The sequence below is a fragment of the Bos indicus x Bos taurus genome, chromosome 4 (genome assembly GCF_003369695.1).
Source record: "Bos indicus x Bos taurus breed Angus x Brahman F1 hybrid chromosome 4, Bos_hybrid_MaternalHap_v2.0, whole genome shotgun sequence".
NCBI classification, from domain to species: domain Eukaryota; kingdom Metazoa; phylum Chordata; class Mammalia; order Artiodactyla; family Bovidae; genus Bos; species Bos indicus x Bos taurus.
This window is the reverse complement of record NC_040079.1, coordinates 78,012,813-78,084,901: the sequence shown is the minus strand read 5'-3', so window position 1 is coordinate 78,084,901 and position 72,089 is coordinate 78,012,813.

Here is a 72,089-nt window from a genome sequence, read left to right as displayed (position 1 = left end):
CTAGAAAATACTCACTTTTAACCATGAAAAGGAGTGTGAAGACAGAAAATCTATTAAGCTAATTAAACTTACTGACATATTGAACATTGAGTTCAAGGACTTGCAGAGTACTAGAGTAGGTCAGGACTTTCATGGTAGCTCAGTGGTAAAGAATCCACCTGCAGTGCAGGAGACGTGGGTTCCACCCCTGGATCGGGATGGTCCTCTGGAGAAGAAACTGACAGCCCACTCCAATATTTTAGCCAGGGAAATCCCATGGACAGAGGTACCTGATGGATTACAGTCCATGGGGCCACAAGAGTCAGACATGACTTATCAACTAAACCACCACCACCAGAATTGGTCACAAGACGTTCTTAAGTCCCTAATTGTATACAATAGGTTGTGTATAAGTGAGTGTTTTGTTCTTTTCAGAATATCCTTTATCTTTTATCAGGAATTTCCCAATCCCTGAAAGGATAAGAACTACTTACTGAAATAAAAATGGACATTGGGTATACAAGGTAAATCATGAAGTTTTATCATTTCAGCTACTGAATTGTTAAGTATGTTTATGGAACTAAATGTTTATGGATGATCATATACAAAATGCAGAAACACTCTGTTAATTTGCCCTTTATGATTTTACTCTTTTTTAATTTTCTCTTCCCCTAGAGTTCCTTGGACTGCAGGGAGATTCAACCAGTCCATCCTAAAGGAAATCAGTCCTGGGTGTTCATTGGAAGGACTGATGTTGAAGCTGAAACTCCAAAATTTTGGCCACCTGATGTGAAGAGCTGACTCATTTGAAAAGACCCTGATGTTGGGAAATATTGAAGGCAGGAGGAGAAGGGGACGACAGAGGATGAGATGGTTAGATGGCATCACTGACTCAATAGACATGAGTTTGGATAAAATCCGGGAGTTGGTGATGGACAGGGAGGGTTGGCGTGCTGCGGTTCGTGGGGTCGTGAAGAGTCAGACACAACTGAGAGACTGAACTGAACTGAGTAAAGAATATTTAAACAATAGAGTCTATGAAAATACAGTGTTCAATGGGATTAATTCTATAAACCATGAATGAATTTTGGTCAAGATGTTTTACAGTGTCCATAACAAAAAATTATTTTGATGACTGTTCCAATAACCCTTCTCAAAGTGATATAAAAGCTTAAATATTGCTTAAAAAGTGTTTAAAGTACTGAAGGAATAATAAAAATTTCAAGAAATTACTGTGTTAATATTTTGTGCTATGCACCTTTTTGTTTCTTATGTTCTCCTTTATAGCTTTTGCTTTGGGAGTTTAGAAAAACCAATAAAAATTGAACACTAAATTATTAAGTTTATTCATTTTAGAAACTGCCACATTTTGGAATCCATGGAACTTGCCTCATACAGCCAATTGATTTTTAAATTTTCAATCATAAGTCACTGTATTCTCAGGTCAAAACTTCTCAATTTTTCCTTAATAGTTTCACAGAAAGTCATAAGAAATTGCAAAACTTTTCAAAGTTAGCTCCTGTATTTGTGTCTCACTGTTATTGGAAAAGCACTGAATTAAAACCTCAAACTTTGCTCTTTATTTGTAAGACAAAAGAGTAAATGGATTAAAAATATTGGTGATTTTTCTTTATCACTGACTGGTTAAACATAATAAAAATTGTTTCCTTGTAATTTCATTTAAAATATTTGTAAAAGTAAGATGTTCCCTCTTCATTTCTCCATGCATTACAAAGAGTATGGGGAGAAGAAGTTGGCAGGATTGATGTTTTTAAGGAACTTTTTGAACAATATACTTTATAATAACTGAGAGTCATAAAAAAAGACACCATATTTATACATCAAAAACAAGATTTACATCAATGTAGAAGACTATGTGACCATTTTGTTCTATGCTTTGTACTTTTTAATACTTAAATTTAGGAAAAATTTAAGATAATTTACACAACATGTGTTCTATTTAAAACTAGGATGAGATGGTTGGATGGCATCACCGACTCAATGGACATGAGTTTGGGTGAGCTCTGGGAGTTGGTGATGGACAGGGAGGCCTGGTATGCTGCGGTTCATGGGGTCGCAAATAGTCAGACATGACTCAGAGACTGAACTGAACTGAACTGAACTGAATATTAAATGTATCCTTTGTATGGTAATATTTTGTTTCAAAGGATAGAAATCTGCTTAAATTCATATAGGTTTGTTGAAGTTTACAGGGATAATCTAGCATATATATCTATAAAAGTTATATGCAGGGATTATATGAACTAAAACTTTATTAGATATATTTGTTCTCTTTTCTAACTTTATATCTATCTTTCTCTTAATAGTTCACTTTTTGCTCTTAACACTTACCCTTTCTATATTACATCAAGGATTTTGTCACATGTCCTTGTACTCTCTTGCATTAGTGTGGGCAGAGTAGATTTTGTCACCCCATTAATGTTGGGGTTGACGATATGCTTTGCTTTAGCCAATGAAATGTTAGCAAACAGACATCGTTTTATGGTTTGAATTCAGTTCATCTCAGTTTAGTTGCTCAGTCATGGCTGACTTTCTGACCACATGGACTGCAGCATGCCAGGCTTCCCTGTCCATCACCAGCTTCCAGAGCTTACTCAAACTCATGTCCATTGAGTCGGTGATGCCATTCAACCATCTCATCCTCTGTCATCCTCTCCTCCTGTCTTCAATCTTTTCTAATGTGTCAGTTCTTCACATCAGGTGGCCAAAGTATTAGACTTTCAGTCAGCATCAGTCCTTCCAATTAATATTCAGGACTGATTTCCTTTAGAATTTACTGGTTTGATCTCCTTGCAGTCCAAGGGACTCTCAAGAGTCTTCTCCAACACCACAGTTTAAAAGCATCAATTCTTCAGTGCTTAGCCTCCTTTATGGTCCAACTCTCACACCCATACATGACTACTGGAAAAATCATAGCCTTGACTAGACAGATCTTTGTTGGCAAAGTAATGTCTCTGCTTTTGAATATGCTATCTAGGTTTGTCATAGCTTTTCTTCCAAGGAGCAAGTGTATTTTAATTTCATGGCTGCAGTCACCATCTGCAGTGATTTTGGAGCCCAGAAAAATAAAGTCTGTCACTGTTTCCATTGTCTCCCCATCTATTTGCCATGAAGTGATGGGACCAGATGCCATGATCTTAGTTTGGATAATATCATGGTATTATTTGGCTTGGCCTATTGTGCTTCTGTAATTTCCATGAGAAAAGCACATTTTAGGAAGCCACAGCCTCATTAACCTGGACTTCAGAACAAAAGTACATAGAGAAATACAGCATCAAACTAGAAACTTGGAGCCCAGTCTAGCCTGGCCCTGCCTAGCTTATGTTAGCTGAACAACTGGCTACATGCAAACTGACATGCAAGAAAAATACAGTTACTATAAGCCACTGAGAGTTTGTAATCACAAGCCCTACATGATCTGTATACTTATATCACATGTCCTAGTACTATCTGACTTTCTAAAGTCTCAATTTCTTGACTCAAAAATTGAAAAAGAATCTAGTTGTTAGTCAAAAGTAAAATTAACTGACAATGAAAGAGTTGTCAACTGGACTTGTGGTACAATCTTAGTTGCTCATTCTTGGCTATAAGCAGAACAAGTTTTCTTTAAATTCTCATTAAAATGGATGTGAACAGGAGATAGATAAAGGATTTTTCAAATACAGTGCTTAAAGCAATAATGTGTACTTTCTGCTCTTGACCTTCAGTTTGACATGATACTTGTCTAGCAGTACTTGCCTCAATCTGTCCAAAATTCTGATAAAAATACATATTACAACATGGTGGGAAAAAAAAACATAAACACGAAACATTGGATCTCGTAGCCAATCTATGCTTAAACTCCAAGAGATGGTTCCACTAATATAAAACTGACAGCAAGCTGAATTACAGATCAAGATCAATACCTTGATATCAGCAAATGGCAGAAGAGGAAGTACTATATTCTGTTCCCCTACAGACACTAACTTAACAATATATGACCCAAAACCAATTTATAAGTATTTGAAAAAAACAGCTAGGAAGTCTCAACACACAGACAAACTAAAAGTCAAGAACAACTTTCAACCATATTGAAGTGGGTAAGAAAAGCCATTTCATTTCAACTGCATCAGCCTTTACCCCAAGCTGGCACAACTCATGCAAGAGAGGAAAAGCCCAAGTCATCATTTCATCCTTGAGAAAGGAAGTTCTGGCTTCTTACCAATCTGTCCAAGGGATGGTCTTCTTTCTTGCCTGACTCAAAATTATGCAAATAGAACTTGCCTGGGGACCACAGAGAACAAAAGAAAGCTTAGCAGCCTGTGATAGAACCAGATATTTTATAATACTGCAGACAGGAACTGGCACAGCTTACAGTCACTGGGAGAAAATGTCCAACTCATGACTTCTCACTTGAGAGAGAAAGGAGAAGAGTGGAATGTACATAAATATTCAAGCTTTCAGGAGACTAATTTGTACCTCAGCTGATTTTGAATGCTCCAGGGGACTAGCAGAGCTTGTATCCTTGGAGTATGCAGAAAACAAAAAGAGCTCAGTGGTTTTGTGGAACCACTAGAACCTGTAGTAACATAAAAAAATAAAAAAACAAAACACCAGAGGGAGCAAGACTGCAGGAATCCGAAAAAGAAACCCACAAACATAACTAAATGAGAAGCTACACATCCAAACCCAGCAAGACATATCATCATAAAAGGTTTGCAGGCACCTAAAAGCTCTAGCCAGGCTGACGGGCAAAGGTCTTTTCCTGTACAAAGACCAGTCTGTAAATAATGAGACAGGTGGCTATTTTTTTCAAATGCATAAATCATGACAAGGAAAAAATAACAAGCCATATGAAGAAAAAGGGAGACATGGCCCAATTAAACGAACAAATCTCCACAAACTGACACTAAAGAAGTGGAAGTCTATGAATTACCCAACAAAGAGTTCAAAATATTAAACTCAATACACATCAAAACCACTATGAGGTACCATTTCACACCACTCAGAATGGCTGCGATCCAAAAGTCTACAAGCAATTAATGCTGGAGAGGATGTGGAGAAAAGGGAACCCTCTTACACTGTTGGTGGGAATGCAAACTAGTACAGCCACTAATGGAGAACAGTGTGGAGATTCCTTAAAAAACTGGAAATAGAACTGCCTTATGATCCAGCAATCCCACTGCTGGGCATACACACTGAGGAAAACCAGAATTGAAAGAGACACGTGTACCCCAGTGTTCATCACAGCACTGTTTATAATAGCCAGGACATGGAAGCAACCTAGATGAATGGATAAGAAAGCTGTGGTACATATACACAATGGAGTATTACTCAGCCATTAAAAAGAATACATTTGAATCAGTTCTAATGAGGTGGATGAAACTGGAGCCTATTATACAGAGTGAAGTAAGCCAGAAAGAAAAACACCAATACAGTATACTAATGCATATATATGGAATTTAGAAAGATGGTAACAATAACCGTGTATACAAGATAGCAAAAGAGACACTGATGTATAGAACAGTCTTTTGGACTCTGTGGGAGAGGGAGAGGGTGGGATGATTTGGGAGAATGGCATTGAAATACGTATAATATCATATATGGAAAAAGAATCTTAAAAAATAAAATCTTCAAATGTTTGTCCATAAAAAAAAAACAACAGAACATAGATTTAAAAAATGAAATCAGAAAAACAATGTATTAAAAATAGTAGGATATTGGCAAATATATATTCAAAATGATGAGAGAAAACAACCAAGAATACTATATCTGACAAAACTGTTCTTCAACAATGAAAGAAAATTTAAAACCTTCCCAGATAGATGAAAACTGACAAAGTTCCTCACCACTAAACTGCCTTAAAAGAAGTGCAAAGCCAGTCCTTCAAGTTGAAAAAAAAGAGCTGCAACACAAAAGTGTACAAAAATGTAAAGCTTTCTGGCAAAGGTAAATATATAGGCAAATACAGATTCCTGTAATGCTATAATGGTGATGAGTAGATAACCTTTAATACAGTTATAAAATTAAGATAAAAGCATGAAAATAACTATAACTATAAAACTGTGTTAATGACACAAAATATTTTTTAAATGCAATTAGTGACATTGATAACATAAAGCAAGGGTGATATAAAGGAGTAGAGTTTATTTATGCAATGAAATTGTTAATATAAAATAGATTGTTATAAGATGTTTTATATTATCCCCATGGTAACCACAAAGAATAACCTATAAAAGATGTACAAAAAAATGAGAAGTCAATCAAAGCATGTTACCTTAAAAAAACATTAACAAAATACAAAGGAAGGGAAACAGAAAAGATAACTATACCATGTACAGAAAACAATGAACAAAATGGTAATACTAAGTCTTCCCTATCAGAAATTAATTTAAATGTAAATAGATTAAATCCTATAATCAAAAGACATACAGTGGCTGAAGGAAATGCATAGCCTCAAAATGAAAGGATAAGATAGATACTCAATGAAAATGCTAACCAAAAGACAGCAGAGGTGATACTTATATTAGGTAAAATAGAGTTTGAGTCACAAACTGTCACAAGAGACAAAGAAGGACATAATTCATCAGGAAGATATGACGATTATAAATATACCACCTTGATGTACTCCTTTTCTAATTTTGAACCAGTCAGTTTTTCCATGTCTGGTTCTAATTGTTGCTTCTTGACCTGCATACAGGTTTCTCAGGAGACAGGTAAGGTGGTCTGGTACTCCCATCTCTTTAAGTTTCCACAGTTTGTTGTGATCCACAGTCGAAGGGTTTTGAGTGAAGCAGAAGTAGATGTTTTTCAGCAATTCCCTTACTTTTTCTATGATCCAACAAATGTTGGCAATTTGATCTCTTGTTCCTCTGCCTTTTCTAAATCTAGCTTGTACATCTGGAGGTTCTTGGTCCACATATTGTTGAAGCCAATTTGAATGCAAAATGCTGGGCTGGATAAATCACAAGCTGGAATCAAGACTGCCAGGAGAAACATCAACAGCTTCAGATATATTGTCACCCTGCTTATTTAACTTGTATGCAGAGTACATCATGAGAAATGCTGGGCTGGAAGAAGCACAAGCTGGAATCAAGATTGCCGGGAGAAATACCAATAACCTCGGATATGCACATGACACCACCCTTATGGCAGAAAGTGAAGAGGAACTAAAAAGCCTCTTGATAAAAGTGAAAGAAGAGAGTGAAAAAGTTGGCTTAAAGCTCAACATTCAGAAAACTAAGATCATGGCATCTGGTCCCATAACTTCATGGCAAATAGATGGGGAAACAGTGGAAACAGTGTCAGACTTTTTTTTGGCAAGACCATAGCCTTGACTATACAGACCTTTGTCAGCAAAGTGATGTCTTTGCTTTTTAACATACTGTCTAGGTTTTTCATAGCTTTCCAGCCAAGAGGCAATCATCTTCTAATTTCATGGCTGCAGTCACAATCTTCAATAATTTTAGAGCGCAAAAAGAGGAAATCTGTCATAGAGGCAGTGGGATAAACTATTTTACATTTTAAATTTCAATTTTAAAATGCTCTCCTATCAAACTTCAGAATTTTGAATTCTTGCAAAATATTGATTATAGAATGTAATACAAAACAAATTGAATTTTTAAATTTAAATTCAGTGATGATATACATATATATTTATACATATAAGTATTTGGTTATGAAATTCCGCAAGACTTGGATATACAAATATTGAACATTCTCCACTGAATTTAACCTCATCTCAAGCAATTAAAAAAAAAAAACCCTCCTAAACTCATATTGCCACTTCATAATTATTTTCAGTTTGAAAGTCTATGGCTTTTAATTAATTTCTCAGTTTAGACTATTCACCTTGATTGAAAAATATCTCAATTCAATATTTTCATGATCAGCATTCATCTGCATTCTAGACTGCTCTCTAAATTCCTAGGGAGAGATTAGGAGTGTTCTTGGGTCAGATTTGGGGAGCATCAGACCTTTTTTTGCTTGACCTTGTCCTTCCTGGCTGGGTAACTGAGTATTTATTGCATTTTAAACTTACACTCTCATTGATCCAGCAATGTTCTTACTGGGAATTAATCTTGTTTAAAAAAATAATCAGATAAGTATGCCAAGATGTAAGTACAAAGATGGTCAGTTTTGGCATGATTTTATAATAAGAAGAACCAAAATAAAAAGGTCCCTAAATATCAACAAATAAAAAATAATAGAATATAACACAACCATTAATCAGAAATGTAGGCTTAAAGATGTTAATAGCTTGTTATGCTGGAGGGGAAAAACAAATAGGACAGTATCACCCTTTTTATGTAAACATGAGGATATAAATGAATTGGACATTTCTGAGTGAATATGCAAGAAATTGAATATGAGCTCTTTTACATAATTCTTTATTTAAAAAATAAGAAAGAAAAAAAGATTATGAGCAATATCTTTTGTCCAATACTATTGGCCACCTCATGCAAAGAGTTGACTCATTGGAAAAGACTCTGATGCTGGGAGGGATTGGGGGCAGGAGAAGGGGATGACAGAGGATGAGAGGGCTGTATGGCATCACTGACTTGATGGACGTGAGTCTGAGTGAACTCTGGGAGTTGGTGATGGACAGGGAGGCCTGGCGTGCTGCGATTCATGGGGTCGCAAAGAGTCGGACACAACTGAGCGACTGAACTGAACTGAACTGATGCCACAATTTTAGTCAGTTTATCTCTTTCTATATTTATTTCTATATGAATTACACATGATTTGCCCCTTCATTTTATTGATACTCATTTCTCTATATAGCTTTTGTAATTAAAAAAAAAAGCAAGCTTTATCTTCTGTGTCTTGTTTTAATAGACTTACAAGTCACATCAAGCTTTTCAAACAATACATCATTTTGATCTTAGCTCCTACTGGTCTTATTCCAGTGCCAAATATCTGTTATACCTTTAGGTTCCCTACCACCATTTTTGGCACTTATGGATTGTACTATATTTTTATTTAACTTTTTGTGGATATGGTTCTTTGTACATCATAGAATTTGCTATATATTTGTTGAAATACATAAATGTAACATATGTCTCATGAGTTCTCCTATCCAGAAAGGAAAAAAAAAAAAAAGCTATGTCTTAAATATCTGATTTTTCTGCTTGATTATGCCATTTAATACTTAAATGTGGTCTAGAAGCTCAGTAAATATCAACTACAGTTTGTTTTGTTTTTACTGTTACTTAGCAAATAAATAAACTTTCTCCAGTAGGTGATACTGAATTTTGAAAGTTTTTTTCTACCACTCTAACTTTAAACTCAGCAAAAAACACATTTAAAAAATTTAGGTATCAATATATTGAGAATGTGTTTCACAAACATTGGTTTTTAATCAGCTGTTTGCATTTACCTGCAATAATTCCTTGAAAAATGACTGAAATAATTTTAATATTAATAGAGAAAATTTGCCATGTATCTATAATTATACTTTCCACTTGATGAAGGTCAGAAGACATTTTGAAGCTATAGCAAAATAAAACTGATGTTGGCAGAATTTACTAAATGAATTCCAACATGCTAGGATACCTAAAGTTTCATACCCTGTGGTAAGTTCTAGTTTCACTAAAGACAATATAAGAAAACGAAGTAAGAAACAAAGTATTAATTTTCATTCTTATACAAAATGTGCTTAAAATTTAATATCCTGATAATGCTAAGGCTGTCCACGACTTCAATTTCAATAGATAGCATAAAGAGTGAGAATTCAGTTGTACCATACAGATTTCATTCAATCAAGAGAATAATGAAACAAAAATGTTCTTCAGAAAAATACCAAACTACTTATTGACAAGTGGGATAGAAACTACTGGAGCAAATAGAATTTGAGGCCTGTATGACTTATGGAGGTCCCTTTATAATAATCAAGGCCAGAATTTCAAGAGAATGGAAACAGATGGGATTATATCATTATCAGCTTATTTCAAAATAATGTTTATTGAGCAAAGAAAAGGCTGACATATATTAAAATCAAGTCAAATTTGACAGGTCAAATTTCTAATTCCATTAGTTTTAAATTAAGACATTTATTGTAAGGTTAAAATTTAGAATTTTCTCAAGCATAAGCAAAACATGTTAGTTTTTCCAAAATTGATGCAATAGTCATTTAGAAACACTTCAAGTTTTTTAAAAGGGGATGAATTCAGTTATTAATTTGTTATCCTTATAGTATCTTAAAACAAAGCTAAAAGTTGGCGCATGCTCATTTTACTGGATGATAAATTATCTGTCTTTGAAAAGTCTCTTGATAATGAAATTAACTTTGAAAACTTTTGAATAATAACTTGTCAGTGAAAAATTCTAGGTGAAATACTATGGCATACATTTCATGGGCAATATGAGGAAATTTAATAGTTCCATTAAAAAAAAAATGAGGTATCAAATGGAAGGAAAGGCAACTACATGTTTGTTTTCTATATGTTAGTGTATTTTTGTCTTGTAAGTAAATTCATTTGTATCATTTTTTTTAGATTCCATATATAAATGATATCAAGGGGAAAAGGGTAAATTAGGAGTCTGGGATTAAAATATACACATTCCTATTTATAAAACAGATAATCAACAAGGACCATATAATACAGAGAATTATATTCAATATCTTATACTAACCTACAATGGAAAAAAACCCCTCTCTCTCTCTCTCTCTCTCTCTCTATATATATATATATATATATACACACATGTATATAACTTAGATAGCATTTTAAAAAGCAGAGACATTACTTTGTCAACAAAGGTCCATCTAGTCAAGGCTATGGTTTTTCCAGTGGTCATGTATGGATGTAAGAGTTGGACTGCAAAGAAAGTGACGCCAAAGAATTAATGCTTTTGAACTGTGGTGTTGGAGAAGACTCTTGAGAGTCCCTTGGACTTCAAGGATATCCAACCAGTCCATTCTAAAGGAGATCGGTCCTGGGTGTTCATTGGAAGGACTGATGCCAAAGCTGAAACTCCAATACTTTGGCCACCTCATGTGAAGAGTTAACTCATTGGAAAAGACCCGGATGCTGGGAGGGATTTGGGGCAGGAGGAGAAGGGGACGACAGAGGATGAGATGGCTGGATGGCATCACCCACTCGATGGACGTGAGTTTGAGTAAACTCCGGGAGTTGGTGATGGACAGGGAGGCCTGGTGTGCTGCAATTCATGGGGTCACAAAGAGTCAGACATGACTGAGCAACTGAACTGACATACATATATATATGGCTTTCCAGATGGCACTAGTGGTAAAGAACCTGTCTGCCAGTGTAGAAGACACAAGAGACAAGAGTTCAATCCTTGATTGAGAAGATCCCCTGCAGGAGGGCATGGCAGCCCACTCTAATATTGTTGCCTGGATGGAGGAGCTTAGCAGGCTACATACGGTCCATGGGATCACAGAGTTGGACATGACTGAAGCGACTTAGCACAGCACACACACATAATATATATATATATATATATATATATATATATATATATATATACACACACACACATAACTGTATCACTTTACACCTGAAACTAACACAACATTGTACATTAATTGTATTTCAATACATTTTCTTTAAGTAAAAGTACAATAACAACAAAAATGGAAAGAAAGCTACAGACAAGAAAGCTATACCTTTCTTCTGCATTCCTGTAACATTTGTTAACAATATCTTCTCTCCTTTTGTTCTGGGAAGAATTTTGCCAATGATCCCATTTGCCCAATCTCTCTCCTCACCTCTTTTCCCCTCCTTCTTGCCCTCTGTTAACACAATTCCTTCTCTTCCCTTCTGTTTGCTCTAATCCTCTGCTCCTCGGCCTTCTACTCTGCGTCTGGGCTCACTCTGCCCTCTCCCACTCTCTTGCTACTCTCATTCTCTTTTTCCCTAGCAGTGTTTCAAAATAACTCTTTCCAGCTATCTTTCTTCTTTCAGATGCACGTAGTCATCCAAGTGATCTGCCTATAAGAAAAATTTGGATAATGCTATTAAAATTTTTAAATAGAAAATATAGTTAAAATATAAAACTTAAAGCAACTAAAGTTCACAGATTTAAAACTCCCTTTTAATGTGTTCCTACATTTTTTTTTTTTTTTTTCTCAATCTGATCTCTAGCCTGCTGTGTCTCAGGTACCTTAGCCACCCTGGAATGACTGCTCTTAGTTTTCTGAGTATGCCGCTAGGTGTTCAGTATTTGCTTGTGTAGGTTCCTCTATATCAACCCACACAACTGGTACATAAAGGTATACGCTTTTCCTCAGTTTATCGCAGCTTTCAGGAAATACACACCACAATCAGATACAAACTCAGATTTATTCGATTAGCACAACACTTGAAATGGGAAACTAAACTCCAGATTTGGCAAAACAAAAACAAAAAAATTACATTAAATCAATCAATGTGCTTGCTATATTCCAGTCATATAAATGTGATGGATTTGCTTGTTTCACTAATAGATGTACTTTAGCAGAAAATAAGAAAATTAAGTAAGAATTTTCATAAACGTTCTTAGGGAAATCACAAAGTAAAGCTAACATCTACTATGAAAGTGAAAGTGAAAGCAAAACTCCCTCAGCTCTATCTAACTCTTTGTGAACCCATGGACAGTACAGCCCATGGAATTCTCTAAGCCAGAATACTGGAGTGGGTAGCCTTTCCCTTCTCCAGGGAATCTTCCCAACCCAGGGTTCGAACCCAGGACTCCCACATTGCAGGCAGATTCATTACCAGCTCATCCACAAAGGAAGCCCACATTTACTATATTGATCAGTATATGATATCTTAAAAGTAAGTTTCAGTTCAGTCCAGTCATTCAGTCGTGTCCCACTATGTGACCCCATGGACTGCAGTTGCCAGGTCTCCCTGTCCATCACCAACTCCCAGAGTTTACTAAACTCATGTCCATTGAGTCAGTGATGCCATCCAACCATCTCATCCTCTGTCATCCCCTTCTCCTCATGCCTCTAATCTTTCCCAGCATCAGGGTCTTTTCCAATTAGTCAGTTCTTCCCATCAGGTGTTCAAAGTATTGAAGTTTCAGCTACAACATCAGTCCTTCCAATGAATATTCAGGACTGATTTCCTTTAGGATGGACTGGTTGGATCTCCTTGCAGTCCAAGGGACTCTCAAGAGTCTTCTCCAACACCACAGTTCAAAAGCATCATTCTTCGGTGCTCTGCTTTCTTTATCGTCCAACTCTCATATCTGTACATGATTACTGGAAAAACAATAGCTCTGACTAGACAGACTGTTGTTGACAAAGTAATGTCTCTGCTTTTGAATATGCTGTCTAGGTTGGTCATAACTTTTCTTCCAAGGAGCAAGTGTCATTAAATTTCATGGCTACAGTCACCATCTGCAATGATTTTGGAGCCCAAGGAAAGAAAGTCTGTCACTATTTCCATTGTTTCCCCATCTATTTGCCATCAAGTGATAGGACCAGATGTCATGATCTTATTTTTCTGGATGTTGAGTTTGAAGCCAGCTTTTTCACTCTCCTCTTTCACCTTCATCAAGAGGCTCTTTAGTTCTTCTTCACTTTCTGCCATCAGTGTGGTGTCATCTGCACATCTGAGGTTATTGATATTTCTCCTGGCAATCTTGATTCCAGCTTGTGCTTCTTCCAGTCCAGCATTTCTCATGATGTACTCTGCATATAAGTTAAATAAGTAGGGTAACAATATACAGCTTTTACGTACTCCTTTTCCTATTTGGAACCAGTCTGTTGTCCCATGTCCAATTCTAACTGTTGTTTCTTGACCTGAATACAGATTTCACAGAAAGCAGGTCAGGTGGTCTGGTATTCCCATCTCTTGAAGAATTTTCCACAGTTTGTGGTGATCAACACAGTCAAAGGCTTTGGCATAGTCAATAAAGCAGAACTAGATATTTTTCTGAAACCCTCTTGCTTTTTCAATGATCCAACAAATGTTGGCAATTTGATCTCTGGTTCCTCTGCCTTTTCTAAATCCAGCTTGAGTATCTGGAAGTTCTCAATTCACGTACTGTTGAAACCTGTCTTGGAGAATTTTGAGCATTACTTTACTAGTGTGTGAAATGAGTGCAATTGTGTGGTAGTTTGAGCATTCTTTGGCATTGGCTTTATTTGGTATTGGAACAAAAACTGAGCTTTTCCAGTCCTTTGGTCACTGCTGTGTTTTACAAATGTGCTGGCATATTGAGTGCAACACATTCACAGCATCATCTTTTAGGATTTGAAATAGCTCAACTGGAATTCCATCACCTCCACTAGCTTTGTTTGTAGTGATGCTTCCTAAGGCCCACTTGACTTCTCATTCCAGGATGTCCGGCTTTAGGTGAGTGATCACACCATAGTGATTATCTGGGTTGTGAAGATCTTTTTTTGTATACTTCTGTGTGTCTTGCTACCTCTTCTTAATATCTTCTGCTTCTGTTAGGTCCATACCTTTTTTGTCCCTTATTGTGCCCATATTTGCATGGAAAGTTCCCTTGGTATTTCTAATTTTCTTGAAGAGATATTTAGTCTTTCCCATTCTATTGTTTCCCTCTATTTCTTTGCATTGATCACTGAGAAAGGCTTTCTTATCTCTCCTTGCTAGTCTTTGGAACTCTGCATTCAAATGGGTATATCTTTCCTTTTCTCCTTTGCCTTTCACTTCTCTTCTTTTCTCAGCTATTTGTAAGGCCTCCTCAGACAAACATTTTGCCTTTTGCATTTCTTTTTCTTAGGGTTGGCCTCCTGTACAGTGTCATGAACCTCTGTCCATAATTCTTCAGGCACTCTATCAGATCTAATCCCTTGAATCTATTTCTCACTTCCACTGTATAATCAGAAGGGATTTGATTTAGGTCATACCTGAATGGTCTAGTGGTTTTCCCTACTTTCTTCAATTTAAGTCTGAATTTGGCAATAAGGAGTTCATGACCTGAGCCACAAGTCAGCTCCCAGTCTTGTTTTGCTGACTGTATAGAGCTTCTCCATCTTTGGCTGCAAAGAATATAATCAGTCTGATTTTGGTATTGACCATCTGGTGATGTCCACGTGTATAGTCTTCTCTTGTGTTGTTGGAAGAGGGTATTTGCCATGACCAGTGTGTTCTCTTGGCAAAACTCTGTTAGCCTTTGCCCTGCTTCATTTTGTACCCCATGGCCAAATTTGCCTGGTACTCCAGGTATTTCTTGACTTTCTACTTTTGCATTCCAAAAGAAAAGAACATCTTTTTGGGGTCTCAGTTCTAGAAGGTCTTGAAGGGCATAGAGCCATTCAATTTCAGCTTCTTCAGCATTACTGGTCAGGGCATAGACTTGCATTACTGTGATATTGAATGGTTTGCCTTGGAAACAAACAGAGATCATTCTGTCATTTTTGAGACTGCATCCAAGTACTGCATTTCATACTCTTTCATTGACTACTATAGCTACTCCATTTCTTCTAAGGGATTCTTGCCTAATTACTCTGACTGAAACTGAAAGGGATGTAGAGCAGTGTGTCAGCTGAAAAGGAGAAGGTAGAGTGTTCTACCCAAACATGTGAAAGCCTGGAGGTGAAAAAGAGCAGGACCTCATCACAGGACTGAGAGTTAACCTAGATATTACTAGAGACTATTGTGAAATGACAGAGGTACTGAAAAATGAATCAGGGCCTGGGGTTGTGTTACAGGGTTCAGATTTTATCCTGCTACTGCTACTGCTAAGTCGCTTCAGTCGTGTCGGACTCTGTGCAACCCCAGAGACGGCAGCCCACCAGGCTCCCCCGTCCCTGGGATTCTCCAGGCAAGAACACTGGAGTGGGTTTCCATTTCCTTCTTCAATGCATGAAAGTGAAAAGTGAAAGTGAAGTCGCTCAGTCGTGTCCGACTCTTAGCGACCCCATGGACTGCAGCCTACCAGGCTCCTCTGTCCATGGGATTTTCCAGGCAAGAGTACTGGAGTGGGGTGCTATTGCCTTCTCCAGATTTTATCCTAGAGACATTTAAAAGATAATGAACTATATAAATATGCATCAGATGGTCAATTTCATGTTTGAGGAATACTACAGTGTCTGCTCTGTGGGAACCTATATATTCACAAGAAAATCTACAGATTTTAAATGACAATCAATGACTTATAATTTGAGTTTCAGATGTAGACACACATTCTTTGCAATGTCTCTAGAATCTGTAAGGCAGACTATCATCTCAAGACTGTTTTTCAAATATACTTTTGAAAAGTATGACTTAGAACTAACCAGATGTATTTTGGATTAACATAGATAAGAAATTAAAATAATCTGGTATATCTTAACCAATAATGAATAAAATTTAATAAATTATAGTTGTGTAGTCATTATAGTATTAATAATAATTATGGATCATTAATAAGAATTCTCAATGTTGAATACATGCAATATATCTTTATGAGTGAGATATAATTTATTAGAAGAAATATTCATTGAAAATGCTACCTTTATGTGCAAGGAGAATATTTAGAATCTACTGAGAGAATACTTAAGAAATATTTAGAATAAACTGCATTACTATTTTACTTACAAGATGTCATTGAGCTCCATTTTCTAGATAGCCATTAGTAGTGATAGCTTCTCTCTCACACATAGGCATCTTACTTATAAGAATTAATGAGTAGAATTGATCATGGCAGATTGTTGGCATTTTCTGACAATAAAGTAAGTTGTGTTTTTCCAGAAATGGTTTCAGTCATGCCAACAGTTTGAGAAAGTTTTGTTAAGGACAAATGAGGTAAGTCACTGGGAGCCTGTTGGTGCCCCTTGACTCCTTTTCACTGGAGAAGATAATTACTCAGAAAATAACTTTAGTTCAAGGGCAGATTTAAGTTTTGTGGAGCTATTTTCAGGAAAAGAAGATAATATTATGAACATAATATTTGATAGGAAAGTAAATTTTACACTGAGATCACATATATAAATTAACTGAAATGTAACTAATAATCCCAAATTTACAAAATCGAGGAGAAAAAAGAATATTGATTAATCAGATCCTTGAAATATCTCTAGTACATTTTTTGACTGCATATTCTTAGATCAACTACTTTCTCCTTACTTGATGGAAATGACATTATGTAGTCAATGTCACATGAATAGTTGATCTACCAGTGTAGCCAATAGAACATATTCATAATTGGGATTTGTAAAACATCAGGTTCTGCTAGTGCTAAAGAACCTGCCTACCAATGCAGAAGATGTAAGAGACATGGGTTCGAGTCAGAGAGGAAAGTGACTGATTATAGTTGAAATATATTAGTTTTTTAAATTTTATAGAAACATCTGATAATGTGAAAACACAGTAAACAACCTTCTCAGATTGCATCCTTCTACAATCTGTAAAGAGCTTCCTTGGTGGCTCAGACTGTAAAGAATCCACCTGTAATATGGGAGACCTGGGTTCAATCCCTAGGTTGGGAGGATCCTTTGGTGGAGGGTATGGCTATCCACTCCAGTATTCTTGCCTGGAGCATCCATGGACAGAGGAGCCTTACGAGCTGCAGTCCATGGGGTTGCACAGTCAGACATGACTGACCGACTAAGCACAGCACACAGCACACAATATGGACAAAAATTTTATGTATTCATTTTCACCCAGATTCCAGAATAATTGTTCATTTTCCTTGCTTCTTCAAGGTGGCAAGCCCTCTGTTCCCCCTTCTGCCCAACACATAGTATTACTAGATCTGAAGTGCTGTACTCTCCTTAAAGGCTTTCCTATACTATACCAGTTCCTCTTAAATTAAATCATTTCTATATTTGTAAATGCTTTTAATTAATCATTCAGACTGTACCATCTGTTTGCTGCATTGAATCTGATTGATATACCTTCTTGGATTTCAGTTTTTATCTTAAATATAACTTTCTTATCAAGTTCTTTCTCAATCAATCTGTTGGTATTCTTTTTTGTTTTTTTTCTATCATGGTATTTATTTGGTCTCCCAGTGCTTATCCAAATTAGTAATTATATATTTATTTGCATTAAACATTAGTCCTCTGGTACAAATGCAGTTCCTGCAACATCAGTTCAGTTCAGTTCAGTCGCTCAGTCATGTCCCACACTTTGTGACCCCATGAATCGCAGCACGCCAGCCCTCCCTGTCCATCACCAACTCCCAGAGTTCACTCAGACTCACATCCATCGAGTCAGTGATGCCATCCAGCCATCTCATCCTCTGTCGTCCCCTTCTCCTCCTGCCCCCAATCCCTCTCAGCATCAGAGTCTTTTCCAGTGAGTCAGCTCTTCACATGAGGTGGCCAAAGGACTGGAGTTTCAGCTTTAGCATCATTCCTTCCAAAGAAATCCCAGGGCTGATCTCCTTCAGAATGGACTGGTTGGATCTCCTTGAAGTCCAAGGAACTCTCAAGAGTCTTCTCCAACACCACAGTTCAAAAGCATCAATTCTTTGGCGCTCAGCTTTCTTCACAGTCCAACTCTCACATCCATACATGACCACTGGAAAAACCATAGCCTTGACTAGACGGACCTTTGATGGCAAAGTAATATCTCTGCTTTTGAATATGCTATCTAGATTGGTCATAACTTTCCTTTCAAGGAGTAATTGTCTTTTAATTTCATGGCTGCAGTCACCATCTGCAGTGATTTCTGGAGCCCAGAAAAATAAAGTCTGACACTGTTTCCACTGTTTCCCCATCTATTCCCATGAAGTGATGGGACCATATGCCATGATCTTAATTTTCTGAATGTTGAGTTTTAAGCCAACTTTTTAACTCTCCTCTTTCACTTTCATCAAGAGGCTTTTTAGTTCCTCTTAACTTTCTGCCATAAGGGTGGTGTAATCTGCATATCTGAGGTTATTGATATTTCTCCCAGTAAAGAAGCTTGCGCTTCTTCCAGCCCAGTGTTTCTCATGATATACTCTGCATAGAAGTTAAATAAAGCAGGGTGACAATATACAGCCTGCAACATAATAGGTACTAAATAAGTATTCACAGTAAAATACCAAGGTAAGGTAAATTCATCCACTCCATATTCCCAAACAAGGTGAGGTTGTTTTTGCCTTTGGAAGGACAGGTGGAAACGGAAGAGAGGACGAGATGCAAGTGTACACATAGGGGGTTGACTGGCAACCCTAAAACACAAAATGTTTGTCCTCCAACCTGTTCTCCTTGGACCATCCCAAATTATGGGTATCAAACAATAACAAAATACTTAGCTATGGAGCTAGAGTATAGCTAAAATCATAGCTACTGAGCCAGGTAGTCCCTCACAGTCACAAGAATAGGGGTTAATCCATTGGTATTTAAGCTAGTGTGCACATCTGATACTAGCTAATGCCAAACCACAGCTGGGATCAAAACTCTTGGTAGGTTTGTTAAACTGTAATCACTTTTGGTCATATTATTAAATTAGCAGTAACACTATCCTGCATTTATAAGGCTGTGTTTTCTGGATCTTGCTTACTACATTATAGCAGGGTTTTATTTTATTGCCTGAATGGGTGAATGAGCTTAAATTTATCAGTATTTGTTCTATTTTAAAGATAACAAATATTTATGGTTAAAATAATGAATGTGACATAATGAAAAGAATTTTTCAAAGACTGAGTTTAAACTAACACTCTTTTGAGGGAAATAAAACTATTTACCTTTGTAAATAGAAGTTGTTAACTGTTATCGAAATGCTTTAAATTTTCTGTTTTCTTCTTAGGAAAATCATGCACAACATACTGGGAATTATATGTTCAGGGAAATCAAATAACTGTTTCTATTTTTGCACATGTATTTTTATAAAATTTAAAAAACAAGTTTGCATATATTAAATCACTTGAGTATAAGGACCTTATGAGTTACCTACTTATACGGTAAGTAGATTCAATCAACATTTATTCTAGCCCTGTTAACTTTGTCTTCTTATATTTTGAAGCTAGTATCTAATCTTTCTAGGTCATTTTGCATCTAGAAGAGGCCATGTGGCAATCTAACCAAGGAAAGTATTTGGAAGTGTTGGGGATTTCAGGAAAGTGTTTGCATTTTGATAAGGATCCTCCACTTTCTCCTTCATTACTTTTTCTTCCTGATTGGGGTGTAGTCATTAAGAGTGAAATCATAGCAGAGATATTTCAACAAAAAGACAGCCTTCAGAATGGGAGAAAATAATAGCAAATGAAGCAACCGACAAACAACTAATCTCAAAAATATACAAGCAACTCCTACAGCTCAACTCCAGAAAAATAAACGACCCAATCAAAAAATGGGCCAAAGAACTAAAGAGACATTTCTCCAAAGAAGACATACAGATGGCTAACAAACACATGAAAAGATGCTCAACATCACTCATTATCAGAGAAATGCAAATCAAAACCACTATGAGGTACCATTTCACACCAGTCAGAATGGCTGCGATCCAAAAGTCTACAAATAATAAATGCTGGAGAGGGTGTGGAGAAAAGGGAATCCTCTTACACTGTTGGTGGGAATGCAAACTAGTACAGCCACTATGGAGAACAGTGTGGAGATTCCTTAAAAAACTAGAAATAGAGCTGCCTTATGATCCAGCAATCCCACTACTGGGCATACACACTGAGGAAACCAGAAGGGAAAGAGACACGTGTACCCCAATGTTCATCGCAGCACTGTTTATAATAGCCAGGACATGGAAGCAACCTAGATGTCCATCAGCAGATGAATGGATAAGAAAGCTGTGGTACATATACACAATGGAGTATTACTCAGCCATTAAAAAGAATACATTTGAATCAGTTCTAATGAGGTGGATGAAACTGGAGCCTATTATACAGAGTGAAGTAAGCCAGAAGGAAAAACATAAATACAGTATACTAACGCATATATATGGAATTTAGAAAGATGGTAACAATAACCCGGTGTACGAGACAGCAAAAGAGACACTGATGTATAGAACAGTCTTATGGACTCTGTGGGAGAGGGACAGGGTGGGAAGATTTGGGAGAATGGCATTGAAACATGTAAAATATCATGTAAGAAACGAGTTGCCAGTCCAGGTTCAATGCACGATACTGGATGCTTGGGGCTAGTGCACTGGGACGACCCAGAGGGATGGTATGGGGAGGGAGGAGGGAGGAGGGTTCAGGATGGGGAACACATGTATACCTGTGGTGGATTCATTTTGATATTTGGCAAAACTAATACAATTATGTAAAGTTTAAAAAAAAAAAAAAACATCAAAATACTAGCCCTGAAATCCTTGAGATGTTGAACCAAGGCCAACAACTGCCTCCTTCTTGGCATCGTGTTGCATTTTAACAAAATACATTTCAAGTTTATTTAAGCTTCACTTCAATAGCATATCATTTTCTATAAAGAGAATAGAAAGATGATTTACTTTGTCTCCTATGATATTAACAGTCAAACATAAGCAACAAATGATAGAGTGACACTGGAATATTATTATTTAGCCAATGGGTAAACTGATGTTCAACATAGTTCATACACATTTATCCATAAAATTTAGGGTGCAGTCTGGATCTAAATCTGGGGAAGAAGTACTCTCATTCACTAGAAGTTTACTACCTAGAAGAGAAACAATACTTGCCTTAAAACTAATATATTGAAATATGTGGTAATTTATTAGGCTGGGTGGCTTCATAGTTCAGATCAGTTCAGTTCAGTCTCTCAGTCTGTCCAACTCTTTGCAACCTCATGGACTGCAAGACTACAGGCTTCCCTGTTCATCAACAACTCTCAGAGCCTACTCAGACTCATGTCCACTGTGTCAGTGATGGCATCCAACCATCTCATTCTCTGCAGTCCCCTTCTCCTCCTGTCTTCAGTCTTTCACATCAGGGTCTTTTCCAATGAGTCAGTTCTTCGCATCAGCTGGCCTGTATATTGGAGTTTCAGCTTCAGCATCAGTCCTTCCAATGAATATTCAGGACTGATCTCCTTTAGGATGGACTGGTTGGATCTCCTAGCAGTCCAAGGGACTCTCAAGAGTCTTCTTCAACACCACAGTTCAAAAGCATCAATTCTTCCGTGTTTAGCTTTCTTTATAGTCCAACTCTCACACCCATACATAACTACTGGAAAAACCATAGCTTTGACTAGATGGACCTTTGTTGGTAAAGTAATGTCTCTGCTTTTTATAGCTAATCCTTTTTGAGTAGTTATGTGTCAGTCACTTTTCTAGCCAATTTATATATGTTAACTCTTTTTATTCTCAACATAATCATATTACAAACGTGGTACACTATGTACATTTCACAGAGGAGAAAACTGAGGGTATAAGAACTTTTGAGTTTTTAAGGAACTTGTCAGAAGTGACAGAGCCAATAAGTGACAAGTGACAGAACTGGCATTTGGACTCAGGCAGTCTGGCTGTAGCAAATATGCTGTTAGCCATTCCCTTATACTATTTCTCACTGATCTGTTCATGTCGGTCTTAATGAAGTAGATATTTTATCCTAATTTTAGGATAATATAATTAAAACTTACAGAGTTTTTTTTTTTTTTTTTAAAAACGCAGTTTTTAGATGCAATAAATAGAGAAAAACTAACACTTGCATAGCACTTAGGATGTGCCCAGCACTGTTTCATATAATTTTCATGTCTTAGTCCACTTAATCCTCATAACAAAATAATAATTTGATGAGGCTGGAAGTATTTATTATCTCTATTTTACAGAAGAGAAAACTGAATTCCATAAAGCTAAGACACTTGCCCAAAGTTGCAAAGCTAGTAAGTGATGCAACTGGGATTCTAACCCAAGAAATTTGACCCCAACATTTGGCTCTTAAACACTTCGATAAAAAAGCACATAACCTTCTGTTCACTGCACAAATAGTAAAGGCTGGTAAAATTTATAGATGAAATAATGAATATTTACAAAACAGGGGAAGTTTCATGGAAGAGGAAATTTGATTTGAATTAATTTTGAAGAGAGAATAAAGTAAGTAGATTTAAAACACAAAATTGAGATTCAGAATTTATTATGAAAGATGAAAAAGCTGGGAAAAATTTCAGAGTATCAGAGTCAAGTAGAAGTGTGCTGTGTCATGCTAAGTTGCTTCAGTCGTGTCCACCTCTTTGCAACCCTATGGACTGTAGCCTGCCAGCCTCCTCTGTCCATGGGATTCTCCAGGCAACAATACTGGAGTGGGTTGCCATTTTCTCCTCCAGGGGATCTTCCCAACCAGGGGTTAAACCCGTGTTTCCTACAAGTTTCCTACATTGCAGGCAGATTCTTTACCTCTGAACCACCAGTAGAATTACCACAATCCTTTTAGCAAAGTGATGCAGAATAAAAAGATAGAGGATGAAAGAAGGAAAGAAATGAAGAAACAGAGGAGGGACTACAGAAAGGAATTTTGGACCCAACCAAGAGTTTGTTCACCCTCTGCATCTGCAACTTCTAAAAATGGAGAGGCACCATAAGGAGAAGAAGAAGGAGTAGAGGCCAGATGAGAGAGGAAACAGGGGATCAATCACAACACTTGAACCCAATAAGTTTTATAGTTTGAGAAAGGTCAGATATCCAAATAAATCTGGAAAGATAAAAAATCAGTGCATACAAGAGATGATGAATAAAGAACACCAGATTGATGATTCAGAGGTATTAATTTTCTTTGGAAATGACAGGCTAGATGTTCCATCCATGGCCTATTAAGTTAAAGTAGATTTTTTTCTTGGCATCTACAAAACAAAATGTCAGAATTTATAGAAATGATGGTGTATTTCACTTTACAAGGTTGTCTTTGAAAAAAAACTATGTAAATTGAATTACATTTTTACTGCACCTATGGAATTTTCAAAGCAGAAATATAGTTCTGTGATCCAGCAAAAAACAATTATTTCTAGAGAGAATGATGTATTTCTGCTTCTTTGTTTTCAGTAAATTTAAAATTCATGTAGATGCCTTTTGTAGGGTTTCCCTCATAGCTCAGTTGGTAAAGAATACACCTGCAATGCAGGACACCCCAGTTCGATTTCTGGGTTGGGAAGATCCCCTGGGGAAGGAATAGGCTACCCACTCCAGTATTCTTGGGCTTCCCTTGTGGCTCAGCTGGTTAAGAATCTGCCTGCAATGTGGGAGACCTGGGTTCAATCCCTGGGTTGGGATGATCCACTGGAGAAGGGAAAGGCTACCCACTCCAGTATTTTGGCCTGGAGAATTCCATAGACTAGTCCATGGGGTCACAAAGAGTCAGACAAGACTGAGCGACTTTCACTTTCGGATGCCTTTTACTGATACTTCAATAAACCTGTTTTTGTTTTTTTTTTTAAGTACAATATTAGTCCCCATATGGGCCACTATGGTGATAAAATACAGTTTGAAATTTCTTGTCAAGATGGCTTTGTATGTTGAGGTGTTAAGGAGCCCCCTTTGCTCCAAGTATATCCCAATGACAGATAAAATACAAATAAGTGAATCAAGCACATACAATAAGATTCAAAGAAGGTAAACATCTCCATAAATAAACACAAAACTAAAATATCAGCTTAAATTGCAGATCTTCTGAGTGATCAGTCAAAAGCCAATGGAGATGGTTAGGAAGTCAATTTCTTATTTAACAGGGAGTAAAAATATTCTATAGGATGCAGAAGACATTACTTAGACTCAGTGCCTGACACTGGGATCAGGGGCTAGAGGGCTCTCCCACTAATTCTCCTGAAGGAAAGCTGAGAAGTGTTGCTAATTGGATCTATTTGAGCTATGATTTAAATAAATCTATGTGCCTAAGTAGGGAAAGAATATAGGTAAACCTTCTTAATAACAACCTAATCCAAGAATCCAATGACTCAGTATCTGGATATTTATGCTTCCAGTATAGGTATGTATGCTCATACAGAGTCACTCTCCAGTTGGTACGTGGGCAAAATACAAAAATAACTAGCAGAGGATACTGAGTAATAAAATCAGGCAGAATATGGAGGAGTCAAATGTTAAGAGGTGACTAACATGAAAATGATCCCAATTTTCTTAAGGATTTTCCCTGCTGATGGGAATTTCAAGAGAGCTTCTCAGGAGACTGAGGGCCCTGCTCACTATCAGGCAGCCTAGAACCAGATAGGAACAGTTAGGCTGCAATGGGGGAGATAAAAGTTATAGAAGCTGAAGTTGTGCACCTGTATTCCCAATGACATAAAAAAAAAAAACCAAAAACAATTCAAAGTAACAATCAAAAAGTAGGATCAGCAAATCAGCATGTGTTAGAACTGGACATGGAACAACAGACTGGTTCCAAATCAGGAAAGGAGTATGTCAAGGCTGTATATTGCCACTCTCTTTATTTAAATTATATGCAGGGTGCATCAAGAAAAATGCTGGGCTGGATGAAGCACAAGTTGGAATCAAGATTGCCGGGAGAAATAGCAATAACCACAGATAAACAGATGACACCACCCTTATGGCAGAAAACGAAGAACTAAAGAGCCTCTTGATGAAAGTGAAAGAGGAGAGTGAAAAAGTTAGCTTCAAACTCAACATTCAGAAAACTAAGATTATGGCATCCGGTCCCATCACTTCATGGAAAATAGATGAGGAAACAATGGAAACAGTGAAAGACTATTTCTGGGCTCCAAAATCACTGCAGATGGTGATTGCAGCCATGAAATTAAAAGACGCTTGCTCCTTGGAAGAAAAGTTATGACCAACCTAGACAGCATATTGAAAAGCAGAGACGTTACTTTGCCAACAAAGGTCTATCTAGTCAAAGCTATGGTTTTTCCAGTAGTCATGTATAGTGAGTCATGTATGAGAGTTGTACTACAAAGAAACCTGAGCATGGAAGAATTGATGCTTTTTAACTGTGGTGTTAGAGAAGACTCTGGTGTTAGAGAAGACTCTTGAGAGTCCCTTGGACTGCAAGAAGATCCATCCAGTCCATCCTAAAGGAAATCAGTCCTGAATATTCACTGGAAGGACGGATGCTATAGCTGAAACTTCAATAATTTGGCCACCTGATGTGAAGAACTGACACATTGGAAAAGACCGTGATGCTGAGAAACATTGAAGGCAGGAGGAGAAGGGGCGACAGAGGATGAGATGGTTTTATAGCATCAACAACTCAATGGTCATGAGTTTGAGCAAGTTCTGGGAGTTGGTAATGGACAGGGAAGCCTGGCATGCTGCAGTCCATGAGGCCACAAAGAGTCAGACATGACTGAACTGAACCTAGTATTAAAATTATGACAATATACAGGAAGGTTTATGTGTCAATCAGGAAAGTTCAAGAAAAGAAAAAATAGTCTTATATAAAGAAAATAAGATGAAGTGATTTAAAAAGAAAAAAATAAAATATTGAAATGAATTTTAAATAAGATGATAGTAAATTAATATATTGAATTACAATGCACAAAAATTTCAAAGGCAAAGGAATAATTACATAATAGATAAAATATATGGAAGATCAAGAACTAGAACCCAACTCATGAAAACTAAGTATTATCAAAGTTAGGTCAGAACATTTAACAATTGCTGTCCATACTTTTACCCAGTTTCATCCAGCATGAATATAAACAATCCACAGAAACTGGAAGTCATTGTCTGCTGATCTAGGAATGCTCTTCTCATCTTCATATACCATGGCAGCCTATCATATTGTTCTACTCTAAGAGTAGTACAAATGCAGATAATAATACATTCTCGGTTCCTTCAGGTGATGAGTCAGTAAGTCAGTCAGTTCAGTCGCTCAGTCCTGTCCGACTCTTTGTGAACCCATGGACTGCAGCACGCCAGGCTTCCCTGTCCATCACCAACTCCCAGAACTTGCTTAAACTCATGACCATTGAGGGTGTGATGCCATCCAACCATCTAATCCTCTGTTGTCCCCTTCTCCTCCCACCTTCAATCTTTCCCAGCATCAGGGTTTTTTCCAATGAGTCAGTTCTTCGCATCAACTGGCCCAAGTATTGGAGTTTCAGCTTCAGCATCAGTCCTTCCAATGGATATTCAGGACCCATCTCCTTTAGGATGGACTGGTTGGATCTCCTAGCAGTCCAAGAGACTCTAAAGAGTCTTCTCCAACACCACAGCTCAAAACCATCAATTCTTCAGTGCTCAGCTTTCTTTCTGGTTCAACTGTCATATATATACATGAATACTGGAAAAACCACAGCTCTTACTAGATGGACCTTTGTGGGCAAAGTAATGTCTCTGCTTTTTAATATGCTGTCTAGGTCTGTAATAGCTTTTCTTCCAAGGAGCAAGTGTCTTTTAATTTCATGCCTGTAGTCCCCATCTACAGTAATTTTGGAGTCCAAGAAAATAAAGTCTGTCACTGTTTCCATTCCCTCCCCATCTATTTGCCTTGAAGTGATGGAACAGGATGCCATGATCTTTGTTTTTTGAATGTTGAGTTTTAAGCCAGCTTTTTCATTCTCCTCTTTCACTTTCATCAAGAGACTGTTTAGTTCCTCTTCACTTTCTGCCATAACCTCATCTGCATATCTGAGATTATTGTATTTTTTCCTGCAATCTTGTTTCCAGCTTGTGATTTATCCAGCCTGGCATTTTGCATGATGTACTCTGCATATAACTTAAATAAGCAGGGTGACAATACACAGTCTTGAAGTACCCCTTTCGCAATTTGGAACCAGTCCATTGTTCCATTTCTGGTTCTCACTGTTGTTTCTTGACCTGCATACAAATTTCTCAGGAGGCAGGTCAGGTGGTCTGGTATTCCCATCTCTTGAAGAATTTTCCAGTTTGTTGTGATCCACACAGTGAAAGGCTTTAGTGTAGTCAATGAAGCAGAAGTAGATATTCTGGAATTCTCTTGCCTTTTTTTTTTTTTTGATCCAACGGATGTTGGCAATTTGATCTCTGGTTCCTCTGCCTTTTCTAAATCCACCTTGAACTCAGTTCACATACTGTTGAAGCCCAGCTTGGAGAATTTTGAGATTACTTTGCTAGTGTGTGAGATGAGTGCGATTGTGTGGTAGTTTGAGGATTCTTTGGCATTGCCTTTCTTTGGGATTGGAATCACTTCAAAACCATTAAAAACAGACCACAAAGGGTAGTGATGGAATAAACTACAGCTAATTTAAATTTAAAAGTTTATTCCAGGATGTTAAATTTTAGCAAGCTATAAAAGAATCTTGGAATAGAAGATCAACATTAGGAACAGAATATAGGGAGGCAAGTCACAGACTCCAATAGCCATGCCAGAATATTTCCCAGCCTCAAGCCAATATTGCTGACCAGCGAAAGCTTCAGCACTGTCAAGTCATGACTGGTCTCTACATTTTATGAGTGTTAAATGTTGTCATCAGTGTTATTACCACTACCAAGCACTGAGCTCTGTGTGTGTGTCAGGCACCAAAAATGCCTCATCTGGTATAATACTACAAAGTATACGTGGCAGGTGGAGTCTTTCCCCCCAATTATTTAATCAGCAGACTCCTACTGTTTTCCACATATCAAATCCCAGAAGATTATAAAATAAGAAAAATAACAATAGGGCCATGATTTTTATGGTGACTAAAGCAAGACAGATACAATCAAAATTGAGGCAGACTTTTTTGTAGAATTTGACAAGTTGATTTTCAATTTTACATGGAAATAATAAAGAACCTGAAATATCCAAAGTTATTTTTAAAGGAATAAAGTAAAAGAACTTACTGATTTCAAGCCATATCCTGAAAATATACTAACCAAGACAGTGTGGAACTTGAGAAAAGTGATACAGATATCAATAGAATATTGCCTTTAGGCAATTTAAAGTGTTGTTCTAACAAATGGTAACAATATGGAGAAAATAAATGGTGATACTTATCATACTCTATACACAAAATTTTATTCAAAATGGATCATAGACCTAAATATGAAATCTAAAGCTATAATTCTCCTAGAAGAAAACATAAAGAAAAATCTTTGCAAACTTTAAGTGATCAAAGGTTTCTTAGAACACAAAACAATGAACCATAAATTTCTTAAAAATGATAAATCAACATTCATTAAAATTTAAAATTCACTCTTCTGGAGACACAGTTAAGAAAATGAAATGGCAAACCACAAACTGAGAGAAAATATTCACAACACATAAATCAGACAAAGATTAAAAAATGCTTATAATTCAATAATAATAAGATAAACAATGAAAATTTTAAAAAATGGGCAGAAGGATTTAGTAGTTATTTCAAAAGAGAAAATATACAGATGGCCTATAGCATCATTAGTCTTTGAAGGTAAGAATTCAAACCACATTGAGACACATCACCACACCCATCAGAATGGGAAAATTAAAATGAAGTTAAAACAGAACAGGAAAGGATATGGCCAACTAGGACTTGCATACATAGCTAATGAGGATATAAAATGGTATGGCTACTTTGTAAGAGGGTTGGCAATTTCTTAAAAGCTTAAACATGCACTTATTGATGATTCAGACTTTCCACTCCTAGGTATTTACCCAAGAAAAATAAAAATATATGACCACAAAAAGAGTGGGTCACAAATATCCTTAACAGATTTAAGTAGACAAAACTATAAATAATCCAAATGTCTAACAACACATGAATGGGAAATTATGATAGAGCCATTCAATGAAATACTAGGTAGCAGTAAAATAATTAGCTATTAATTAATTCATGCTGTAATTTTAATAAATTTTTAAAAAAACCATTATGTTAGGTGAAAGAAGCCAGGTCAAAAAACAAACGAAAAACAAGAAAAAAAATGCATATTTTATAATTCCATTCACATAAAATTCTAAAGAGTAGACCAACTCATAGTGACAAAAATCAAGTCAGATGTGGGGGTGCAGGAGAGAAGGGTTCAAGGTGGTACAGAGAAATGTTTGTTAGCCTAACTATTTTGATGGTTTTCTATCTTTTTGTATATGTGTCCAAACTGATCAAATTGTACACTTTAAGTATGTGACATTTAGTGAAATAAACTTTGATGAAATTGAATGAAACCAAAAAATAAAAGGGGATAATATTAAATTCATTTTAGAGGAGAGGCTTATAATTTAAAAAGACATTTTTTAAGAATAGGTTGCCTAAAGCATATTTATTTGAGATATAGTATCTAATAACACTTCTAAAATGTATTACCTGATAAATAATTAAGTATCTGTTCAGATATTTTAAAGGACTGTGGAGATACCTTTTGCCATTTTAAGAAATTGTAACCAGTTTCTTTAGTTAAAACCCCATTTAAATTTTAGCTTTTCTAGTAAAAAAAATTACTAAATTTGCAGCATTTTAGGAATGATGCAAATTATTCTTTTTAAGTTCATCCACTCATAAAGTACTTTTTCAAAATTATGGTGGAATATACCAAAAACCAATGAATTGTATACTTTGGCTGAGAGAATAGCATAAACTTTGTTAATCCATGTTTATAAGAGTGGGAAAATATTCTGGAAAAAAAGACAGTAAACTTTTAAGGATCTTGAATATCAATCACTGTTTGTTAACATGGAAATCATGATTTACCATTGAAGGTTTTTGAACAGGAGAATAGCTTGATGTGGGCTATGCTATGAGAAGATTGATCTGGCAGGGGTGTGTGGAATGGATTTTTATTAGAAGAGATAAAAATTCTGTTTATTAGAAGAGACAAAAATGTTACTAAAATAAACTGAATATCATATCACAGAGTTTTAAAGAAGTTAGAAGTAGCAGTATAGTATAGATAATTTCTATAAAAAGTAAGTGGAGCATTATAAGAGTTTAAAACTTTGCCACTCCCTGAGGAAGGGAAGAAATGGGAAATCAAAGACAACTCTAACTTCTTTTCAGTGTCTGGAAGGATAAAGCCTCTAAAAGGAGTCAAGGGAGAATTCAAGAAACTTATTGGTTGGAAGAGTTCAGTATTGAGTGTTCTAAAATTTAGCATCAGGCAGGATAGCCAGTTATCCATCTGGCCTTATGGAAAGCATATTCAAGGCTTTCTGGAGAGACTGTACATCATATTTTTATAGCTGCTGAGCATTTGAACTCCCTGTCTATACTTAGGGAAGTGGAGATTGTTTTACTTTACATAAAAGGCCAGGTAATTTTCCCCCCAGGTTGTTAACACTAGACCTCAAAGACGTGTCTTAACTTTGAGCAATCAGATGCTCCCACTCAGAGTGTGACACAGAGAAACTAGGAGCATGGGTCTCATGTCATCCACTGCTGAGACATATTGTGACTCCAAGCTTCCTGGGTGGCTCAGTGGTAAAGAACCAACCTGCCAATGCAGGATATGCAGGTTCATTCCCTCGGTTGGGAAGATACCCTGGAGAAGGAATTGGCAGCCCACTCCAGTATTCTTGTCTGGGAAACCCCATGGACAGAGGAGCCTGGCAGGCTACAGTCCACCAGGTCACACAAGAATCGGATAGGATATAGCAACTAAACAACAATAACATTGTAACTCAATGTTTAACATTTTGAGGAGCTGTCAAACTATTTTCCATAGTAGTTGTACCATTTTACATTCTTACTAACAGTGTATGAACATTCCAATTTCAACACATTCTTACTAGCACTTGTTATTATGTATCATTTTTATTACAGCTATCCTGGTTGTTTAGTCACTAAATCCTATCTGACTCTTGCGACCCTACAGACTGTAGCCCACCAGGCTTCTTTGTCCATGGGGTTCTCTATCCACAGCAATTCTAGTGCATATAAAGTTTCTTTGGAGTTTTGCCTTACATTTCTAATGACCAATGATATTGAAAATCTGTTCATTTGGTTATGATTATTCACATATATATTTTGGAGAAATGTCTTTTCCAATTATTTGCCCATCTTTTTAATTGGGTTAGTTATGTTTTTATTAATAAGTTAAAAACCCTCTTTCCTGCTTGGTTTTTGAATCATGTTCTTAGTCATAGTCTTCCTTTTATCTGACCCAATATTCTTACATTAAATTGCTTTTTGGCTTAAATCAAGTTCAGTGGCTATCTCTTCCTTGCAACCAAGAACAAGAGACAAAGTCTAGATATACCTATTTAGATTCTGTCCAAACAAAATGAATATTTGATTTTATAAAAGTGCATGAGATAAATGAAGGAGATATATAAAATTTAAAGTATTAAAAAGTTAGTGATCAATGAGTGATTAAGCAGTGACTAAAATTTTTTATGATTCATTTTGATGATGGAGGAAAAAAGAGAAGTAGGATAGTGACTTAAATCATTAGCAAGTTTGTTTGCTCAGGGAAAAAAAATCAAGAGAAGATATTGCACATGAATATATGGGAGTACATAATTAGTGAGCCTTAAGGAGGTGGCAGGAAATGTGGATGAATTAGGTTTAGAAAGGAGTACTCTTCCTTAGAGACAAGGGAAAAAAAAAATAACTCAGAGGAGGAAAGTAAACAGATTATGAGGTGGAAATAGTGCCCTGAGAGAGTCTTTAGCAGGTGGCTTTGACATTCTCTAGAGATAGGAGTAATATTATGCTAATACAACGAGTAAAGGGGTTGAATGGGAATGTTGAGGAGAGTAGGGAGTAACTGAGGTGGGAGAGGGAGAGGGTGGGAAGATTTGAGAGAATGACATTGAAACATGTAAAATATCATGTAAGAAATGAGTTGCCAGTCCAGGTTCGATACAGGATACTGGATGCTTGGGGCTGGTGCACTGGGACGACCCAGAGGGATGGTATGGGGAGGGAGGAGGGAGGAGGGTTCAGGATGGGGAACACATGTATACCTGTGGCGGATTCATTTTGATATTTGGCAAAACTAATACAATTATGTAAAGTTTAAAAATAAAATAAAATTAAAAAAAAAGATATTATCTGGAAAAAAAAAAGAATTATCACTGTTCTAAGTTTCTTATATTTCTGTGGTTAAATATGACTTGAAAACAGTGAATCAAACAAAATTAAACAGTTTTTTAAATAGAAAAAAAAAAAAGAAATGAGGTAGCAAGTCAGAGGGAGCTAAGTTGAAAAGAATTTTCAAGCAAAAATTATGTTCTAACAGTAGTGAATTCAAGAATATTTTCTATCCTTCCACCTAAATCTTTGAATTATATTTTTCTTTCTCTCTTGTACCTTACTTAATAAAAATTCATCATAGGGAATAACACCAACAAACACTCAAACACACAGAATGTTAAATATGTATGAATCACTGCTCCAGCTCATACATTTGAAGTCGTTCCTTTGTGTGCTTTCCCCTTTCCCCCTCATTGCAAAATATAAATACTATGATGCAAACTGGGATATATTCTTTTTTTTAGTTTGAAATGTAGTTCCTAAAAATGTCCATTTTAGCCTTAAGTTCAGAGATGCTTTCTTTCATCTGCCAAGTGTATCTGACTTAAACAAGAAGTCTAAAAGTGATTTCCATAGTGATTTATAGTGTTCTCTATGCATCTTTCAAAATAGGTATCTTACTTAACTATTTGCATGCATGTGTGCTAAGTCCCTTTAGTCCTGTCTGACTCTTTGTGACTCTCTGGACTGTAGCCCACCAGGATCCTCTGTCTATGGGATTCTGCAGGCCAGAAAACTGGAGTGAGCTGCCATGCCCTCCTCCAGGGGATCTTTCTGACCCAGGGATTGAACCTGGATGTCTTGTCTCCTGCATTGACAGGTGCGTTTTTACCCAGACTTGGAGTAAAGTTCTCTTTACATGGACTTGAGCTTCCCTAGTGGCTCAGATGGTAAAGAATCCACCTGCAATGCAGGAGACCTGGGTTTAATCCCAAGAGAAGATCCCTTGGAGAAGGGAATGGCTACCCACTCCAGTATTCTTGCCTGGAGAATTCCATGAACAGATGAGCCTGGTGGGCTACAGTTCATGAGACTGGAAAGAATCGGACACCACTGAGCAACTAGTACACACAATACAATCTTCATATTATAATGTTAATGAAACAAAAATCTCTACACTACATACAGATCAGGTTATTTACTTTTTCTTTTGTATAATCTATTTGCCCTTTTAAAAAGTCAAAGGCAACCCTTAGTGATTCTCTTAAATAGCTAAAGATATGCCTGAATTTCCAATAGACTCTCTTTATTTTTTGTTTGTTTGTTTAGGTGTTTGCCTTAATGTACAAACAAAACCTTACCTAAAAATGAAAATGTCATGGATAGAAAAAGAAGACATGAGATTTTAAAAATACTGATCAAGAAACTTTTCGAGTTAGTAAAGTGCTACACTTCACATTGCTATGAAGTTGGGGGTTTTATATACCACTGTACTCATCAGCTGAAGTTAGCTCTCCAGGGGATTTCAAGTCAGTTTAAAGTTACATAGTAAAAAGAAAAAGAACTGGGTGAATTCCTTCAATTTCATTGTTTAGCATTTCAAAGGTCCCATCTATTCTCTTGATTAAAGCCCTGGTTCCATTGGGTTTATGAACTTGTCTGAAGCCAGGAATGTGTCCAAATTCACAGCAGCATTTATGTATCCAAAATTAAATCAAGAAGCTTAACTGAGAAATCTTCTTTCAATTCAGAATCAAGCCAAATCTTATCCAAATGTAGATATAATCTATGTATAACCAATAACATTTTGTTCGGCATGCAGAAATGAAGAACAAAAATTTGGGGCTGGGAGTTTGTTGACCTGGGGGTCTCATTCCAGCTCTTCCATTAGCCAGTTATTTGACCTTCCATAATCATTTTACCTTTCTGGATCTTGATGTCATATGCTATACAATAAGTTGTTGTTGTTCAGTCGCTAAGTTGTGTTCGACCCTTTGTGATCCCGTAGACTGCAGCATGCCAGGCTTCCCTGTCCTTAATGAAACTGCATATTTCACTAATGAAATTGGGTATTTATTCTACTTCTAAAATGTTACTGATATACTCAGAAAAAAATATAATGTGTACTTCTTTGGGGTATATATACGAAATGTGGTATATATATGAAATGTAGTATTTACTGTGTATAATGTCTGTTAGGTCCCTATAATGATAGCATATAATGATAGCATATAATGTTTATTATGTACATATATAAGGCGTATATAATATATATGTACATATGTAAAGAATATTTCCTATTTTTAGAATTATACAACTTAATTATCACCTCAGAATCTAGCCATTTTACCAGAAGATAGTAATGCTTTGTAACATATATCTTGATAAAAATCAAAAATTAAAATCATCACCATTATTTTTTATATGAAGAAGCAATTTTTCACACTGTAGTTTTCTTACGGTGCATCACTTGAAATTAAAATTTTGCCTCTTTGCTTGCTAGTAGGTCATTGTTCTAATACGTATTAACAAAATTTCCAAGTTTTTAAATAGTATGACTTCCCATTTGTCCACTAGCACAAGTCCAGTCAAAGTCTCCCCACACTTTAACCAATCAGTGAGTTGGGAAGTAATGTTATTTTTAATAAGTTATCCTATTCTTCACTGAAACAATAATTTTATAAATTCAAAAGGTAAGTAAATACTGGGAAGTTGTATATAATGTGAAAGTCCAAGTTGGAAATTAGGTATAAATTTGAGACAAAATATTTAGCAGGGCTTTTGCTCTTATTAATTTCCTGTTTCCTAAATATTGAGTGAATATTCACTCATATTATTTTCTGTAATTTACATATGACTCAGATTGTTCTTATGAAAAAACAGAATGGGTGTTAACTTGTGAAGTATTATAAAGAACTCTAAAAGCCCTTAGCTGAATATTTTTTCTACTCTATTTAAAGACTTTTATTGATGTCTTAAATTCCACCAGTGGATCTTCAAATCTAGTGCAAAATTAAAAATGGGCAGAAGAACTAACTAGGTTTTTCTCCAAGGAAAAAATACAAATGGCCAATTACGCTCATGAAACGATGCTCAATATCACTAATTAGGGAAATGCAAATCAAAACTACAATCAGGTACTACCTCACATTAGTCAGAATCACCATTAAAAATTCTACATATAATAAGTGCTGGAGAGGGTGTGAAGAAAAGGAACCCTCTTACACTGTTGATGGGAACTTAAGTTGATACAGCCACTATGGAAAACAGTATGAAGGTTCATTAGAAAGCTAAAAATAGAATTATCATCTGATCCAGCTGGAGAAGGGATAGTCTACCCATTCCAGTATTCTTGGGCTTCTCTGGTGGCTCAGACAGTAAAGAATCCACCTGCAATGTGGGAGACCTGGGTTTGATCCCTGGGTTGGGAAGATCCCCTGGAGGAAGGCCAGCAACCCACTCCAGTATTCTTGCCTGGGAAATCCCATGGACAGAGGAGCCTGGCAGACTAGAGCCCATGGTGGTCACAAGAATTCCCATGGACACAGGAGCCTGGTGAGCTACAGTCCATGGGTTCACAGAGTTGGACACGACCGAAGTTACTAAGCAGCAGCAGCAGCAGCAGCAGCAGCAGCAGCAGCAGCAGCAGCAATGATCCAGCAATCCCACTCCTGGGCATATATCCAGACAAAACTAATCCAAAAAGATACATCCACCCTTTGTTTATAGCAGCATTAGTTACAATAGCCAAGACATGGAAATTACCTAATTGTCCACTGATAAATGAATAGATCAAGAAGATGGAGTACATATATACAATGGAATACTACTCAGATGTAAAAAAGAATGAAATAATATAATTTTTAGCAAAGTGGATGCAACTACAGATTATCATTCTAAATGAAGTAAGTCAGAGAGAGCAATACAAATATCATATGATAACACTTATATGTGTAATCTGAAATATGACATAAATGAACCTATCTACAAAGTAGAAACAGACTAACAGACATAGGGAACAGACTTGTGGTTGCCAGTGGGGAGGGCACTGGGAGAGAGAATAAGAGGTTGGGTTAGCAGATGAAAGCTATTACATATAGATGGATAAGCAACAAGGTCCCACTGTAGCAAAGAAAACTATATTCAGTATCCTATGATACACCACAATGGAAAGGAAGATTAAAAAATAATATATAGATATGTATAACTGAATCACATTGCTGTATAGCAGAAATTAACACAACATTGTAAATTAACTATACTTTAATAAAAATGTTTTTCTATTCAAAAGTATATATCACAGGAAATAATATATGCAAAATTTAGCATTTATGACAACCTAATGCAAATGACATTGTGACATTCTTTCTCTAAAGTCAATTAGTTAGAAATAATTAAACGTGGTATCTCAGAGAAATAATTTTTAAATGCTGCTTCGTGGGAACTGAAAAGTTCCACAATGTGTTTCAGGACCTCAACAAGGATATTTCTACTTGTATTATATTTCTTCTAAAACTTTTGTATGGACATTTGAAAAGTCATTGGATTTGAAGAAGGAATATAAGTTATGAAATTTGTGTAATACTAATGGAAGAAACTGAGAAGGCAATGGCACCCCACTCCAGTACTCTTGCCTGGAAAATCCCATGGACGGAGGAGTCTGGTGGGCTGCAGTCCATGGAGTCGCTAAGAGTCGGACAGGACTGAGCAACTTCACTTTCACTTTTCACTTTCACGCATTGGAGAAGGAAATGGCAACCCACTCCAGTGTTCTTGCCTAGAGAATCCCAGGGACGGGGGAGCCTGGTGGGCTGCCGTCTCTGGGGTCGCACAGAGTCAGACACAACTGAAGCGACTTAGCAGCAGCAGCAGCAATGGAAGAAAAAGCACCCATGGGAAGGTGAATAGAAAAGGAAGGATAGGGGCGAGAAGACCTCAACAAACAAGGGAGCAATGTATACCTGTGGCGGATTCATTTCGATATTTGGCAAAACTAACACAATATTGTAAAGTTTAAAAATAAAATAAAATTAAAAAGAAAATTATGAATGGAACAAAGGTTGATAAAATTATGGATGGAACAGAGGTCAACATAGCAAGGAGAAGAAGAAAAGATGTTAAAAATGATCTTGGAAATCTAAAATGTACTTTACAAATTTGCTTACATTTGCACATACCAAAGTATCAAATAACATTACATTGTAACTCTCCCAATGATAATTATATTCACTAAAGTCTAAGAACTGTTCTAGCTTGTGTTATAAAATTGCTTAAGGTTAAAATCATGAAAAATGTTTCACAATCATAAACTAGCCATTTAAAATTAGAGATGGACAATATTTCAGCACACTTTTCAGTTAGCTATAGTCTAATTGAGCTCACATGTATGATAGTTTCCATATTTTATTAAATCCTACTGTAATATAGGATTTCTATTTACATAACTAAATCACTGTCAGTATCACTAGATCACTAAATCATTAAGTCAGTAGAAAGTTTTACTGTGTTTTTAGTTAACTAGTGTGTAAGGAGAAGGAAATGGCAACCCACTCCAGTGTTCTTGCCTGGAGAATCCCAGGGATAGGGGAGCCTGGTGGGCTGTCCTCTATGGGGTCACACAGAGTCGGACATGACTGAAGCGACTTAGCAGCAGCAGCAGCAGTGTGTAAGAAAAATCAGTATATTAAAATTTATGCCCTAAAATTTTTATTATTTAAGATCATTTACTGATATTTAATATTGGTTACAAATAAGGCAAGTTTTAATCTCTAGAAACAAATATGTGTAAAGTAAGAGGCTTTTTGGTTTGCTTTTTTTGTCTTTGCCCATAACAAGTTTTCAGTCCAATGGACACAAATTGGCAACTAAGTAATCACAATGTGATATACATTTTGTATTTCTATTACATCCTCTAAATCTGAGTCAAAAGATAGAAACCCTTATATAATAAATCACTTATAGCATGGCAAGTGCTAAAGGTATGGCTTATTCTACCACATTCTGGTTTTATAACTGAGAATTCAAAGCACATGATTACAGGTTGTGTTTTTCTGTCATACCAGGAGAACTGATTTAAATGTCTAAGTGTGAAAAGAAAGATAAATTGTATCTTTTAAAAGATAAAGAGACATTGTAAAACCTAGCTTTTTGCTTTCATCTTTCAACTTTTCAATTACACATTTAAGAAAGCAAGAAATATGCATCTTATATTCAAAAGTGTGCATAATAATAAGACAATGCATAGTTCCAGTTCTGTGGTTCTCTATCAGGATGGTTCAGCCTCAGAGGAGATATGTGGCAATGCCTGGGGACATTACTGGTCATCACTGCTGCTGCTGCTAAGTCGCTTCAGTCGTGTCCGACTCTGTGTGAGCCCATAGACGACAACCCACCAGGCTTCCCCGTCCCTGGGATTCTCCTGGCAAGAACACTGGAGTGGGTTGCCATTTCCTTCTCCAATGCATGAAAGTGAAAAGTGAAAGTGAAGTCGCTCAGACGTGTCCGACTCCTAGTGACCCCATGGACTGCAGCCTACCAGGCTCCTCTGTCCATGGGATTTTCCAGGCAAGAGTACTGGAGTGGGGTGCCATTGCCTTCTCCGACTGGTCATCACACTAGAAGGTATATTTTAGGAATCTAGTGAGTACAGAGAAAGGATGAAACTAAACATCCTACAATGCACAGGGTCTTCCAACAAGAATAATCTCCCCAAAGGTTAATAGTGTTATCATTAAGAAACCCTGTTCTAGTTAAACTGACCTAGCATTAAGGTTTATTATTTATCAATGATATAATTTAATTTGCCTAGAAATGCACTTGAAAATTAATTACAAAATAAAACATTTTGTTGTGATAAGAACTATTCTATTTAGGTTAATGAAACACTTTAAAGAGAAATTTTAGGAGAAGAGTTTATAAAGGAGAGTTTCCTAGGACCAGATGACTGAGAAAGAAAAAACAGTTAACAGATGGTTCTGCACAATACACAGACATGACCTGAAAGTGGGCAGCTGCAGGATTGCAGCCCCTTTCTGGGACATCTCTAAAGGGTAGAGGTAGATGGAAGTTCTTCTAGTAGACAGAATTTATAGCAGTGTATCTAGCTGATCACTTTGCCTGAAAGGAGAAACAGTCAGATAAAAGCATATATAATGATTCATGAGCTGTGGAAAATGATTTGACATCTGGGAAGAGACTTGGAAGAAATGTAATTGACAAATTTAAGACAAGGAAGTCTAAGGAAGAGGTATGTAGACAGAACTTTGTGAACTGGCAAAGAATATGAAGATGGTTATGTCCCACATGAAAAGGTGACATCAAGAGAGGATTTTAGTAATCAATTTAATAATCAATCTTGGGATACCAGTCAGCTTCTTTCCCCAGTCATTCCTGGCATTTCTTGATGGACTCATGAATAAAGTGGTCCTGTTGGCAGGGATGGAGGTAATCTATGGGTTAAGTAACAAGAACTTCTGCTTAACAAGCTGACCTGGCTATAACCATTACTGGATGCTCAGTCTGCCAGTATCTGAGATCAACACCGAGTCCCTGATACGGCATTCTTCAGAGAGATCAGCCAGCTACCTGGTGGTAGGTAGATTATACTGGACTGCTTTTGTCATGCAAGCAGTAATTCATTTTTTATTATTGAAATAGACACTTTGGATATGATTTTGCTTTCTTTGCATGCACTGCTTCTGACAAAAATACCATTCATGGACTAGCAGAATGCTTTATCCACCAACATGGTATTCCACATAGCAGTGCTTCTGATCATGGAACTCACTTTATAGTAAAAAAAAAAAAAAAAAAAAAAAATAGACTCAATTACAGAGCCAACTAGGTGGCAATACCATGTGGGGCTGGAAAAATGTCCTCCAAGGTGGTGTATATGCTCTAAATACTAGCATAGTCAAAAATCAGGTATCCAAGAATCAAGGGGATGTAAGTCAGTGTTACTACTCACTTTTAGCCCTCAGATTCAATGGCAAAATTTTTGCTCCCTTTTCCCACAACCATAGGCTCTGCTGGTCTAGGTATATTAGCTCCAAAAGAAGGAATGCTTCTACCATGAGACACAATAGTGATTCCTCTGAACTGAAGTTAAGATGTCCACCCAGCCACTTTGAGTGCCTATTGGTTTTTAATCAATAGGCAGAGAAGAGAGTTACCATACTGGTTTGGATGATTAATCCTGATCATCAAAGGGAAACTTGGCTGCTACTACACATTTGAGGTAAGTAAGACTGTCTGGAATACAGGAAATCCCTTAGGGCATCTCTTAATACCACCATGGTCTAGGATTAAAGTCAATGGAAAACTATAAGAATCAAGTTCAGGCAAGGGACAGTGGTTAGGAGATGACTTCCAAGGGGACAAGGGCACTCTTTTGAGGTCATAGAAATACTCTATATCACAATTGTGATGGTGGCTATACAATTATACACAACCATTGAAACACACAAAGTTGTACACTTCAAATTGGTGAAATATATTTCATATAAATCCTTGGTGGCTCAATTGGTAAAGAATCTGCCTCCAAGATAGGAGACCTGAGTTCAATCCCTAGGTCAGGAAAATCCCCTGGAGAAGGGAATGGCAACTCACTCCAGTATTCTTGCCCGGAGAATTCCATGGACAGAGGAACCTGGTGGGCTACTGTCTACGGGGTCGCAAAAGAGTCTGAGTGATTAACACACACTTTACCTCAATACAGTTTAAATAAACAACAACAACAACTTTTCTTTGATAATAAACATCCTTAAACAATGATGAAAAATAAATAGGAGACAGGGATAACATACTTGCAATACATATACTCTATAAAGTATTAATATATGTATTTCAACTGCAAAAGAAAAAACCTCTTATAAACACATTTATTTATTCATTCTTTGATTCAACAGTCTTTGGGCATATGCCATTCATCATACAGTTTCAGAAGCTGGGGCTAATACCAGAGGAAAATAAAAAAACAGGAGTAAAAACACAAAAGCAAGAACAGAAACCTGCAATTATGGAGTTTGTACTTTATTTAAAGGGGACAGAAAATTAAATAAGTAAAATAAATGCCACAATCTTGACTATAATAAGACACAGAGCTATGTTTGGCTCATCTATTGTGACGATAAGTATTTTTATGGAATAGATTTCTGTATTAGCCTCATTTATAGTTCAAGTTTTCTATCTCTACTGGGTTTTTTTCCCTCATTCTCATCATTTTTAACTTGTATTAATTTGTTTCTAAGCTGAAAGTTAGAAAATAGATAAATCAATCAATTAAAAATGCAACACATTGTTAAAAATTGGACTCTTTCTAGTTAGTTTCAATTAAGTCCCAAAGGCTAAAGATGTAGCAAGTATCCCCAGGTTTTCAAGTGAAAGAGTAGACTATTAGGCAAAAAATGCCAAGGGGGTATCTAAAAAAACCAATATCGTGATCATCAGCCTAACATTTATCTCAAAAGTATAAAATGGTTGATTTGAAGTGACCTGCTCCGACTCCGTATCCGACTCCTTGTGACATGGACTGTAGCCTACAGGCTTCTCTGTCCACAGGATTTTCCAGGTAAGAATATGGGAGTAGGTTGCCATTTCCCCCTCCAGGGCATCTTCTTGACCCAGGACTTGCACCCATGTCTCCTGCAAGTTTCCTACATTGCAGGTAGATTCTTTGCCACTGAGCCACTTGGGAAACCCTAAAGAAGCGGCCTAAGGGTCACTTAAAACCGTACCCAATAAAGAAAAGCTTCCTAACAGAGGCAAGGCTACCTTAGCAGAAAGACTTTATAGGCACCAAGCAAGGGAATTATTTTGAGAAATAATTTGATGTGCTTAAGCATTCACTCTCCTCCAGCATAGGGAGAGAGCTCTTGTCTCATATCTTATGCCAAGGAAGAGGGTTTACATGTCATTACTCTGACAGCTTGATATGTGTCTCATGGAGCTTCATGGGGCAGAGGGACTAGTTTTCAATTCAGTGTTTGAGAGAAATGAAAATGAAAGCCTCTGACTGGGCTACCTCAGAAGCAGTAAAATTCACAGAAGTGACCACTGTCAGATCAAGCCAATACCCAACTGGAGGCTCTGCAGAGGTATGTATTTCCTATGGACTGAATGGGGTCCTTGTGTGGATGAACCAGCATAGAAGCCACAAAATGCTGGCAGGTAGTAAAACTGGCCAGCTGGAAGAGACATAAGGTATAGAGATGGTTTTACTTGCTAGATTAGTCATATTCTAAAGTTAGTGTACTCTGGCAGGTATTCAAAACTGACTGTTTATATCATGTTGTGCTTTCATAGGTTTCTCAAAGACCCTCCTACTGAGAACAACTAACTGCAACTCCCTAAATGAGGACAAAACCATTCCATCAGCCAGCTGCTACCGCCCTCCTTAGCACCTGCATCCTGCAGCACTCTGCAGGCCTCCCTCCACTCAGACCTCAGGGCTGCTGCACGAAGCCCTTGGATGGGGTCAATTCAAATTGATCCAGGACGACCACTCCAAAATCAGCCCTTTAATATAGTTTGTATGATTGAAACTAGCTTTTGAACCATCTCCACTGAAATTCCTGCATATTTGTCCTTATAACTCACTTAAGAATATGAAAGAAGATACCACCCATAGGTTTGTTTTCAGCTAAAGCTGAGGCAGAAAGAATTCTACTTTTAAACTATGTTAATAAACAAACAAATTAGGATATTTAAAATGTCAGTGAAGAAGTGAGTTACCACCATAGAGACACTAAGAAAGAAAAACCCAACAAAGCTTGGATATGGCAGAAAAGGATAATTAAGAGTCAAGTATGATTTTAAGGTTTAAGTTTGGGTGTTAGAGGAAATGATGCTGAGATTTCTCTGCAAGATTATCACTAAAATGCAGTGCAGAATTTAAAAGTTAATGACATATAAAGACAAGGAGAATGGGACAGAAGACAATAATAAATGCTATGGTCATTTAGCAAAAGGCAGAGGGTCCCTACCCAATATTTGGTTTGGATGTTGAGACTGATGACACTACATACACACCAAGAAAGAATGAGAAAATTTATTACTTACATAATTGAATTCTCTGGGGAGATCAGGGTAGGCCTCTCAACAAGGTCAGAAATGGTTTGAGAGAGCAAGGAAAGCATACTGACCTAGGTTTTTACTGGGGTTAGGGTGTGGAAGCAGATGCAGAGTTCTCACACATGGGCAGAGACTTGGAGGTCTGACTCTTCTTCTGGTACCACAAAGAGGAAGCAAGCACCCAGGCCTCCTTCAAGTTTGCTGAGATATAGGATACAAGAGGTACAGGAAGGAATGATGTTTTAAAACTGTCAGCAGTCAATAATCAAACATATTCAAAAATTTTTTTGAAACAGAGAGAACACTTGGAAGAATGACAAATAGTTGAGGAGGGAAAACAGAGCCATTTTCAAGCAGAGACAGCAAATTCTAAATAAAAGTGAAGGAATTTGTAATACAGAAATTCTGAGAGTAACATAGGTAGGAATATTAGGCTGGAGTAAGTTTCATACATTTTAGTAACAAATTATGGGAGCCAAGGATAAATGAGGTGAAAATTACAAAATACAGATGGAAAATGATTTCTCAGTAACTAATCATATGTGATTAATATGAGAATGCACTGGTCATAGTAAACACCCTCTTCCAACAACACAAGAGAAGACTCTACACATGAACATCACCAGATGGTCAACACCAAAATCAGATTGATTATATTCTTTGCAGCCAGAGATGGAGAAGCTCTATACAGTCAGCAAAAGCAAGACTGGGAGCTGACTGTGGCGTAGATCATGAACTCCTTATTGCCAAATTCAGACTTAAATTGAAGAAAGTAGGGAAAACCACTAGACCATTCAGTGGTTTTGACCTAAATCAAATCCCTTATGATTATACAGTGGAAGTGAGAAATAGATTTAAGGGACTAGATCTGATAGACAGAGTGCCTGATGAACTATGGACAGAGGCTCGTGACATTGTACAGGAGACATGGATCAAGACCATCCCCAAGAAAAAAGAAATGCAAAAAAGCAAAATGGCTGTCTGTGGAGGCCTTACAAATAGCTATGAAAAGAAGAGAAGCGAAAAGCAAAGGAGAAAAGGAAAGATATAAGCATCTGAATGCAGAGTTCCAAAGAATAGCAAGGAAAGATAAAAAAGCCTTCCTCAGCGATCAATGCAAAGGAATAGAGGAAAACAACAGAATGGGAAAGACTAGAGATCGCTTCAAGAAAATTAGAGATACCAAGGGAACATTTCATGCAAAGATAGGCTCGATAAGGAAAGAAATGGTATGGATCTAACAGAAGCAGAAGATATTAAGAAGAGATGGCAAGAATACACAGAAGAACTGTACAAAAAAGATCTTCATGACCCAGATAATCATGATGGTGTGATCACTCACCAAGAGCAAGACATCCTGGAATGTGAAGTCCAAGTGGGCCTTAGAAAGCATCACTACGAACAAAGCTAGTGGACGTGATCGAATCCCAATTGAGCTATTTCAAATCCTAAAAGATGATGTGAAAGTGCTGCAGTGAATATGCCAGCAAATTTGGAAAACTCAGCAGTGGCCACAGGACTGGAAAAGGTCAGTTTTCATTCCAATCCCAAAGAAAGGCAATGCCAAAGAAAGCTCAAACTACCACACAATTGCACTCATCTCACATGCTAGTAAAGTAATGCTCAAAACTCTCCAAGCCAAGCTTCAGCAATATGTGAACAGTGAACTTCCAGATGTTCAAGCTGGTTTTAGAAAAGGCAGAGGAACCAGAGATCAAATTGCCAACATCCGCTGGATCATTGAAAAAGCAAGAGAGTTCCAGAAAAAGATCTACTTCTGCTTTATTGACTATGCCAAAGCCTTTGACTGTGGGGATCACAACAAACTGTGGGAAATTCTGAAAGAGATGGGAATACCAGTCCACCTGATCTGCCTCTTGAGAAACCTATATGCAGATCAGGAAGCAACAGTTAGAACTGGACATGGAACAACAGACTGGTTCCAAATAGGAAAGGACTACGTCAAGGCTGTATATTTTCACCCTGCTTATTTAACTTCTATGCAGAGTACATCATGAGAAATGCTGGGCTGGAAGAAGCACAAGCTGGAATCAAGATTGCCAGGAGAAATATCAATAACCTCAGATATGCAGACACCACTCTTATGGCAAAAATTGAAGAGGAACTAAAAAGCCTTTTGTTGAAAGTGCAAGAGGAGAGTGAAAAAGTTGACTTAAAGCTCAACATTCAGAAAACTAAGATCATGGCATCTGGTCCCATCACTTTATGAGAAATAGATGGGGAAACAGTGGAAACAGTGGCAGACTTTATTTTGGGGGGCTCCAAAATCACTGCAGATGGTGACTGCAGCCATGAAATTAAAGGACACTTACTCCTTGGAAGGAAAGTTATGACCAACCTAGATAACATATTCAAAAGCAAAGACATTATTTTGCCAACAAAGGTCTATCTAGTCAAAGCTATGGTTTTTCCAGTGGTCATGTATGGGTATGAGAGTTGGACTGTGAAGAAAGCTGAGCACCAAAGAATTGATGCTTTTGAACTGTGGTGTTGGAGAAGACTCTTGAGAGTCCCTTGGACTGCAAGGAGATCCAACTAGTCCATTCTGAAGGAGATGAGTCCTGGTGTTCATTGGAAGGACTGATGCTGAAGCTGAAACTCCAATACTTTGGCCACCTCATGTGAAGAGCTGACTCATTGGAAAAGACTCTAATGCTGGGAGGGATTGGGGGCAGGAGGAGAAGGGGACGACAGAGGATGAGATGGCTGGATGGCATCACTGACTTGATGGACGTGAGTTTGAGTGAACTCCAGGAGTTGGTGATGGACAGGGAGGCCTGGCGTGCTGTGATTCATGGGGTGGCAAAGAGTCGGACACGACTGATCGACTGAACTGAACTGAACTGAAACATATGTGAGAGCAGAATAAAAGTCATTTTTAGACATTCAAGGTAAAACGATTTATTTACTATGATGGCTTTTCTTAGGAAATGACTAGCAGATGTACTATGGTTGATCTAAATGAAAAAGAAAAAGTAGTCAAGGGAAAATATTGGTTTGTAACCCAGAAAAGCAACAGATTTTGACTGGAGCTGAAAGAAGTACTCCAAAAAATAAAAGAGGAGGAAAAAGAAGGACAGGGAAGAGAGAAGAGGAGGAGAAAAAGGGAAGAAAGGAAGAGAAGGAAACAAGGAAGGAATTTGAGGTAAAAATCAAGACTGATATGCTTGCACGTTTTCCAGTTATTTGACATAATTTAACCTTGGAGTACAGAATGAAGCAGGGCAAAGGCTAATTGAATTTTGCCAAGACAACTCACTGGTATACCAAACACCCTCTTCCAGCAACAGAAGAGAAGAGACTCTACACATGGACATCACCAGATGGTCAACACTCAAATAAGATTGATTATAGTCTTTGCAGCCAAAGATGGTGAAGTCGTCATTATACAGTCAGTGAAAACAAGACCTGGAGCCTACTGTGTCTCAGGTCATGAACTCCTTATTGCCAAATTCAGACTTAAATTGAAGAAAGTAGGGAAAACCACTAGACCATTCAGGTATGACCTAAATCAAACCCCTTAAGATTAAACAGTGGAAGTGAGAAATAGATTTAAGGGACTAGATCTGATAGAGTGCCTGATGAACTGTGGATGAAGGTTCATGGCATTATATAGGAGACTGGAATCAAGACCATCCCCAAGAAAAAGAAATGCAAAAAAGCAAAGTGGCTCTCTGAGGAGGCCTTACAAGTAGCTGTGAAAAGAAGAGAAGCAAAAAGCAAAGGATAAAAGGAAATATATACCCATGTGAATGCAGAGTTCCAAAGAATAGCAAGGAGAGATAAGAAAGCCTTCCTCAGTGATCAGTGCAAAGAAATAGAGGAAAATAATAGAATGGGAAAGACTAGAGATCTAAATTTGCCTATTACTTGACTTCTTACTTTCGCATTCCCGTCCTCTGTAATGAAAGGACATCTTTTTTTGGTGTTAGTTCCATGGGTGTTAGTTCTAAAAGGTCTTGTAGGTCTTCATAGAACTGTTCAACTTCAGCTTCTTCAGCGTTACTGGTTGGGGCATTGGCATGGATCACCGTGATATTGAATGGTTTGCCTTGGAAATGAAGAACTATACAAAAAAGATCTTCACGACCCAGATAATCATGATGGCGTGATCACTCACCTAGAGCCAGACACCCTGGAATGTGAAGTCAAGTGGGCCTTATGAAGCATAACTACAAACAAAGCTAGTGGAGATGATGGAAATCCAGTTGAGCTACTTCAAATCCTAAAAGATGATGCTGTGAAAGTGTTGCACTCAGTATGCCAGCAAATTTGGAAAACTCGGCAGAGGCCACAGGACTGGAAAAGGTCAGTTTTTATTCCAATCCCAAAGAAAGGTAATGTCAAAGAACACTCAAACTACTGTACAATTGTACTCATCTCACACGCTAGTAAAGGAATGCTCAAAATTCTCCAGGCCAGGCTTCAGCATTATGTGAACCATGAACTTACAGATGTTCAAGCTGGTTTTAGAAAAGGCAGAGGAACCAGAGATCAAGTTGCCAACATCTGCTGATTCATCGAAAAAGCAAGAGAGTTCCAGAAAAAGATCTACTTCTGCTTTATTGACTATGCCAAAGCCTTTGACTGTGTGGATCACAATAAACTATGGAAATTTCTGAAAGAGATGGGAATACCAGACCACCTGACCTGCCTCCTGAGAAATCTGTATGCACGTCAAGAAGCAACAGTTAGAATTGGATACGGAACAATAGACTGGTTCACATAGGAAAAGGAGTACGTCAAAGCTGTATATTGTCACCTTGCTTATTTAACTTCTATGCAGAGTACATCATGAGAAACACTGGGCTGGTTGGGCACAAGTTGGAATCAAGATTGCTGGGAGAAATATCAGTAACCTCCGATATGCAGATGACTCCACCCTTATGGCAGAAAGTGAAGAAGAACTAAAGAGCCTCTTGATGAAAGTGAAAGAGGAGAGTGAAAAAGTTGGCTTAAAGCTCAACATTAGGAAACTAAGATCATGGCATCTGGTCCCATCACTTCATGGGAAATAGATGGGGAAACAGTGGAAACAGTGGCAGACTTTATTTTTGCCGACTCCAAAATTACTGCAGATGGTAACTGCAGCCATGAAGTTAAATGACACTTACTCTTTGAAAGGAAAGTTATGACCAACCTGGACAGCATATTAAAAAGCAGAGACATTACTTTGCCAACAAAGGTCTGTCTAGTCAAGGCTATGGTTTTTCCAGTGGTCATGTACGGATGTGAAAGTTGGACTATAAAGAAAGCTGAGCGCCGAAGAATTGATGTTTTTGAACTGTGGTGTTGGAGAAGACTCTTGAGAGTCCCTTGGACTGCAAGGAGATCCAACCAGTCCATCCTAAAGGAGATCAGTCCTGATTGTTTGTTGGAAGGACTGATGTTGAAACTGAAACTCCAATACTTTGCCCAGCTGAGCAAAGAGCTGACTCATTGGAAAAGACCTTGATGCTGGGAAAGAGTGAAGGCAGGAGGGGAAGGGGACAACAAAGAATGATATGATTGGTTGTCATCACCAACTCAACGGACATGAGTTTGAGTAAACCTCAGGAGTTGATGATGGACAGGGAGGCCTGGCATGCTGCAGTTCATTGGGTCCCAAAGAGTCAGACATGACTGAGCGACTGAACTGAACTGAACCAAACTAAAGTAGAACACATGGGGAAATAGTGATATTACAAAGAAAACTAAAAAAAAGAAAATTAAGGAATTGTTATCAACAGGAAAAAGTTCCATGAGATAGGAACTATAACAGTGAATGACACAGTCTAATAGCAATATAAACATTGACTCTTGATTTAACCAAAAATTAATGCAATTATAAAGAAAACACTGGAAGGATCAGAAGTAGGGGTATGCTATAAGAATGGTAATTCTCAGCTACCATGTTAGTCAATATAAAAATGCATCATTGAAATAGCCCAATAGAAATATGAATGTAAATGACATATAAAAATATTAAAAAGTGATTTGATGAGAGCAGAAAGACACACAAGTTTAATCTCTTTAGGATCCTTTGACACTTTAATCATAGGCATGTATTACTCTGAAGAAAATGACTTTCAACAATTAGAAATGCAAAGTCAAATGAACATGAAAGGAAAGAACAGCTTTGTTTTTTAAACAGGTGGAGTTTGAAATGATGGCATGATATAGTCTTCAATTATCTGTTGACTTAGTATTAGAGCTAATAGAATCAGTTCATGGTCAGTCACTCAATCATATCTGACTCTTTGTGACCCTAGGGACTGTAGTCCACCAGACCTTGTACATGGAATTTTCCAAGCTAGAATACTGGAGTGGATGGCCATTTCATACTCCAGGGAATGAATCCTCCTGACCCAGGGATTGAACCATCTCCTGCACTGGCTGGTCGATTCTTTACCACTGCACCACCTGGAAAGCCTAGCTGAGTCTCCCACATTGTAGGCAGACTCTTTATCAAGTGAGCCACCAGGGAACTTTATGATGGAATCAGAGTAGAGATCAAACACTAGAGTCTTAGATTAGAAACAATACTTCAATCATATAAGCCAGTTATTCAAGGAACAGTCTCATCTTATGTACAAAAACCAGTAACACAGATTGAAAGACAAAAAAGAATGTGCCATTAAATTATAGAGATTGAATTCATCTTCAAATAAAAAATTTTATATTCCTTTTTTTCACAGGTTTCTGTTTTTCTGGAGTTTCAATAATTCCATACCTCCTGTCACTATAAAAAGAATATTCATTTAAAAAATTAAAAAGTTCATATCCCAAGAAGATACCATTAGCAAGAATAATTTCAACAAGCAGAAGCAAATGCCCAAGAAGCTTGTAGGTATTATTCCTGTCACAACTGCAATGTAAGTGGGGTAGATACTGTTATGTTCCTATTAAAGTAACCATATATAATAGCTAAATTTAAGTAGTGAAAGTATACTATTTAACGATTATATCTATTTTTTTCCATTGGCTAGGACAAGAGATTGAAACAACATAGTATAAATTTTCCTTAAGATTAAAAACACTAATGCCATGTTCTCCCATGGGAAGTGAACATTAACAGAAATCATAATGTCAAAATAAACACGTTTTAACGCTATTTCCTTCCATAAGCTTATAAAACACTAATCAAAAAAAAAAAAAAAAACAATGAAATCAAGACAGAAGCAATGTATTCTTTTTGCTGTATACTCAGTGATCTAAACACCACAACGTCCTACATACACAAATATCAGGGAAGTGTTAGTAAACACACAGATTGAAATCATGGTGCTCTTTGTTCCTGAACGAAATGGTCCCGCAGAAAAAGCATAGGATACAGCACAATATAAGGGCATCTGTTACACATAAAGTGAGCAAAAACAAACTAGCATTTTCTACATGCATAATGAGGTAAGCTGCATAGGTTAGAGGGCCTTCTATGCTCATTTAGAAGTCAGGCAAGTTGTCTGTGATTCATTTTCAAATAATTTGGAGAACACCTAAGTTCAATACAGTATATGCTCATTAGTGTTGTCTTTGTTGGCACTGACAGTTTTTCATGGTCACATAACAGTATCTTTGCTTTAGCTTTTCTTTAAATAAGAGAGTTTTAAGTGCATTTAGATAGTACATATTGTAAGCTGTTTACATATATTAAATTTAAGAGTGTTTTTTTTTTTTCCTTTGAAGACTACAGAGTGTAAATCAGATTCTTCACGATTGAATATAAGCTGTTTTTCAAAGAATGAGGAAGAAGAAAAGAAAAAGCCCAAGTGAATAAAGCATTGAAACTATTCCCCTTTGAAAATAAATTCTAAAATGATGCAGAATGTGAAATAGCTTTTAACATAGGTGATACAAGTTTATAGTTATAAACAAAAAGTAGTCCTTTATGAAATAAAGCTTACAAGGACATGTGGCTGTTTTCTCATTAAAAACTGAGAAGCTGGTAGAGACGGTGTTTTGGTAGGAAAATAAGTGACTGCTGGATCAGCCTTCTGCCTCACATGCTGTAGTGTTTTAGATCCCTCAGTATACAGAAGAAAATATTCAAACAAAATATTGTTGTTCTTTAATTTTATTTGTGGAATCTGAAATTACCCAAATTTAAAATAAATTACTAAACTGTGGGGCAGGGAGGGAAGCAATGACCCCACTGATATCCTTGTGAGGATTTCAGAATGAGGAGACTCTCACATCCCTTCCATTCTCTCACACTACCCAGGAAAACTGTCGCATAGAATCAATAAATATTATCATAAGAATTTGATTATTATGAACATATACTTGGTATCTTAAAATCCTACAGGCCTTTTAATGTTTAAAGAGAGACAAAAATGCAGGGAATGCCCATCTTCTGGTCACAGAAAGAAAAAAATAAGAAAATGTGAAGAATGACTATGTAAATACATAAAAACTTTTTAGAAAGCATATTTCTAATTACTCCCTTAGAGCAAATACTGCATATTGAAATTAGATTTAGATAAAGATACCTTCAAGTCTTAAAATCTTTAGAAATAATCTGCTCAATTATACTCCACTAGCAGTTTCTTTTTCCACACTTGCAGAATTATTTTCAGCTTATGTTTGCAGATTTATTAGGAAAAATATGATGTTACACATTTAACTTTTTCTTAACACTGACCATTTTAATATGTTTACTTCTTTTTTATTTCTCCTTTTTAAATTATGTATCCATACCCAATTTTATTTATTGTTAATACTTTTCTATATTGATGATTACACTTTGTAGCATGCTACAATTTTAACATGCTTTCAATCTTGATTGCCTTCTAACTGATCAAGTTACTTTGGTAATAATACAGTGACTTGCATATATTTATTAAAAGATAAAAAGAAAATTCAAAGTCAGTGTTCAAATAAAACACCATACAATGCTAGTTTTCTTTCTGAGTTGTGTTCTATGTCACAAATGAAAGAAGAAACGTTAAGCTAAAAATTCTATTAAAGGACAGAACTAGACATGACATCATTCTTTTCAAGCAATTAACTATAGAGTCCCATCTTGTAATTTTTTTAGCACTCTTTCTGATTAAATTGGTTAAAGTATTTGAGTCCAATTCATTTGCCTTGGTATATGATAATTTTTCTCAGAGTACTATAAATATGACAAAAATAATTTTCATTTTTTACAATTTTTTCCAAATTATCCTAAATATGATATTAATAATTCACAAGTTAACAGTGCCACTGTTCATGAATTATGTTGCTTAGCTAATTGGAATCTTTTAGAGGAATATTAATCATTTTCATGCTTGTAGTTCTAGATTAGATACTTTATATATCTATGTGCCACAAAGCACTATCCTAGACTTCCAGGCAGCTAGAATTCTGGGAATATAAGTTAACACTGCAAAATCCTCACTTTAAAATGCTGGAGTTTTGAACATTAGACAAATATAATTTTGCTTCATGAATATTCATATTGCCTTGCTTATTTCTTTAATTTGGATAAGAATCTATTTGCCAGTGCTATAATTTTATTCACTAACATTTTTACAACTGGATAGGGGATGCTAGCAATAGGTAATGAGACACATACAAAGATTAGGTATCTGATCTATCATCACAGAGAACTGCAGCTTCAGTAGTAGAGCCCAAGTGTCTTCTTAATACCACTCTGAATTTTAGCTGATTGCTCATGTTCCCATTCAACGTACTATTAAAAAACACATTACCACTATTATTGCTCCATCTATCATTTTATATAGATATGAAACAGAAAACTGTTTTTCTTAAGGAAAAAGGAGGTATCAGTGATTCACAGAACTATTGTTACCAAGGCTACTGCCCCAGAATTATATCCCTGCCCCTCCCTCAAATAGAAACCAATTACTCTTATCTAGGTTTCAGGAGGAAGCTGCAAGAACCCTTAGAACCCACTAGATCTAAGATGGTGGAGGATTTGAATTCCAGTAGACTTTGAGCCTTGTGGTTTGCTCATTATAAAGCATGCTAAATGACACACCCACCAGCACCATGACAGTTGACAATTGCTATGACAACAACCAAGAAAAGCCTAAATAAAACTGAAAAGGAGAGTTGCATCAGTTCAGGGTCCAAGCCACATCCCTGTTTTCAGATAACTCATGAATATTCCTCCCTCTCTTTCTAGTTCCCTCCCTTTTACCTTGTTGCTGTTCAGTTGCTGTCATGTCTGACTCTGTGTGACCCCATGGACTGCAGCACACCAGGCTTCCCCGTCCTTCACTATCTCCTGGAGTTTGCTCAAACTCATGCTTACTGAGTCAGTGATGCCATCCAGCCATCTCATCCCCTTTAGTTCCCTTGTCCTCCTGCCTTTAATCTTTCCCAGCATCAGGGTCTTTTCCTATAACCCTGTATATTTGGTGTCTCGGCCCAAATTGAGTTGAGAAGTTGATCTGGGAGCTAGGTTCCTGCTTTTCCATTCTTTGGCCATTGAATAAAGCTTGTGCTGTTCCAGTTTCAGCATCAGTTTTGTTATTGGCTAAGTGAATATGATTAAAAAAAAAGAACCTCCCTGGATGAGACAGGGGGTCTTGGACAGGTCAAGACCCAGCTAAGGGTCCAGTTGACCAAAGTATCACTATTACAGAATTATTGCATGAATTTCTGATGTATTTCCTATTCTTCAATATTGGTAAATTACTCTATAGTCTGAATTTTCTGTACTGGGGGAAAAGGGGAATTGAAAAATGGTGATAGCATCATGTCCCAGTAAAATGTTGTATCTGAGGAAGTTACATTTAAGAACTGGTATAAAAATATAAAAATCTGATACCATTTTCCCCTATTGCAGAAACAAAGGAAAAATATATGGTGCTATATTTCTATTGTAGGAGAGAAAAGCAGAATAAAGGTAATTGGAACAGATGCCTTTGGGAAAACATAAACAATAAACGTTCAGACTGCAGACAATTCAACCACCTCACCCCACTGTCTGAACTGCCATGAACATTAGTGCTAAAAACAGGATGTTATCAGGATAACAACTCAAATGGAGAGGTGAGATCAAATAAGGAGCAAAGGCTTTAGAATAAATATTATCTCCTAAATGATTTAAAGGTAAGAAAAATGTTTTCTTCCCTCCTTAATTCCTTTTTTTTTATTATTTGCAATAATACCATCATCAGTCTCCCCATTGTAAGGCTATAGATTTTAAAGGCTGTTTTGAAGCAAGGGAGAAAACTAATTTTAAAAAATAGTAAACAGGGACCCACCACAGTCAAAAAATAAAATACATAAATAAATAAATAATTTTAAAAAACAGTAAATTGGGCAAAGAAAAAGAGGTAGCCAATTACCAAAATAAAGTAGACTCATAAACCACATTATCTGATATGCAAGTTTTGTTACATATTTTCTCCTTTATAAAGCCAACATAAACATGCTTCATAGTATTAGAAATTGAGAAAGGCAAGAATATTATCACAATATCCTGATCTAAAATAACTTTTTAATTTCCTTGTATTAATCTTATGCCATTGTTATTTTATAATTGCTATAATCACAGAATATGTACAATTTCCCATTCAACCTTTATATCTTCTAGGACAAGGTTATCCATTATATCATCTTCAGATGAACATTTGGGATATGCAATATTTCTTCTCATTAGTATCTAGCTTTTTATATCTTGCCATTTTATTTAATTTGTTATAATAATATTTCATTAAACATATGCAAGCATGTAACTTTCCACATAGCTTAGATTATATTCTGAAAAATAGATTTACTAGGTCTAAAAAGGTACACATATGTTATGGCTTTTGATGAATATTGATAAATTGGTTCCTGAAAATATTATGTTGATTTTGAGAGCTAGTAGCAGTGATTGGAATTTATTACACTTTTGCCATCATTCATATAATTTTTTTATTTTTTATTATTTTTTATTTTATTATTTAACTTCACAATATTATATTGGTTTTGCCATACATCAACATGAATCTGCCACAGGTATACACGTGTTCCCCATCCTGAACCCTCCTCCCTCCCCGTACTATCCCTCTGGGTCGTCCCAGTGCACCAGCCCCAAGCATCCAGTATTGTGCATCGAACCTGGACTGGTGACTCATTTCATATATGATATTATACATGTTTCAATGCCATTCTCCCAAATTATCCCACCCTCTCCTTCTCCCACAGAGTCCAAAAGACTGTTCTATACATCAGTGTCTCTTTTGCTGTCTCGTATACAGGGTTATTGTTACCATCACTCTAAATTCCATATATATGCATTAGTATACTGTATTGGTGTTTTTCGTTCTGGCTTACTTCACTCTGTATAATAGGCTCCAGTTTCATCCACCTCATTAGAACTGATTCAAATGTATTCTTTTTAATGGCTGAGTAATACTCCATTGTGTATATGTTCCACAGCTTTCTTATCCATTCATCTGCTGATGGACATCTAGGTTGCTTCCATGTCCTGGCTATTATAAACAGTGCTGCGATGAACATTGGGGTACATGTGTCTCTTTCAATTCTGGTTTTCCTCAGTGTGTATGCCCAGCAGTGGGATTGCTGGATCATAAGGCAGTTCTATTTCCAGGTTTTTAAGGAATCTCCACACTGTTCTCCATTAGTGGCTGTACTAGTTTGCATTCCCACCAACAGTGTAAGAGGGTTCCCTTTTCTCCACACCCTCTCCAGCATTTATTACTTGTAGACTTTTGGATCGCAGCCATTCTGAGTGGCGTGAAATGGTACCTCATAGTGGTTTTGATTTGCATTTCTCTGATAATGAGTGATGTTGAGCATCTTTTCATGTGTTTGTTAGCCATCTGTATGTCTTCTTTGGAGAAATGTCTATTTAGTTCTTTGGCCCATTTTTTGATTGGGTCATTTATTTTTCTGGAGTTGAGCTGTAGGAGTTGCTTGTATATTTTTGAGATTAGTTGTTTGTCAGTTGCTTCATTCGCTATTATTTTCTCCCATTCTGAAGGCTGTCTTTTCACCTTGTTTATAGTTTCCTTTGTTGTGCAGAAGCTTTTAAGCTTAATTAGGTCCCATTTGTTTATTTTTGCTTTTATTTCCAATATTCTGGGAGGTGGGTCATAGAGGATTCTGCTGTGATGTATGTCGGAGAGTGTTTTGCCTATGTTCTCCTCTAGGAGTTTTAAAGAAAGCAGGAGTAGCAATATTCATATCAGATAAAATAGACTTTAAAACAAAGGCTGTGAAAAGAGACAAAGAAGGACACTACATAATGATCAAAGGCTCAATTCAAGAAGAAGATATAACAATTATAAATATATATGCACCCAACACAGGAGCACCGCAATATGCAAGACAAATGCTAACAAGTATGAAAGGAGAAATTAACAATAACACAATAATAGTGGGAGACTTTAATACTCCACTCACATCTATGGATAGATCAACTAAACAGAAAATTAACAAGGAAACACAAACTTTAAATGATACAATAGACCAGTTAGACCTAATTGATATCTATAGGACATTTCACCCCAAAACAATGAATTTCACCTTTTTCTCAAGCACACACGGAACCTTCTCCAGGATAGATCACATCCTGGGCCATAAATCTAGCCTTGGTAAATTCAAAAAAATTGAAATCATTCCAACCATCTTTTCTGACCACAATGCAGTAAGATTAGATCTCAATTACAGGAGAAAAACTATTAAAAATTCCAACATATGGAGGCTGAACAACATGCTGCTGAATAACCAACAAATCACAGAAGAAATCAAAAAAGAAATCAAAATTTGCATAGAAACAAATGAAAATGAAAACACAACAACCTAAAACCTGTGGGACACTGTAAAAGCAGTCCTAAGGGGAAAGTTCATAGCAATACAGTCATACCTCAAGAAACAAGAAAAAAGTCAAATAAATAACCTAACTCTACACCTAAAGCAACTAGAAAAGGAAGAAATGAAGAACCCCAGGGTTAGTAGAAAGAAAGAAAGCTTAAAAATTAGGGCAGAAATAAATGCAAAAGAAACAAAAGAGACCATAGCAAAAATTAACAAAGCCAAAAGCTGGTTCTTTGAAAGGATAAATAAAATTGACAAACCATTAGCCAGACTCATCAAGAAACAAAGGGAGAAAAATCAAACCAATGAAATTAGAAATGAAAATGGAAAGATCACAAGAGACAACGCAGAAATACAAAGGATCATAAGAGACTACTATCAGCAATTATATGCCAACAAAATGGACAATGTGGAAGAAATGGACAAATTCTTAGAAAAGTACAATTTTCCAAAACTGGACCAGGAAGAAATAGAAAATCTTAACAGACCCATCAAAAGCACAGAAATTGAAACTGTAACCAGAAATCTTCCAGCAAACAAAAGCCCAGGTCCAGACGGCTTCACAGTGAATTCTACCAAAAATTTAAAGAAGAGCTAACACCTATCCTACTCAAACTCTTCCAGAAAATTGCAGAGGAAGGTAAACTTCCAAACTCATTCTATGAGGCCACCATCACCCTAATACCAAAACCTGACAAAGATGCCACAAAAAAAGAAAACTACAGGCCAATATCACTGATGAACATAGATGCAAAAATCCTTGACAAATTCTAGCAATCACAATCCAACAACACATTAAAAAGATCATACACCATGACCAAGTGGGCTTTATCCCAGGGATGTAAGGATTCTCTAATATCCACAAATCAATCAATGTAATACACCACATTAACAAATTGAAAAATAAAAGCATATGATTATATCAATAGATGCAGAGAAAGCCTTTGACAAAATTCAACATCCATTTATGATAAAAACTCTCCAGAAAGCAGGAATAGAAGGAACGTACCTCAACATAATAAAAGCTATATATGACAAACCCACAGCAAATATTATCCTCAATGGTGAAAAATTGAAAGCATTTCCCCTAAAGTCAGGAACAAGACAAGGGTGCCCACTTTCACCATTACTATTCAACATAGTTTTGGACGTTTTGGCCACAGCAATCAGAGCAGAAAAAGAAACAAAAGGAATCCAAATTGGAAAAGAAGAAGTAAAACTCTCACTTTTTGCAGATGACATGATCTTCTACATAGAAAACCCTAAAGACTCCACCAGAAAATTACTAGAACTAATCAATTAATATAGTAAAGTTGCAGGATATAAAATCAACACAGAGAATGCAAATCCCTTGCATTCCTATACACTAATGATGAGAAAATAGAAAGAGAAATTAAGGAAACAATTCCATTCACCATTGCAACAAAAAGAATTAAATACTTAGGAATATATCTACCTAAAGAAACTAAAGATCTCTATATAGAAAACTATAAAACACTGGTGAAAGAAATCAAAGAGGGACAAAGGATGGGCTCTGGAGAAGGCGCAGGAGGTCAGAGCCCCAGCCTTCTCACTAAGCGACACAGTAAATTTAGACCGTTTTGGAAACCAGGCACCCACAGGTGTGGTGGCTAGGCCAAATTTAAAAAAAAAAAAAAAAGAAATCAAAGAGGATGGGGCAACCCAAGATGGGTGGGTCATGGTGGAGAGATCTGACAGAATGTGGTCCACTGGAGAAGGGAATGGCAAACCACTTCAGTATTCTTGCCTTGAGAACCCCATGAACAGTATGAAAAGGCAAAATGATAGGATACTGAAAGAGGACCTCCCCAGGTTGGTATGTGCCCAGTATGCTACTGGAGATCAGTGGAGAAATAACTCCAGAAAGACTGAAGGCATGGAGCCAAAGCAAAAACAGTACCCAGCTGTGGATGTGATTGGTGATAGAAGCAAGGTCCAATGCTGTAAAGAGCAATATTGCATAGGAACCTGGAATGTCAGGTCCATGAATCAAGGCAAATTGGAAGTGTCAAACAAGAGATGGCAAGAGTGATGTCGACATTCTAGGAATCAGTGAACTCAAATGGACTGGAATGGGTGAATTTAACTCAAATGACCATTATATCTACTACTGTGGGCAGGAATGCCTCAGAAGAAATGGAGTAGCCATCATGGTCAACAAAAGAGTCCAAAATGCAGTACTTGGATGCAATCTCAAAAACGACAGAATGATCTCTGGTCGTTTCCAAGGCAAACCATTCAATATCACAGTAATCCAAGTCTATGCCCCAACCAGTAACGCTGAAGAAGCTGAAGTTGAATGGTTCTATGAAGACCTACAAGACCTTTTAGAACTAACACCCCAAAAAGATGTCCAATTCATTATAGGGGACTGAATGTAAAAGGAGGAAGTCAAGAAACACCTGGAGTAACAGGCAAATTTGGCCTTGGAAAACAGAATGAAGCAGGGCAAAGACTAATAGAGTTTTGCCAAGAAAATGCACTGGTCATAACAAACACCCTCTTCCAACAACACAAGAGAAGACTTTACACATGGACATCACCAGATGGTCAACACCGAAATCAGATTGATTATATTCTTTGCAGCCAAATATGGAGAAGCGCTCTACAGTCAGCAAAAAAAAGACCAGTAGCTGACTGTGGCTCAGACCATGAACTCCTTATTGCCAAATTCAGACTTAAATTGAAGAAAGTAGGGAAAACCACTAGACCATTCAGGTATGACCTAAATCAAATCCCTTATGATTACACAGTGGAAGTGAGAAATAGATTTAAGGGCCTAGATCTGATAGATAGAGTGCCTGATGAACTATGGAATGAGGTTCATGACACTGTACAGGAGACAGGGATCAAGACCATCCCCATGGAAAAGAAATGCAAAAAAGCAAAAGGCTGTCTGCAGAGGCCTTACAAATAGTTGTGAAAAGAAGAGAGGTGAAAAGCAAAGGAGAAAAGGAAAGATATAAGCATCTGGATGCAGAGTTCCAAAGAATAGCAAGAAGAGATAAGAAAGCCTTCTTCAGCGATCAATGCAAAGAAATAGAGGAAAACAACAGAATGGGAAAGACTAGAGATCTCTTCAAGAAAATTAGAGATACCAAGGGAACATTTCATGCAAAGATGGGCTTGATAAAGGACAGAAATAGTATGGACCTAACAGAAGCAGAAGATATTAAGAAGAGGTGGCAAGAATACACAGAAGAACTGTACATAAAAGATCTTCACAACCCAGATAATCACAATGGTGTCATCACTGACCTAGAGCCAGACATCCTGGAATGTGAAGTCAAGTGGGCCTTAGAAAGCATTACTACGAACAAAGCTACTGGAGGTGATGGAATTCCAGTTAAGCTATTTCAAATCCGAAAAGATGATGCTGTGAAAGTGCTGCACTCAATATGCCAGCAAATTTGGAAAACTCAGCAGTGGCCACAGGACTGGAAAATGTCAGTTTTCATTCCAATCCCAAAGAAAGGCAATGCCAAAGAATGCTCAAACTACCGCACAATTGCACTCATCTCACACACTAGTAAAGTAATGCTCAAAATTCTCCAAGCCAGGCTTTCAGCAATATGTGAACTGTGAACTTCCAGATGTTCAAGCTAGTTTTAGAAAAGGCAGAGGAACCAGAGATCAAATTGCCAACATCCGCTGGATCATTGAAAAAGGAAGAGAGAAACAGAAAAAGCAGAAACATCTATTTCTGCTTTATTGACTATGCCAAAGCCTTTGACTGTGTGGATCACAATAAACTGTGGAAAATTCTGAAAGAGATGGGAAGACCAGACCACCTGACCTGCCTCTTGAGAAATTTGTATGCAGGTCAGGAAGCAACAGTTAGAACTGGACATGGAACAACAGACTGGCTCCAAATAGGAAAAGGAGTACCCTGCTTATTTAACTTCTATGCAGAGTACATCATGAGAAACGCTGGACTGGTAGAAACACAAGCTGGAATCAAGATTGCAGGGAGAAATAACAATAACCTCAGATATGCAGATGACACCATCCTTATGGCAGAAAGTGAAGAGGAACTAAAAAGCCTGTTGATGAAAGTGAAATGGAGAGTGGAAAAGTTGGCTTAAAGCTCAACACTCAGAAAATTAAGATCATGGTATCTGGTCCCATCACTTCGAGGGAGATAGATGGGGAAAGAGTGGAAACAGTGTCAGACTTCATTTTTTTGGGCTCCAAAATCACTGCAGATGGTGACTGCATCCATGAAATTAAAAGACGCTTACTCCTTGGAAGGAAAGTTATGACCAACCTAGATAGCATATTCAAAAGCAGAGACATTACTTTGCCAACAAAGGTCCATCTAGTCAAGGCTATAGTTTTTCCAGTGGTCATGTATGAATGTGAAGGTTGGACTGTGAAGAAAGCTGATTGCCGAAGAATTGATGGTTTTGAACTTTGGTGTTGGAGAAGACTCTTGAGAGTCCCTTGGACTGCAAGGAGATCCAACCAGTCCATTCTAAAGGAGATCAGTCCTGGGTGTTCTTTGGAAGGACTGATGCTAAAGCTGAAACTCCAATACTTTGGCCACCTCATGTGAAGAGTTGACTCACTGGAAAAGACTCTGATATTGGGAAGGATTAGGGGCAGGAGAAGAAGGGGATGACATAGGATAAGATGGCTGGATGGCATCACCGACTTGATGGACATGAGTTTGAGAGAACTCCGGGAGTTGGTGATAGACAGGGAGGCTTGGCATGCTGCAATTCATGGGGCCGCAAAAAGTCGGACACGACTGAGCAACTGAACTGAACTGAACTCAACAATGAAAAATCAGAAGGAGAAATTAAGGAATCAATCCCATTCATCATTGGAACAAAAAAGAATTAAATATTTAAGAATAAACTTATCTAAGGAGACAAAAGAACTGTACACAGAAAATTATAAGACACTGATGAAAGAAATCAAAGATGACATAAACAGATGGAGAGATATTCCATATTCCTGGGTAGGAAGAATCAATACTCTGAAAATGACTGTACTACCAAATACAATCTATAGATTCAATGTGATCCCTATGAAATTACCAATGGCATTTTTCACACAACTAGAATAAAAAAATTCACAATTCATATGGAAACACAGAAGACTCTGAATAGCCAAAGCGGTCTTGAGAAAGAAGAATGGAACTGGAGAAATCAACCTTCCTGACTTCAGATTATACAAAGCTTCAGTCATCAAGACAGTGTGGTACTGGCACAAAAACAGAAATATGAACCAATGGAACAAGATAGAAAGCCCGAAAATAAACCCATGCACCTATGGTACCTTATTTTTGACAAAGGAGGCAAGAGTATACAATGGGAAAAGACAGACTCTTCAATAAATTGTGCTGGGAAAACTGGACAGCTACATGTAAAAGAATGAAATTATAACACTTCCTAACACCAGACAAATGATAAAATGGATTAAAGACCTAAATGTAAGACCAGAAACTATAAAACTCTTTGAGGAAAACATAGGCAGAACACTCAATGACATATATAAAAGCAAGATCCTCTATGACCCACCTCCTAGAGTAATAGAAATAAAAGCAAAAGTAAACAAGTGGGACCTGATTAAATTTAAAAGCTTTTGCAAAGCAAAGGAAGCAATCAAGAAGGTGAAAAGACAATGCTCAGAATGGGAGAAAATAGCAGTTAATGAAACAACTGACAAAGGATTTTATTTCCAAAATATACAAGCAGCTCGTACAACTCAATACCAGAAAAACAAACAACCCAATCAAAAAGTGGGAAAAAGACCTAAACAGACATTTCTCCAAAGAAGACATACAGATGACTAACAAACACATGAAAAGATGCTCAACATCACTCATTATTAGAAAAATGCGAATCAAAACTACAATGAGATATCACCTCACACCAGTCAGAATGGCCATCATTAAAAATCTATAAACAATAAATGCTGGAGAGGGTGTGGAAAAAAGGGAATGCTCTTGCACTGTTGGTGGAAATGTAAATTCAGACTGCCTTTATGGAAGATAATATGGAGATTCCTTAAAATAAAATACAAATAAAACAACCATATGACCCACCAATCCCACTCCTAGGCATATACCCTGAGGAAACCAAAATTGAAAAGACACATGTATCCCAGTGTTCACTGCAGCACTATTTACAATAGTTAGAACATTGAAGCAACCTAGAAGTCCACTGACAGATGAATGGATAAAGAAGTGGTGGTACATACATAGAAAGGAATATTACTCAGCCATAAACAGGAATGCCTTTGAATCAGTTCTAATGAGTTGGATGACCCTAGAACCTATTGTACAGAGTGAAGTGAGTCAGAAAGAGAAAAATAAATATCATATTCTAATGCCTATATATGGAATCTAGAAAAATGGTACTGAAGAATTTATTTACAGGGCAGCAATGGAAAAACAGACATAGAGAACAGACTTATGGACATGGGGAGAGGGGAGGAGAGGGTGAGATGTATGGAAAGAGTAACATCGAAACTTACATTACCGTATGTAAAATAGAGAGCCAACAGGAATTTGCTGTATAGCTCAGGAAACTCAAACAGAGGCTCTGTATCAACCTAGAGGGGTGGGATGGGGAGGGAGACGGGAGGGAGGTACAAAGGGAGGGGATATATGTATACCTATGGCTGATTCATGCTGAGGTTTGACAGAAAACAGCAAAATTCTGTAAAGCAATTATTGTTCAATTAAAAAATAAATAAATTTTAAAAAGGAAAGTTGAGCACAAAGAATTGATTCTTTTAACTCTGGTGCTGGAGAAGACTCTTGAGAGTCCCTAAAATAGCAAGAAGATCAAACATCCAAAGGGAAATCAGTCCTGAATATTCATTGGAAGGACTGATGCTGAAGCTGAAGCTCCAATACTTGGGCCACCTGATGAGATGAACTGACTCATTGGAAAACACCTGATGCTGGGAAAAATTGAAGGCAGGAAGAGAAGGGCACCACAGAGGATGAGATGGTGGGATGGCATCACTGACTCAATGGACATGAGTTTGAGCAAGCTCCGGGAGTTGGTGATGTATAGGGAAGACTGGCTTGCTGCAGTCCATGGGGTCACAAAGAGTCGGATACAACGAAGCAACTGAAATGAATTGAACTGAAACATTGTGCTAAGTATCATAAATGCATTATTTCATACCACCTTTACTACCATATTATGAAGATTTATAACATTTGTATTATTCACATGAGAAAAATGAGATTTAGAGGAGTGACATTATGTAAATTACCCAGATACCCAGAGGTATTAAGCTGGAAAATAATCCAGACTGTTTAATTTCAAAGGCTGTATGCTGCTGCTGCTGCTGCTGCTACTAAGTCGCTTCAGTCGTGTCAGACTCTGTGCGACCCCGTAGACGGCAGCCCTCTGGCTCCCCCGTCCCTGGGATTCTCCAGGCAAGAACACTGGAGTGGGTTGCCATTTCCCTCTCAAATGCATGAAAGTGAAAAGTGAAAGTGAAGTCGCTCAGTCGTGTCCGACTCTTCACGACCCCATGGACTGCTGCCCACCAGGCTCCTCCGTCCATGGGATTTTCCAGGCAAGAGTACTGGAGTGGGGTGCCATTGCCTTCTCCGAAAGGCTGTATACTCAACCTCTATTCAACTTTGCTTCCTGTCTTGTGTACTTACAAGTCTATCATCCCCTTCAATTTTTGCCATGAAATGCAATCCTCCATTATTTATCCTCCAGATCACTATCATCAATTGTTAAAGGACATTTCCAAAAATGTGAAAGGATTGCAATACTTTTATTACTAATACACATCAATGGATCCATTCACAGAATAGAATAAAAACCAATATTCCTACCCTGGCAAAAAGGAAGATATTTTATTATCTACATTTAGCATACTTCTCTAGATTCATTTCTTATACATCCTATATTTCTATCTGGCCCTAAAATATCCCCAATATGATGTATTTTCATTTTAGCTTTTAATGTATATATTATTATTACCATTTTATAGATATAGAAACTGAGATGCCAGTGAGTTAAACAAGTTCCTTTAACAATTTAGTTATAGAATCAGAATTTTAACTGAGGAAAATTTTGTTTTCTAATTCTATGGGCCACACTAGAATATTGCAATGAAAGGATTTTAGAACTAAAGCAAAGATTTCCTTTTTCCTTTAGCTTATCCAATAGTTATCCCATCACCTAGAATGTTAGGCTCAATTACCATATATTTTTCAATAATGAAGACAAAGTAACTTATTAGATTACCACAACTTAAGAACAATGTTTCTAAAACTGTGATAATTTTTTATTCTACAGTTTATCAGATGCCCATGTGTCTGCATAAATAATTGAAAACAATGTCACATTAAAACAAAGGCAGTATATATCTACTTCAATTAATTTCCTATTTACTAAGAATTAATTCACAAAACAAATCTAATTAGACAATACTTTAGAGGATACAAGGACACAATGCTAAGACAAAGTAGAACCCTTAGTCAACTAAACTTACAATCAAGAATATCATCTCTTTGGAAGAAATCAAAGAAATTTCTTGATACTGTCTACATTTTAAAATCTTAATATGAACCAAAGCTTAAAGCACACTAGATGTTTTTAACAAATAGCTTGTGCTAATGTTTATTATCCAGCCTCTGTGAGCAATAATCAACTAAAAACAAAACAAAACAAAAGATTAATCCAACCCAACAATATATATTTGCCCTCATTATTATTGCTGCATTACAACATAATTCTGAAGTGTTTGTAAATGTTCAGCCAAAAGATGCTGTATAAATAAAAGCAGTTGTAATTACAGTTATTTTGGGTGATAGGTTTAAAAAGTTCATGCATTCTCTTCCATTGTAATAACATAATAAGAGAAAATATCTAAGAAATTATGTTAGAATTGGACATAATCCAAGTTATAATTTCCAAGAGAAATTCACTAACTCTATATGATGCCTCTTCCAGTAACTACATGAAAGCAGCACAGGTAATTATACCAGAGAAATGGCACAATGATTCATGGGTTGAAAGGAATAGGAGAATGTGACTCACCAATGAAGATACATTTTAAGGAAAGAGCAAAGGGTATATTGAATTAAAGGGTTATAATTTAATAGTTGTCATTTCTGAAGCTTACAAGAAAACTTCACTATAAAAAATAACGAAATTGTAAAAATGGTTACTGATGAAATCAGAGGACTAAAGCTTAAGGTTTTTTTTGCTTGCTTGTTTTTGTTTGTCTTTTTTTAAAGAGAGATAGTTCTTGTATGATAGAATTCTTACTCAAAATAAGTTTAGGAAAATTCTCCTCTTATTATATTTTTCCACATGTCAAATTTGGAATTTTGCCTGTGATCTGTGAAATGTGATAACTCACCTTTATTTGCTTAAGTACTATTTGCTTAAACTCTATTTGCTTAAAGTCCCAATCAAATTGTTGAGAATTGATCATATCAAAGGATACTGAAAAGGGAGTTCACTAGATATGTGAAATGAGAATATGGAACCAGTAGTCAGTACCTAATAACTGCTTAAATTACAATGTAAAAATGAAGTGTCTCCCATCTATAATTTAACAAAAGTCCTAGTCTCCATCACAATATTATGTATTTCATATTTCAAGCAAAAGTTTCCTATGTTCTTCATCTAAATATATCTGACATTATTACCATTTTGCCAAATAAAAGTTTGCAAGGCTTAGTATAGCCATTCAGCAACTAAAACTATACCAGCAGTATGCTATGTAAATTTGCTATAAGTTGTTTTTGTTGACTACTCTAAAATCAATGCTATTTACTTCCTTTTTTTATGATAAAGTTTGCCTTTATTTTGGAAAGACTTTGTGGTGAGTCAGGACAATTAAAAAAATGAAACTTTTATAACTACTTAAAAGTAGATACAAAGATTCTTGAGAGTGGAAAGAACATAACAATTGGAGAATGGTATCAGTGACATATTGAGATTGCAGACACTCCATTCAACATAGCCCCAGTTCTTTCATCTATCTGTTCACCTCACTCCCTCTCTTTAATTTATTTGTCCCTATATTGCATATTGGGCTTCCCAGGTAGCACCAGTGGTAAAGAATCTGCATGCCAATGCAGGAAATGTAACAGGTTGGGTTCCTTCTCTAGAAGGACACACCTCCAGGGGGGTCTCTAGAAGACCCCCCTGGAGGAGGACACGGCAACCCACTCAAGTATTCTTGCCTAGAGAATCCCATGGACAAAGGAGCCTGGCAGGCTACAGTCCATAGGGTCACAGAGTTGGATATGACTAAAGCTACTTAGCATGCATGCACAGTGCATTTTGACTTCCAGTATACTACATGATTCACTAATTTACATTTCTTTAATCTGTTGACTCCTTCTAAAATAACTATGGGATTCTGATAGGGATGCCTTTGTAGAGCAAATGAATAGTTGTACAGAGTGAGTGAACAAAGTATAATTGAACAAAGCCCATTTCTAGCTAACATTTTTGGCAATAAGATCCAAACAGGTGACAATCAGTAGGTACTTGATAAAACTTATTTATGATGTTGAATAATATTCTGGTCTTGAAATGAAAAAGCCTTAGTGATCTCTTAGTGAATTTGTGTTCTGCAACATTACATGAATAATGATTATGTAGATAGTCTTTAACAATAAACCTAAGTACATATTTTCTCCAGTTTATTTTGGGGAATAAAATAAATTGACTAAAAACTAAGAAAACTTTTGTATTCATGATTTTAAAGTTATTATATTTATTCATACTCAGATAAAAATGTAGCCCCTGATTTAATATCTATTTATATTTTTGATAAAGTCATTTTTGAAAGGTTTTTATTCAACAACATGGTGGCATTCTTTTCCTAACATTCATATAGTATTAGAAAATAATTATTTTTATTCATTGATGTAAAAAAATATATTAATAATAAAAGAAAGTGATAACAGATGGTTTGATATATAGTCCAAAATAATCCTGTATATTTTATTTATGTAGAAATAAATTTAGCATATAAATACTTTAAGACTTATAGCTATCAGTAAATATGAAAATCAAAACATAGGAAACTGCTTTTTTTATAGGATAAATTTAAAAAAATATATTATTTCTTTCTTTTTCAAATTCTTTTTCCATTAGGCAGAGTTCCCTGTACTTTACAGTAGGTTCTTATTGGTTGTCTATTTTAAATACAATAGTGTGTTCATTTCAGTCTCAAACTCCCAATATATTCCTCCCTCTCCCTCTCTGTCCCTGGTAGCCGTTAAGTTTTTCCTCTATGTCTGTAAGTCTGGTAAACTGCCTTTTTAATACATATTATATGCCAGATATAAGTATCAAAATAATAATACCTCCTAAGAAGATAGAAAAGATGAGAATATGAAATTATTTAAAAATGTAAAACTGGAAAAATCCATTTTTCCATGAATGACATGTGGGTTGAAGTCATTCTTATAAAGAGAGTGCCTTTGCTAATGGTCACAAGGGCTTCCCTCATAGCTCAGTTGGTCACATAGGCTTCCAGGGTAGCTCAAATGGTGAAGAATCTGCCTGCAACATGGGAGACCTGGGTTTGATGCCTGATCCCCTGGAGAATGGCATGACAACCCACACCAGTAATATTGCCTGGATAATTCCTTGGACAGAGGAGCCTGGTGGGCTACAGTTCATGGGGTTGCAAAGAGTCAGACACAACTGAGCAACTAACACTTACAATGGTCACATAACATAAACATAAGTTTTAAACATAAAACACTTATATTTAAACATAAACACTTCCTTGAGTGGCAAACTTGAATTCTTCATAGATGAGTAGGGTCAAATGACTATTCTCCCTTTTATTTATGTTTTGGTTTTATAAATAATTTGGAGGATAGAATTCATCATCAAAATACTTTCCAAAGGGAACTCCAGGTAGAGGCTGAGATTAAACATGGAGTATCGTTAACCTGTCTTTTTTACCATGGTTATATCTACTCTGGTTTAAGGGCTGTAGTAGGTATTGGTGTTTTTCAGGGTATTTCTGGTTCCACTCCTTCTGACCTATGGTAGAATTCTACCTATGGTAGAATTTCATTTCCTGGTCCCCATAAAATTAGATGTGGCCTTGTGACTTTCTCTGGCCAGTGAAATATGTGTGGACTTGTTGTGAGTCTCTACAACATGGAGTTTAGTACCTGCTAATTTTCCACCATGTTCCTTTTTCATTTTATAAGCAACTAGTAAGGTGACTTAGCAGCAGCAGCAGTAACATTACAGATGATGGATTCTCCATTATTCTGCATTCCTGAGTGAAGATGACATATAACAGAGGCTTCAGCTAATAGAAAAATGAAAGAAATGAATTTTTGCTATATGAAGCCAGTGACATTTGTGGGTAGTGTGTTACAACACATTCTAACCTGTCTAAGTAATATAGAAATTGTTAGTTTAAAGAGAGGACTTGATTTTAAAAGTTATAGTATGAAAACTTAGCTTAAAGTTTAGCTGTCTGGCAGCAAGGAAACTGTCACAGTGCAAATAAGGGTGTGGTACTCATCAAATTCTTTTAATTAAACAAATTTCTCAGGGAAAAGAAACACTGGAAAGTCCAGAACTTTCCTTACATCAAGAATATGAACAGAAATTCAGAAAAAAAAATTTAAAATAGAGGATTTTGATGCTGACTTACACAGGTTTCAGAAGGATCAATGGAAGATTTTTAGGAAATGAGAGAAATAATATATCCAGTCAGAAAAAGCAGAACACAGAGCTAAATGGAGATTAGAGTCTAAGGAATGAGAGAGAGTAAGAGTCCTAGCTTTTTGAGGGATATAAAAGGAAAAGGAACACAGGACATTAGGAGAAAATTTCAGTGGTCTCAAGGAAGATAGTTTTGGCAAGGCTGTGAGTGTTGAGATGAGAGAAGGGTTGAGAAGGTGTTTTACTCTTGCTATGTTGGTATTCTCTAGACATCCAGAAATGGAGGTGTTCAAAGGAGTGATTCTACCCTAAGCACAACAGCTCTCTCTGACTTGTGCTGTAAAAGTGCTCTAAGATCCTAGAGAGGGAGTCTTTCTCCTAGCATACTGATACTCTCTTGAACACTGTAAATGGTCAATTATTAATCTCTGCTTGTGACACTTCTTTCTACTTTGTATTATTAACATTTATGTACAACTTTTATCTCTCACAATAGACAATAGGCTTCCTGAGGTGATATTTGAGTCTTATTTCTTTTTAAATCATTAAATAGTGTCTGAAATGTGTTAGAATATTCTTTTTTTACTCAATCAGTGTGAAATAACTATTTTGTTCCAAGTACTGTGAAATACAGTAGGCAGACAAAAATGAACAAGGCATACAACATGATTATATTACTCAGGGTTCTCCAGAGAAACAGGACCTGTGTGTGTGTGTGTGTGTGTGTGTGGAGAGAGAGAGAGAGAGAAAAAGAAATTCAGGAACTGGTTTAGAGGCTTGGTAAATCTAAAATTTGTTGAGTATGTTGGCAGGCTGGAGATACGCAGAAGACTTGCAGTTTGAATCCAAAGGTAGTCTACTGGCAGAATTCCTTTTGCTCAAAAGAGGTCAGGGAAAGTTTTAGTCACTCAGTCATGTCTGACTCTTTGCCATCCCATGGACTGTAGCCCACTAAGCTCTTCTGTCCATGGAATTCTGCAGGCAAGAACACTGGGAGTGGGTTGCCACCAGGGATCGAACCCAGGTTTTCAGCATTACAGGCAGATTCTTTACTGTCTGAGCCACAGCAATTACCCTTTTGTTCTATTAAGGTCTTTAAATGATTGAATAAGCCCCACCCATGTTATGGAGAGTAATCTGCTCAACTCTAAATCTACCAATTTAAACTTTAATCTCATCCAAAAATATCTTCACAGAAACATCCAGAACCATCAAATATCTGGGCACTTTGGCTCAAACAAGTTGATTCATACTCATCACAAAAATCTCTAAAATGAAGTATAGTAAGGAAAAGAGATGTATAAAAGGGCTTGTCCAATATAATGAATTGATGAATAGGGCAAAAGGTAATAGATTTGGAGTATGAAGTCCAACCCAAATTGAGACGCCAAGAAAAATTTCTAAAAGAAGGTGTCCAATCATTAATAAAAATGAAGATTTATCCTGATAATGTATACGTGCATGTATATTTACCTGTGTATTGCAGAAGTAGCAGTAGTGGCAGTAATGGTAATGGGGTAAATTGGGGCAGGATAGCCCAACAAGCTTTGAGCTTTTCTTGGAAATTCAGTGAAAAATCTTCAGATGAAAGTGTCAGGATCAGATGTGAATTTAAGGACAATCATGTTTCTATCAGGTAGTAGACTGGAACAGGGAAAGGACAAATACTCCAATTTAATCAACTAAAAAATATGTAGAGTCAGAATCACCTTAAACTTAATTACTGTTTTACTCCTAGGGCTATTTCTTCTGTTGTGATTTTGTTGAAATTAAATTATATGTGATCCAAAATAGTTTAATTAATAATTTATATTAAATACATAGCATTGAAAGAAGATATATCGAACATATCTGGTTAGCTTGCAATAAATCCTCCCAACATAAGCATGCTGATGTGACAGATTTTTAGAAAAAGATCTGCCCTCACTCAACACATGCATTCCAACTCTGAACCTCATCCACACTCCCCTTGCTGCCTGGTTTACTCCCTTGAATTGCTTTTTGTAAGTGTG